Source organism: Papaver somniferum, chromosome 9 (assembly GCF_003573695.1).
Source record: "Papaver somniferum cultivar HN1 chromosome 9, ASM357369v1, whole genome shotgun sequence".
Lineage (NCBI taxonomy): Eukaryota > Viridiplantae > Streptophyta > Magnoliopsida > Ranunculales > Papaveraceae > Papaver > Papaver somniferum.
Window position 1 is genome coordinate 33,771,329 of NC_039366.1, and position 72,089 is coordinate 33,843,417.

Here is a 72,089-nt window from a genome sequence, read left to right on the forward strand (position 1 = left end):
GCTTTTAAGAGGCAGAGTTGCGGTGAAACTAAAACACCTAAGCGTTTCATCAATGACACGATCAGGAATGACTTCCATCCAAAATTGTTGCAAAAGTACATGAAGTAATGTTTGGCTTGAGCAATTAGTTGGGGTGCAGAGGAAAGCCGCATGTTTGGCTTAAGCTGTTCTATCAATTTGCTTTTCAGTATTGTTTCCTCATTTCAATGTTTGGATATTAGTACTGCCCAATCAAGACATTGTTTGTAGCCTACTAGAAAGTAGAAACCATGATCATTGACCACCTCAAAATACTAAACCTGGAGAACTAAGCAGACAACTTTCTCGTACACTGATGAGATTTTTCTTAGTTGGTCAAGAGTTCCAAACTCTCTGGTAACAATCTATACTTTCTCCCTGGTCAAAAAGGTAACAATCTCTGCTTTCTCTTGTTCTTATTCCCTAGTAGTAAATACAAGTAAAACTTAATTCTAAATAAGAAACCCCAAGCCATGCTAATTGTCATATGCACATTTAATTGCATCTGCCTTCACTCTAAAGGCATTACACAACGGAAGTCTTTACTTTTTTTTCTCTTTAATCCTTCATGTCCCCATAAACATAAGAGGTTATGCCATGTATTTGAACAATTCTCACACAAATCAGCAACATAATGAACACAAAGAATACTGCAACAAACCCATTTTATTGCACTAAAGGAAGATTATAAAACTCGTCCATCACATGGACCAAAACAGGCCATTCACCCTCTTGGTGAATGCCTAAAACACTCTACATTAGTGGTTCTTCTCTCAATTGAACTACACTAAACTTATTGATCCTAAGCTATTTATACAAGCTAATGATCAGGCCAAAACTCTGTGCAACCGCTTGCACCTGTATGGAAAAGCCATGTGTCCCATAAGTGGTTTCCATAACCGCCAACTTCAACTGCCATATTTTGTGTTGTCACGCCAATTGGTGCTATACCTGTTTTTGATGGTTATGAACATTCCACATGGTTATAAACTTCTTTTATAACTCGTTCTTCTCTGTCTCGCGCCTTTGACATGCTTGCAAAGCCAATAAACAACACTTGAGCCATAATGCGCCACTTTTACGCCAATTTTTTGCCACTTCTGCGCCTCACCGCATTTGGCCTTTCTCAGAACTTTTTAGGACATTTTGGCTAAGCCAAATTTCTAACTTATGCCAATATGTGTCATATGCTCATATGCGTTATTCTGGCTTTACTTTGCCAATTGCTCGACAATGCAATGTCACTCTTGCATTACTAGCTTGTTTGCATTATTCAAGCTTTGAACAGCCTTAAACTAATGCATATACCAACTCTTGGCCTATTCTACCTTCTTCATCATCCTTGAGTTTGGGCCAACTCAATTCCATGGATATGCCTTAATGCCAACATCGCATGTTGCATATGTCAACTTGGTCTGTCTTGTCTTCCCTTCGATGAAGCTTCATTGTGTCGGCCAATAAGCTTCATTACTGAGTCAAATGTCTTTACAGTGTAGCACTACCTTTGCACTTCACTGATCATGTGGGGTTTTTCCATTCTTAGCACTTGACAGTCTATGCAGTATCGCGCAGTCATTGTCGGACACTGACTTGGCGTGCAACTGTGTAACAATCATTTTGCGCCACTGGCACGTCATAGTTTTCCACACAAACTTAATTCTACTTAAACCTATAAGTAGAATTGCCCCTAATCGCATCCCAAATACTTCAGGTTGTCGACTTGAATTATTTTTCGATCGTTTCACTAGGACAATGATTTCGACCCAGAAAGAATTTGCAAAAGTTGGGTCTGTAATACAAGCATTCGTCTCTTAGAGATAGACTAAATCTATCAGATGTCGCGGACTTCATCTTCTGCATCCATGATAGGTTAAATTCAACTATACTCTTCACCCCACCGTGTGAACCTTCAAGTTCACGAATCAAATCAAGCACAAATTCAATCTTATTCTCATTTTTGTGAATTAGGTGATAGAATTCGGAGAAAAGAGAAAGGAAATTTGTTGGTGATCATGAGCCAGTATATGTAGAAGACCAAGAATTTTGTGACTAGGCAGGTGAACGGACATAATCACTATACTTCTGCTTTGAGCGATTCGTTGCAAGACTTTAACCACCTGGAAAGCACTAGTAGAATCAAGTCATGATGTTGGTTCGTCAAGAAACAATATTGTTGGACTGTAAATTATGCCAATTCCTATTGAAACTCGGCGACGATCACCACCGGAAACTCCTCGGTGGTATTTGTCTCCAAATCATGATGTTCGCTGCATATTGAAGTCCTAACTGATCAATCACAGCATGTGCTCGTGCTCTTTTTTCTCTTTTTGTAAGATAACGAGGCAGTCTAAAATCAGCCGAGAACATTAAGTTATCTTCAACTGTTAACATAGAGAAGAGAATATCGTCTGGCATCACATAGGCAGAAAGCGTTACCAAAAGTCGAGACTCCGATATCTTGTTGGGTGCAATAATCAAAACAAGGAAACAAATAATAGAAAAAAAAAGTTATTGATACTTAGCTCTTTTATAATGGAAGTGATCGATTTGATGAAACAGACGAGATCCTCAGGTCTCCGCAACATATGGAAAATTTTTGGAAAACAGAGTGAGTCACGTGTTCATCACGTTGTCCTTAAGACATGGCGCCCGGCTACATCCAAAAGTGATCTTATAACCTCCACAGTCTGGATGCCTCAAGGATAAAACACCCTACTACACCTACTATTAGCATATGTAATAGATGCTCAACTTGAGTTTGAAAACTCCGAAAAATCCCTTAAGGAAAATCGCAAATGCTTAAGAAAAGAATAGAAAAATATTTTTTCTCTGGGTCTCTCTAAATTATGTAGAAACCCTTTCCCTTGGATTATTTCTATGTGTTAAGAAAAGCATGTTTATATACGTAATACAACTTAAGAAGAGGAATCTCTCCGATGTGGGACTAATAAGTTTAGTCTGGTAAAACAATTTAAGAATGGGAATTCCCTGATGTAGGACTAATAATATTTTCATTCACAAAGACAAAAAAAATATTTTATTTAGTTAAAAACCTTTAAAATAAGAGTTAATACATATTGTTTCCCAAACCTCGGTAAAACATGAAAAACACATATAGATCTTGGTAAATAAACACCTCAATCCACACGACCCGGCCTGACCTACAGACATATAGACCGCCCGTGTGCTGAAAACCACCACTAGAAGAGAGAAAAAGGAAGAAACCACTAGAGTTAGCTTTGTTTATCATCATCCTTCTTATATGTACGAACCTTTGTGATATTAATAAAAACATCATATTCTCCATACAAAACTTGTGTAAAGATCATATCTAGTGTCAAGGGGTGTATAATATCATTAATATTTGAGTTTATCTTCATGACTTAGACTTAGAGTTCTTATCACTTCATTGGGTGTAGTTGTGGGATTTTCCGCAACTACATTTTGGCGCTACAAACAGGGAGGACCTATCCTCGCCTGCTAGCATTCAGTCCAAGATCACCACCTATTCAAATTAAATTTAGTTTCACCACCATCATCTTTCTGTCCTCCATGAGAAACTTGTTGTTTGATCGATAGGAACTGTTATCCTCCTGAAAGTTCACGACACCTGATCCACTTTACAGATCTAATAGATAGTGCACAAGAAAGCTCAAACTCTTCAGAAAATTCTCTCCGTTGATGGAACTAACCAGATCTCACAGGCAACAGAACGAAATGACCTGTATCATAAAGCAAAATCTCGTGGCGACACGAAAATAAAAAGGAGATGTAGAGGAAAGCAAAGGAAGGGCCAAAGAATCTTATGTCCACGGAAATATGCAGTGGATCAGAAAAGACATGAGAAAGAAGGTGCGATTTGGAGTTACTGTTGAACAAACAGAAGCCAACATCACTATAAGAGAATATAAGAGAAAACTCGCGCAGTGGGAAGAAAGGGAAAGAGCACTAATTGCAGAACGGGTGAACCTCGCGGTCAAGTATGGGCGATTGTTGATAGAAACCCATAACCTGAAAAGAAAGGTGCGAGAGTATGAGTTGGAGATAGAATATGGGGAAAGCTACAAGCGATACCGCAGAGCAAAGGAAGTCGCCGAGAAATAACAAATAGAAGCACGGTTTGAGGAACAAATACGGAATGATGCACAAAAGCGGTTGGATATGAGAAGAACAACGCGAGTGAACCTTTGCAAGAATTGGGGAAGAGAAAATCGGCACCGGGTATGGATAAGAAGAAATGATGACGAACATCAGCAGTGTAATGCCATAGTATTAACTACAAAAGATGTTAAGGCATTTCACGATAAAGTGCTAAGGAGAGTCTTTAAACGCGACTTCAATTGGGCAGAAATATATCCGAAAGAGAAGGATGAACCCTTGAAAGAATGACAGAAGCAACCAATAGTATTCTGTGAAGAGGACGCCCCAAAGGAAGGAGTTCCGCATGAAAAAAAACTTGATCGTGACCTTAATAATGAAATCAGACTGTCAAGATATAGACAGTACGATACCGCCTATAGCAGTAGACAGGATTTGGGTGGACAGTGGAAGCTCTGTAGATGTGTTATTCTACCATACGTTCAAGGCGATGGGATATGATGACTTAAATCTCGCACCAGTGGAATATGATATCTTTGGCTTCAATGGAACAGTGACAAGACCCAAGGGTGAAATCACGCTGACAATACCAACAGATACGTTGGAAACAATTGTGACATTCAGTGTAGTGGAAGTGGATACCCCTTACAATTTGATTTTTGGGAGGCCCTGGATACACGGAGTTAAAGGAGTCGCATCTACCTTCCACCAGTGCATTCTCTTCCCCGTACCAGATGGGATCGAAGAAGTCAAAGGAGACATCATGTAGGCGAAGAAATGCAAATATCTAAATGTGCGACACCAAGAGGGACGAAAACAAAGAAACAAAGATAAGAAGAAAAGGGCGAGAGAAACCAAGGACCCTCAAGGATGTCAACACTATTTGACCGGTCAAGAATCGATCTAGAAATGATCAAGAGACGATACAGCCGATAATGACTCGATTAGTTTAACACGAACATTATTTAATAGAAATTAATCTAACAACGATATAGATACGAAACTAGTATCGTTAGATAGGTCTCGAAAAGTTACGCAGAATATACTACTCGAACGTGACAATTGGATACCGGACGAAGAAGATATCATCAGATAAGCATGAAGCGCAAAATAGTCTTTTTGAAGCTCAACCGACGTGGATATCGTATCAATTTTGCTGGGTGACTTTATCATTTGTCCTTGGCCTTATCGGATCCAGTCGAGCAGATAAGCTCATTTAGACTTCTTCTTTCTCTTTCTTTCTCGTTCTTCTTCTTTCCTTCTTCTTTCTTCTTCTTCTCTGCCTTCTCTGTAGAAATTGAGTGATGAGATTGAGAGTTGGTTCGAGCGAGAGAGATAATCGATGAGTTAGAAAATATGATGTAGAAGATGTTGCTGATGTTTATGAGGGGATGAGAGTGGTGTTGATTCTTGGTTAAACAGAAGGTCAGGGTTTTGTTTGAGTTCAAGATATGGAAGAATTGATTAAGTGGAAGATGAATTTGAGATTATAAGAGATTGATTAGACATGGGTTTTTGATTGATTTGAAGATATGGTTACCGAGATGCATATCATTCGAGAAACTGGAGAAATTAGGGTTTGTAAGAAGTTTCAGAGAAGCTGTGAAGTTGATAATTTAGAAGACTGATTGGAGATGGGTTTTACCTGATTTAGAGTTTGAATTTGAATAATAGATTGGAATCGGTAGTTAGGGTTTGAATCTGTTTTTAATGAAGGTTTGGGAATTGAATTCAATTGCGTGGGTATTTCTAGAATGAGGTTGTTAGAGCATAGCTCGGTCGACCTCGCATGCGTTGCTATATCAAGCATGTTTGTCAATGTTAGTGATCAAAACTATGAGTCTTAATTTCTAGTCTATTATAGCTAAGTCTCGGACTAGGATAGAAAAGTGTAGTTGAGCTCAAGGACTTCATGGCGATTCATCATACAACGACGAAGATCTACTCAAGGAACCGTGGAACTTCATCAACAAAAAGTTATGTGGAGACTTGAACTTATCTATCACTCAAAAGTCTATCTATTCCATCTCCTACTTCTTATGAGACAAAATGTCGTATGTTATATAGACTGGATCATACACATTTGACATTTCGAGCTGAGTATTCACTACTTATCTTTTTCTCAAAATCGTGTGTTGGCAAAGCGTTTCGCTTTGATCAAGTTTATCTTCACCTAGTGACGAAAGTCATGAAAAGTTTCAATTACTGTGAGAATTGCTCTGACGTGAAACAGTCTGTGAATAACGGCTATATAACGTCCTATGAGAATGTCTCAATGATTGGAATGAGAGTTTAGATTACATAACCATGTATTCCTTAATCCGAAGTTTTCGAACTTTGTTGATTGAGAGAAACCGGAGGAATTGGCTTTGCCAAGTCCGCGAACTCAGTTTGCAAACTCAGTCCGCGAACTGTCAGAAGTTCTTGTACCGAGAATTTCTGCTGGGATTCCAAATTCGTTCGTGAAGTTCAAGTCCACGAACTTAGTCCACGAACCTAGTCCGCGAACTGGCGGAAGTCTCTTTGCCGAGATTTTCTGCTGAGTTTGGAAAACTCTGTCGGTTGCCTTAAGTCTGCGAGAACTTGTTTGTGAGCTTAAGTGGTTATGATCTAAAGATGTGCTCTGAACATGAAACTTAAATTACTAAGGAATGCTTTATGAAAACCGTGGCTATAAAGTTCATGAGCCGATTTCAATCGAATCGAATCATCTTTGTTTCAATTGTCTCTTGTGTAGTTACAGAAGATCTCATATAAATTGAGCAACTCACTAACTAGTTAATTTGAGTCAATTCAACTAGTTATGGTGAAGAAGAACTAGGTTAATATGAATTTCTCATATGGTTAACCTTTTGGGTTACTATGTTGAACCAACATACATGTACACGTTTGGGCATGGTTTTCACAAACCTAGTAAACGTCTACCCAAGTATGTGTGACAAGCTAAGTTTTCGATCTAACGGTTGAGAAATATTAGCTTGAATCTAAATCAGGTTTTCATCTAACGGTGAATATGGATTGCTTTTTAACTAAGGCAAAACCCTGATTTGAAGGCTATATAAAGGAGACATCTAGCATTTTGCAAAACTAACCCCCACACGTCTGTGTGATACTAGTGCACTCGCTAGAGTCGATTCTCCTTTAACCTTTGGTTTTCTTCTCTAAAACCAGGTTAACGACTTAAAGACTTCATTGGGATTGTGAAGCCAGACCGATACTACTTTTATCGTAGTTGTGTGATCTGATCTTGCATCTTCTATCATACGAGTACAATTTATTGATTGGCTTGAGATCGTGAAAGTTATACGATAGGCAAGATAAAAAAAAGTCACAAACATCTTCATCTCACTGTTTGTGATTCCTCGACAAACCGCTTGTGTAGTCAAGAAGGATTGTTGAGAGGTGATTGATTAATCTAGGCTGTTCTTCGGGAATATAGACCGGATTATCAATTGGTTCTTGTTCACCTTGCTTTGATATCTTAAGACGGAACAAAACCTAGGGGTTTTCTGTAGGAGACAAATTTATCCTTTGATAGACTTTTCTGTGTGAGACAGATTTGTTTATTATCAAGTCTGCGATTTTGGGTTGCAGCAACTCTTAGTTGTGGGTGAGATCAGCTAAGGGAATCAAGTGCGCAGTATCCTGCTGGGATCAGAGGCGTAGGAGTACAACTGTACCTTGAATCGGTGGGAGACTATTGGGGTTCAACTATAGTCCAGTCCGAAGTTAGCTTGGAGTAGGCTAGTGTCTGTAGCGGCTTAATACAGTGTGTATTCAATCTGGACTAGGTCCCGGGGTTTTTCTACATTTGCGGTTTCCTCGTTAACAAAATTCTGGTGTATGTGTTATTTCATTGTCCGCATTATATTGTTTATCTTTATAATTGAAATAATATAGGTTGTGCGTTAAAGGTTAATCGATTGGAGATCCTACCTTGTGGTTGTTGATTTCATTTATTAACACTTGGACATTGGTCTTTGGTACCGTCCAAGTTATTCCTTGTATTTGATAAAGACTCGCTATTTTTTTTAGCTTCAGTAAAAATCAAATCAAGAGAGAGATATTAACTCCTTGAGATACTTTTATCTAGATTAAGTCTGACTGTCTATTTGATTCTCTAGCAAAGTATTTCGGAGTTAGTCCATACAGATTGCTAAGCGAAATATTGGGTGGTGTTGTTAGGCCCCCGCTTTTTCAATTGGTATCAGAGCAGGCAAACACGTTAAAGACTTTATAAGTATGTGTTTGTAGCGATCTGATTATGGACGAGTCTATCTCTAATAATGACCAATTCAAAAATTACTAGATGATTCTAAAAGCTTGGATTCACCTGAGAGAACTATCACATCTAAGTCAATATCCAAACATTCTCTTGATGTAAAAACTGTTGATTGGGAAACTCTCCTAGAAGAACAGTTGGATGAACTTTCTGATGAAGGTGATTCAGATATTGATAGAGATGTTGATGAGGAAGTCTCAGAGTATGTTAAGTTTTTAGATTCGTGGAATATGAAGAAGATTACAACTTCTCATGTCACACCTCTTCTGACTCCTCTCTGTCGAGAAAGTAAGAAATTGAGAAGATGTTACGCAGGTGTTTATTTTCGAATCGTTATACCGAATCGATCCTCAAGGATTCTGAGGAAAACCTACGTATGAAGTCACTTGAATGTCATAATCTTTATCAAAAATACTTTTTGTTGAAAGAGAAACTTGCAGAATCTGAAGCAAGGTTTAACTCCCAGCAAACAAGTTTAGACGACAGAGAAAGCGCTTATCTCACTCGAGAAAAACGCCTTGAGGCTGATTTAGCTGCTGCTCTTGATAAAATCAAGATGTTGGAAGATGACTTGAAAAAGTTCAATACTAGTTCAAGAAAATTAACCACTATGCTAGGAGCAAGTAAAAATCATCGTGATATACGAGGATTGGGCTATAAGGGAATAGATGCTCCAAGTACTAGCAAAGAGGTAAAATTTGTCAAGGATAGTGATTCTTCTCAACAAAAGGTTTCCACTGATGGAAAAAATGAAATACCTTCTCCAGCAGTTAAGGTTCAAAAGAGAAAAGTTTATCAGCCTCCAAAGTTAGCACACACGGATCGAGGTAAGAACATTCCTTATGTTTGCCACTATTGCGGAAATAAAGATCACCTGGAAAGGAGATGTCGTTTCCGTATAAGGAATGAGAAACTTCATGATGTTCTTGTTTTGGCATCACAAGAAGTTGTGAAACCAAAATCATATGTTAAGACTGATCCTATTAACGTTACAGGTTGTAATTGTCCAACCTTTAGGCAAAGGAAACAGTGCTATGATAGACCTAGATTTGCCTATAAACGGCGTACGAATATCAAAAGGATAACTTCGTAAAGACGAAGACAAGATCCGATGCTCCCCATTGGAGAAACACCAACTTGCAAAAGAATAGTAAATCCAATTCTCTTCCAAGAATTCTAGAAGAGAATGATGGGAAGAAGGTTCCAACTGTTCCTAAACGCATTCAGAAGTGGATACCGAAGAAAGACAATGATTTTTTAAGTGTGTAAAGGAATGATCTTCCAGAAAACTCCATGACTATGGAAAAGGCAGTATCCATGATGTTGGAACTTAAAAAGTTTTTTGGAAAAATGGAATTAGATGTGAAAGGTTCTAAAAGTGATATCTTTCATGATAATCCAAAGGTCACTTGTGGTGAGCAAGACTCTGTTCACCCCAACGCAACTTGATTGTGTTGGAAGTGCATCCTCACCAAGGATTGCACTGTTTTGTATACGGTGAGGGAAGCACAAGAATTGGGGCACACGTATTATGTTCGGTAAGGCGGTAGGATTCGATTGGATTCATCTAAAAAGGTATGTCTATAAACTTGAGCAAGATTTGTACTTTTATTTGCTTAGAATACTTATAATAATCTTGATTATCGTTCATTTCTACCTAACTTGATCTGTGTTTAAGGTTCTTAAATGTTTAGGTTTGAAAATAATAGTTCGGCATGTTTGGACTACATGGTACACATACCAAGTATGCATAACAGCATTCAAAATCAATATCCAGGGGTTTAAGTTCGCAAACCCGTATGCATACTTGACGTCGATATTCGGTAAACTTGTTTTGACCGTAACTTCTTCGTCCGAACTAGGATTTACCTCATTCTTTTTGCATTATCTTACTTATTTAATTACCTTCAAAATGGAGATGAGAATTGTTGAATTTGTATGAGTTAATATTGGTCTTTTTCTTGTCTCTTGTTTTTTAGTGTTTGCTCTGTTTCGTTGAACTTGTTCTATTCTCTTGGACTTGGGCACTGGGATTCTTGGAGAAATCCTATTCTAAGCTATTTTGTGGCTGTTACAAGAGTGATGTTGGTGAATCACAAAGAAGGAAGTTCGATAATGGGTAGTAGTTCACATTGTTATATATTCTTGAGTGTTCACAATCATCTCATGTGAACTATGGTGCATAGTCGTCAATGACTTTGTATGTTCTTCTTTGTTAAGGAAATCTTTTTATACGCTTTTGGTAACCACTCTTGGCATAAATCCGTGCGAAAAAGATTGATTCTACCTTCTAAGGGCAATGATTGTTATTGCAGTATTAATCTTTATGATTTTGTGATATTGCAATTTTTTATGGGATATGTATTGTTTGCATCCGTGAACTTGAAGGTCTCATATGATGTCAAAAGTAAAGTCGTTCATAAATTGGTATTCGTATTGATGAAAGAACGAATGGACTTTTGACAAATACAAAAGTTATGCCTATGCAGTCATTTATTTGACGGAAAATTGGGTAAAAAAATTTGTGTGACAAGGATAAAGTCTATATACCACCACCACTGTAACTTTCACCAAGTGCCAAGACAAAATGTGAAATTGACTAAACCAACTTGCTGACCTCTTCACCAAAACCCTTCCTTCAGCTCGTCTAAGGTTTTTGATTTCCAAACTTAACATGTGCTCTGCACCATCTTGAGTTTAAGGGAGGGTGTTAAGAGATTGTAGTTGCGGAAAATCCCACAACTACACCCAATGAGATGATAATAACACAAAGCCTAAGTCATGAGAATGAACTTAAACATTAATGAGATTATACACCACTTGGCACTAGTATGATCCTTCTCAAACACTTTGTATTGAATATATGATGTTCTTATGACAATTACAAAGGTATTTAGTATACAACAATGGAAGAAGTGAAGCTTGGGATGAACTTTAATGGCTTCTCTCTTTTCTCTATGAATATTTCTTGTCTCTCTTACTTGACTAAATTCTCTTACTAACCACCCGCCCCTCTCTCCTTGTCATTTGAATCCTTATATAGACAAACACATTAATAGAAGACAGCAGATGATCACATGCAAAATCTCTGTTAGTTGATCTTATTTCAGTTTGTCTTATTCGTCAGGATTTGGGAAGATGTCGATGTCTCTCGCGTTGCTACTTCGTGCTTATCTTGACAGATGTCGTGCTATGCTTGTTGCGTGGTTGTTATTCGTGCTTCTTTCTTCTTATCGCATAATTGATGTTCACCTAATTTCTATCTTCTTAGTGTTAGTGGTTGTCTTAGCCAGGGCGAGGTTGTGGATTATCTCTGTGCAATATTTCGCCCCCACATTTTTCCTTTTCAAACGTTGTTCTTCTGCAACTGGAATAATGCGAGAATCCCTGGTCAATGCTTCATGTCAGACCTGTCTTTTCGTTTCTTTTATCTTGCCCGACATGCTGCCGTAATTCCGTGTAACTGCCACATGTTTTAGCGGTTTCCTCCTCTTTAAGCGGCACGTCTTTACTGCTCTTCTTAGGATAAATATCTAGGAGAGAGGTAAAAACGGAGAAAGTTTTTATTTTTCTTACTCTTCCTTCTCTCTTCTCTGTTCGTCTTCTTCTTTCAAATTCTTCTTTGCAGTTTCTTCATTTCTGTTTTTTCATGGCGGATCAAGATATGTCTGCTCCTGCTGCTATTGTTCCGTCATCTTCTGGGTAAGTTAGTTTTGTCTCAGTTAATCATTTGGTGTTTTTCATGGTATGATTATGATATTTCTTCTGTCATTGCTATTGTTTGAAGTTTTAACATCCCCATGCTCATCCCCATATTGTTTGATGTAGTCCAAAGCGTAAGCCTGATAAGAAGTGGGTCGATGATCTTAAAAGCTATTGAGCCATATTATAGGAGAAGGGCTTCAAGATTATTATTCCATTTGGTTCATCGCCTGCTATCCCTTTAAGTGAGAAGAATATTCTTGAAGGTTCATGGAGTGTGAATCGTATTCCTATCGCATTTGGACAACTAAAGGCTGGTCTTCCATTTCCTCTCTTCGATCCTGAGGTTCCTTTGTTCTATCAAATTCTCACGAAGATGGAACGGGCTGCTTATCAACTGAGTGGAGATGCGATCCGTATTATCCTTGAATTTTCGCTTCGAGCGACTAGTGTAGGGAAATCTCTCTGTCCAGATGTGGTGGACCCTTATGATCCTGCGGACTATACTGTTAAGTCCTTTTTTCAGCAGTATGCTGTAAATTGGGTTCTTAGAGATGGCTCGCGCTGGGGCGTTCGTTTGACTAGGGCGAAGTTGAAACACAATATGAAGAAGCTTATGGATGTCGTGGACCAGCATAGTAATACTAACACCCACCTTCGTCACTCTAGCGACCCTAGCTGGATGAATTTTTATCTGATCACTGAGGGTCCTCTTTTATGGGGTTGTAATCCAGATGGGAGTCCTCGTGCTGCTCCGGATGCTTCGCTTGTAGGGTCGGGTACTCTTGCATATTGTCTTTGAAAGTTCAACTGGCCTGATCGGGAGGATTGCGTACGTGTTCTTCTCTGCTCTCTGCTTTATTTCGTTTTATATTTTTTTCTTATGTATTTCTTTTGAGTTTGTAGATTGCTGAGGCGAAGTCAGGGGAAAATCCTTCGCGTTCCATAAAGGTAAAGCGAATCATTGCCTTGTGGACAAGTCTTTACTGCTTCTGTTTGTTGATTTTAGCTTATGTTCGTTTAGTCTGTTCTTGATGAGGAGGAGACTAACGACGAAGAATAGGGCGAAGAAGGTGATGAGGGTGAAGATAAGAAGTTTGATCGTGAATATTCTCTTATTTCGCCTAAACCCAAGAAGGCGAAGACCAGTAAGCCTAGCCAGAGTAGGATCAGTTCCAGGGGCGTGTCGAAAAATAAACCCCTCATCAACGTGGTTAACCCCTTGTCCTTGGTATCTGCCAATGTGTCTTCTTCAACTAGCATTGATGATTCTGTTATGCTATATTCGATTGAGAAGTTCTTAATTGCGGATTCTGATAGAGGAAAGGGCTTGAGTGGTTTTACTCACTCTTCTCGTGGGAAGTCATCTGAAAAATCTTCCCTTGAGGGTGCTTCTTTGGATTTTACTTCCAAGATAGCTTCTATTGCACAGTTTTCCATGTCTGATCCCAGCCTCGCTATTGTTCGCGAGTTAGCATTGAACCTTTCACCACATTCTTCTGCTAGCACTTCTCAACCTGGATGGGAGTTTTACTCCAAGCTTTCCCTTGATCAACATCTCGCGTTCGACTATTTGGTAAATTCCCTGTTTTGGTAATTCTGTTCTTGGTTGGTCAGGTCGGTCTATTGATATTATTCGTGTCGTCTTTCAGAATTTGTGTCGCACTATCGCTCAGATTGAGGATTGTCGCAGAGTAGCGAATGTGGTTCGCGCTCAGTTTTCTCGGCTATCTTCTCTTAAAGATAAAGTTGTGAGTCTTCAAGGATAAGTTTCCCTGCTCCAGAAGGATCGCCATAGACTTGAAAATGAATTATCGGCGAGTGTGAGTGCGGTGGAGGTTGCTCGAGTTCGGAATGATTTACTAGCAGGTGTGTTTTTGCATTTCCTTCCTTTGTCTTTTCTTTTGTTAGCCTCTTAGGGATGAATTCTTTAGTTGAGGTTCGTGAGGTTCCTTGCAGAGGTCTTCGATCTGTCTGATTTTGTTGTTGATGCGAACATAGATAGGGATGCTCTTCTGGTACATTTTAACTCTCTTAGACAAGATTTTGTGTTGGCAGAGAATGAGGAGAGTGATATTGAAGATGATGCTGAAGATTACAAACAAAAGTATGAACATCTCAAGCTTGAGTTTAGGAAGTTGTTCGCAGTTGTGGGACCTGCTAGGTCTCGTTCTCGACACTTTCGGGGTATTATTAGGCAATTGAATGATGAAAAGGCAACTTTGATCGATGAAAAGAATGAGGACATCGAAAATGGGGCGGAGGCTCTTCGGGACTGTCAGAGGGAGAACCATGAGCTTCGCGTGATTCTTGATAAGATTCGATCTCATCTTAGGATCGAAGCTAATGATGATTTCGATAAATCCCTAGGAGAGATTGAGGAAAATAGGGTTACAGCGACTAAGTATGTTAGTTGGGTAGAAAAATATCAGAAGACGTTAGATTCTGTAATTATATATAAAGAATGTGTCCTTGATATCCTATCTTGGTTTATGCGGCTTATCTTCTTTCTTGAGTGTTCTGACGTATTTTTGTTCTTCGCAGAAATTGAGAAAAGCTTGAAGGCTGAGTTGGATTCTCTAACGAGGAAACTTGAGAAGTCGCAACAAGAGTTGGAGAAGTTCAAGAGTGGTGATGTTTCTTATTCGCAGCTGGCAGTTGATTTATCTGGAAAGCTTTCTTTGGAGAATGATGAGCTTCTTCGCGTAAGGACAGAGGATGAGAAGTACAAGGAAACCATGGAAGCTAGGTACGCGTTATTGAAGCGTCGCAATAAAGCCCAACTTACTAATGTTGGTCGCGGGACGCAGAGGCTATGTAATAGGGTTGCCAGGGATACTGCTGATCTTGTCACCTTTGAGAATAATCTTCATATTGGGAAATTTTCTGATGTTCCCGTGCCTAAAAACGAGTTTGTAGTGCCCGGATCTAGTAATGAGGGAGAGCTTATCGAGGAAGAACAGTTCAGCAGCGAGGAAGAAGCTGACGAGGATAATGTTGACGAAGGAGATGTTGATTTTGAGGGCGAGTTCGCATAGGAGGTTGGGAAATATGAAGCTGACGGAGCTGCTGGTGATGGTCAGGGCGAACATCAACTACCTCATGCTGTTGGGGATGGTCAAGATCGACAAGGGCCTCCTTCGCCTTCTCCGGGTGATGTTCCACGTGTCTCGCTATCCGGGGGAGGAGATTCTTCGCAAGTGACTTCCCCTTCTCGTGATTGGGCTGCCTTTTGATCGCATTCTTTTTCAAATACTCTTCTTTCTGCTACATGGTTTTTCCTGGGCGCTCCCAAGCTTGGGGGGCATGACTTTAAATTTGTGTTCTTCTTCCTGTGTTATCATTTTTAAAACAGAACATGCATATATAGATAAATGTCTCATTGTTGTTTAATATTTTGTGTCACTCTTTTGGCCGTGTTTTTGTTTTTGTGAGGAGATGGAAAGCAGATAAATTTTAACATCCCCATACTTGCCTCTGTTTTCCATCTTCGAAGGAAGATTATGACTTTGTAAATACTGCTCTTAGGTTGTAAGGTTAATGTAGATTTTTACATGTGCGATCTAAGACATGATTATGTATTTTTGTGACTCTAAGGTTTTTCTGTAATAATATATTTGTGGTATATACTATCCCTACGAACAACTATGCTATGTAGTTATGCTGATATAGAAATCTTAAAACTTGCTTTGAGTTTCATCACTACTTAGCTGGACAAGGATGTGTCTGCTTCGCGCTTGTTTGCGTTTTGGATGCGAACTTTACTTGCCTCAGCGTGATATTTTATTCTCTGATATGGTCTTTTAATGCCTCAGTTTCCTTCGCGCTCCTTATGTTTGCATGAGTTCGTAGGTCTTATTTTCCTCCTAATTAAGGTCTTATGGCCTCTCCACATAGAGAACTTAAAGGACTTATGGTCGCCTTGGGTAGGGTCTTCAACATTGCGCGACAAAATCTCAGTTTCATGTGCTCTTGCGAGTCATTGGCCATCGGTCTCGCCTTAAATGTGTTAGTATTCTGACCTCCTCAGGTTGTATGCACGACAATATACCGGGCCTTAGATACTCATGCGAGTAATAAGCCCCAATTCATTGTCATCTTTGACACAATCAACTTCCTAGTGGAGGGTGTCGTTCATTTATATTCCCCCTGAATCTCCCTTTCAAGTAGGTCACCCCTAACCATTTTAGTTGGGCTCCTCCCATCCAGTGATGCAATGACAAGTGTTGTCGTGACCTCTTGCCTTTCGCCTATGTGGCTCTGGGCGTGAGATCACATCCTAAGTGGGGTTTCTTTGGACCAAGTGCAGAACCATGTCAGGCCATCTTGTTAGAGCATTTCTCGGTCGAACTCGTATGCGTTTCTCTCTCAAGCATGTTTGTCAATGTTAGTGATCAAAACTATATGTCTTGATTTCTAGTATACTTATGACTAAGTCTCGGTCTAGGATAGTTAGGAATGTTGAGCTCCAGACTCCATGGCGATTATCTTACGAGGACGAAGAACTACTCAAGGAAACAGTGGAACTTCATCCGACCAAAAGGTAAGTGGAGACTTGAACTCATCTGTCACTCAAAAGTCCATCTACTCTATCTCCTACTCTTGAGACAAAAGTCGTATAAGTTTGATAGTTTTCATACATACACATTTGCTATTTCGAGCCGAGTTTACTCGCCTATCTTTTTCTCTAAATATGTGTTGGTAAGCTTTTGCTTTAACCATTTCCATCTTTACCTGTGACGAAAGTCATGATGACGTTTCAATCTTGAAAATAACTTTAATGACGATAGTCGATTCTTTATGTCTAACAACTATTATAACATTATAGAAGAATGTTTCAATGATTCAAATGTAGAGTTGAGATTACGTAACCAACTATAGATATAAGCATATATAGTGTGTTCACACATTAGTGTATAAATCCATGTGCCGGAAACCAAGTGCGTGCATATGTGTGCATGCGTTATTGGTGAAGGAGACAGGTTAGGTACGCGTACCTGTACGCGTACTAGCGGAAGTTTTCATACCGAAAATTTCTGTTGTAGTTTGTGAATTTTGCAAACTGAAAAACCAATCAACTAGGTATGCGCACCCGTACGCGTACCCACAGAACTTTTCAAACCGAAAATTTCTGCTGAGTTTTCAAACTCAAGTCCGGTTTCTATGGTACACGTACCCGTACGCGTACCTAAGCTGGTTATATTTCTCATATCGGTAGTTTCATGAACTTAAACAATAAACCAATAAAGAATGCAATCTTTGCAAACCGTGGCTATATTGTTCATGAATTGATTCAAGTGAATCAAACCGATTTTGTTTCAATTGTGTCATGTATAAAGATCTAAGCAATTGAACAACTCTTGAACTAGTTCTTATGAGTCATTTGAACTAGTTATGAGAAAGATGAATACAGTTAATATGAAAGTGCTCATATGGCTAACCATTGGTTAACTATTTGTGAACTAACTACGTTTAGGTACGGTTACTCAAACCTAAATGAATACATTTCATTTGTGTGTGACAAGATAAGTTTCGATCTAACGGTTGAAAGATATTAGCTTGTATAAATCAGGCTTTTCATCTAACGGTGAATATTGAATGCTTTGTTACCAAGGTGTCTTGGATTGCAAACCCTGATTTGAAAACTATATAAGGGAGACATCTAGCAACTGGAAAAACTAATCCCCATACCTCCTGTGTGATACTAGTTGGTTTGCTAGAGTCGATTCTCCTTTAACCGTAGGTTTCTTCTCGAGACCCTGTCGGTTAACGACTTAAAGACTTCATTGGGATTGTGAAGCCAGACGAAACTACTTCTCTTGTAGTTGAGCGATCTGATCTTGCCATTTTCTATCGTACTAGTTCATTGTAAGATTGGCTTGAGATTATATCTCTGATAGGGAAAGATAAAAAGAAATCACAAACATCTTCGTATCATCGTTTGTGATTCCGCAATATCTAGTTTCGCTACCATGTGATTTAGATTATTGTGAGGTGATTGATAATTCTAGGCTGTTCTTCGGGAATATAAGTCCGGGTTATCGATTGGTTCCTGTTCACCTTGATTTTATCAAAATATGGAACAAAACTCGTAGGTTTATCTGTGGGAGACAGATTTATCTATTATCGTAGACTTTTCTGTGTGATACAGATTTTTTTATTAAAGTCTTCGACTTTGGGTCGTAGCAACTCTTGGTTGTGGGTGAGATCAGCTAAGGGAATCAAGTGCATAATATCCTGCTGGATCAGAGACGTAAGGAGCGCAAGTGTACCTTTAATCGGTGTTATTGATTAGGGTTCAACTACAATCCAGACCGAAGTTAGTTTGTAGTAGGCTAGTGTCTGTAGCGGCTTAATACCATGTGGTGTTCAATCTGGACTAGGTCCCGGGGTTTTTCTGCATTTGCGGTTTCCTCGTTAACAAAATTTCTGGTGTCTCTGTTATTTCTATTCCGCATTATATTTTGTTATATAATTGAAATATCACAGGTTATGCGTTGAGATCAATCAATTAGAATATCCAACCTTTGGTTGTTGATTTACATTGATTGACACTTGGATATTGGACTTTGGTACCATCCAAGTTTATCTCTCCAGTATTTGATAAAGACTCGCAGATTTCCATTTGCTTGAGTAAAGATCACGTCGAGAAATAGAGATATTAACTCCTTGATATACTTTTTATTAAGATTGATCCTGACTGTCTAGTTGATTCTCTTAAAAGTATATTAGAGTTAGTCCATACAGATTGCTAATCAATTATTGGGTGTGGTTGTTAGACCCCCGCTTTTTCAATTGGTATCGGAGCAAGCAAACACGTTTAAGACCTTATCAGTCTGTGTGTTATGGCGATCTGACTAGATGCACAGTAAAGTCTCTATAAACGCTTCACCAGGAATTTATCACAATCTTAGAGAATATTCTAAAAACCTTATTATTCTCCAAAGAAAGTTGGATGAACAAATCCGGATCAACCGTGATCTTGTTGTAGAAATTGCTAAGCATAAGGATTTGAAGTCAAGTGTTAAACAAAGTATATGCTTTGAAAAACTTGATAGAAGGAAAAACTTCTTAAATAAGATTATTGATGTTAACCCTTGTATGCTTTGTGAATCTCACAATCACGCTCAACATACATGTACATGTTTTCAGAAAAGTATAAAAGTTGCGAGCAATCTTCACAAGAAAGCTGAACAACTGTTTACTTATCTAAAAAGGTGTACAATACTAACAAGAAATACCAAACACGAAAGTAGCGTTAGTATGGGAGTCTTTGCTTTAAAATCAACATCACCCTTTCAATGGTTTCTTGACATTGGTTGTAGAAGACACATAACTGGTGACCTTTCATGGTTTGTATCCATAAACGACTTTGAAGGAGGACCAGTTACGTTCTGAGATGGGAGTTGTTGCTATATTAGCAAGAAGGGTACGATCAAGCTTCCCGGTGTTCCAGAAATCCATGATGTAGTATACGTCAAAGGTATGACTGCAAATCTTCTTTCTATTAGTCAAATTTGTGACAAAGGAAATAGAGTTGTCTTCAATGCAAATGGATGTGACATTGTGGAAAAATCTGGAAAAGTAATTTTTCAAGGAACTCGTGGTAAAAATAACTGTTATCTTCTTGATACTCAGTTTAGTAATTGTTGCAATTTGATTAAGTTGGAATCGACACATCTTTGGCATGAGCATTTTGGTCACATCAATTATCGTCTCTTAACTAAGATCATTAACAAAGAACTTGTTAGAGGCGTCCCAAAATCAATGCAAAAATTGACGGTGTATGTGGTGCCCGTTAAAAGGGTAAACAAACGAAAGTTCACCATAAGTCATCTCGAGATATTCTCACTAAGGCTCCACTTGATTTAATTCATATGGATCTCTTCGGATCAATTCAACAATCCACTGTTGGAGGAAAGAAGTATTCTTTAGTTATGGTAGATGACTATACTAGATTCACTTGGGTATCATTCCTAGCTCATAAGAATGAAACCCTTGGTGAATTTAAGATTATTGTTAATAGAATCCAGAATGAACAAGGTCGCAAACTAAAGAAAATTATAAGTGGTCGTGGCACTGAATTCAAAGACACCAAAGTATTTGAATTCTGTGACAAACTGGGGATTATTCAACAATACTCACCACCCATCACTCCTCAAGCTAATGGAGTCGCTGAAAAAAAGAATAGGAATATTCAGGAAATGTCCAGGGTCATGCTCCATAACAAAAACTTACCTCTAAGGTTTCGGGGAGAAGCTGTGTTCACAACATGTTACTTGATCAACTGTGTCTATCTGCGGTCTAAAACCCTAAACACTCCATATGAGTTGTGGTATGGTATGAAATCCAACTTACACTATCTTAGAGTGTTCGTAAGTAATGCTACATAATATCGAGAACAGAGAGGGAAATTTGATACTAAAAGTGATGAAGGTATCTTTTTGGGGTATGCGTCTGATAGTCGTGGTTTTCGAGTCTTTAGTATCAGAACCCAAGTAATGATGGAATCTGCAAATGTCGTCATTGATCATATTAGTGACTTTCATCATGATTTTTCTCCTGCTGAATTGCCTCTAGCCGAGACAACCGAGAAAGTCAAAAAAGTTTCGGATTCAGTTAAAGTTACACCTATTGTTGTTGATCCGGATCCTTCGAATGACGGGGAGAAAAACACTAATCAGATTGTGCCTGTTGAACAAGAACGTGTCCCTCCACGACACCTCTGGGTTCAAAGAAACCATGATACAAATAGTATCATTGGAGGAAGAGATTCTACTGCAAAGACTAGAGGACAACTTCAAAATCTATGCAATTTTAGTTGTTATCTCTCACAAATAGAACCAAGGAATATTGATGAAGCTCTTAGCGATCACTTATGGGTGAATGCTATGCATGAGGAGTTAAATCAATTTCAAAGACAAGATTATGGAAACTTGTACCTTGTCCTCCAAATATCAATATTGTGGGCACCAAATGGATATTTAAGAACAAGAATGATGAATTTGGCACCATTGTCAGAAACAAAGCAAGACTTGTCGCTCAAGGATACTCACAAATCTAAGGAATCGACTTTGACAAAATATTTGCTCCTGTGGCACGCCTTGAGTCCATCAGATTGTTATTAGCTCATGTTTGGTTTCTTAAGGTAAAGCTATTTCAAATGGACATCAAATCCGCTTTTTTAAACGGAACCTTAAAGGAAGGAGTCTATGTACCTCAACCTAAGGGATTTGAAAAACCTGACTTTCCAGATCACGTCCTTAAACTCAATAAGGCGTTGTATGGGTTGAAACAAGCACCTCGTGCCTGGTTCGAAAAACTGACCTCATCTCTTCTTGGGAAAGGTTTTTCGAGAGGGGGAGCTGATAAAACATTGTTTACCAAGTGGAGTGGGAAAGATGTTGTGATTTCTCAAGTTTATGTAGATGATATCATCTATGGATCAACATCAGAGAAACTTGCACAAGAATTTCAAGTATCTCTTGGAAAGGAGTTTGAAATGAGCAATGTTGGTGAACTAAAATTTTTTTTGGGTTTACAAATTCAACAACACGGGGATGGAATTTACTTATCTTATGAGAAATATGCTAAAGATCTTGTCTCAAGATTTGGCCTTGATAAGTCCACTCCTAAACTAACTCCTATGCCTACCACTGGTAAACTGCATCGAGATGATAAAAGTGTAAGTGTGGATCAAAAATTTTATCGATCTATCATTGGAAGCCTTTTATATCTTACAGCGAATCGACCTGATATTGCTTTCAGTGTTGGTTGTTGTGCTAGGTTTCAGGCAAATCCGAAGGAATCTCATCTTGCAGATGCAAAAAGGATTATACGCTACTGAAAAAGCGAGGGTCTAACACCACCACCGAATATTTCGCTTAGCAATCTGTATGGACTAACTCCGAAATACTTTGCTAGAGAATCAACTAGACACTCAAACTCAATCTAGATAAAAAGTATCTCAAGGAGTTAATATCTCTCTCTTGATTTGACTTTTACTCAAGCTAAAAACAATAGCGAGTCTTTATAAAATACAAGGAATACTTGGACGGTACCAAAGACCAATGTCCAAGGATCAATCAACTACAATCAACAACCAAAGGTTGGATTAGAGAAGTTGATGATCTTAACGCACAACCTGTATTATTTCAATTATATAAAATAAAATGCGGAAAAGAAATAACACAGACACCAGAAATTTTGTTGACGAGGAAACCGCAAATGCAGAAAAAACCCAGGACCTAGTCCAGATTGAATACACATTGTATTAAGCCATTACAGACACTAGCCCACTGCAAACTGACTTCGGACTGGACTACAGTTGAACCCCAATCAGTCTCCCACCGATTCAAGGTACAGTCGTACTCCTACGTCTCTGATCCCAACAGGATACTACGCACTTGATTCCCTTAGCTGATCTCGCCCACAACCAAGAGTTCCTGCAACCCAAAATCACAGACTTGATAATAAGCAGATCTATCTCACACAGAAAAGTCTATCAAAGGATAAATATGTCTCCCACAGATAAACCCTAAGTTTTGTTCCGTCTTTTGATATAAAATCAAGGTAAACAGGAACCAATTGATAATCCGGTCTTATATTCCCGAAGAACAGCCTAGATTAATCAATCACCTCTCTACAATCCTTCCTGATTACACAGGCGGTTTGTCGAGGAATCACAAACAGTGAGACGAAGATGTTTGTAACTTCTTTATCTTGCCTATATGAGAACTCTCACGATCTCAAGCCAATCAATCGATTGTACTCGTACGATAGAAGATGCAAGATCAGATCACACAACTACGATAAAGTAGTATCGGTCTGGCTTCACAATCCCAATGAAGTCTTTAAGTCGTTAACCTGATTTTAGAGAAGAAAATCAAAGTTTAATGGAGATCGACTCTAGCGGGCGCAATAGTAGCACACAGACGTTTGGGGATTAGTTTTTCACAATGCTAGATGTCTCCTTTATAAAGCCTTCAAATCAGGATTTTGACTTAGTTACAAAGCAATTCTTATTCACCATTAGATGAAAACCTGATTTAGATTCAAGCTAATATTTCTCAACCGTTAGATCGAAAACTTAGTTTGTCACACACACTTGGGTAGACGTTTACTGAGTTCGTGAAAACCATGCCCAAACGTGTACGTGTATGTTGGTTCAACATAGTAACCCAAAAGGTTAACCATATGAGCATCTCATATTAACCTTGTTCTTCTTCACCATAACTAGTTCAATTGACTCAAATGAACTAGTTAAAGAGTTGTTCAATTTCTATAAGATCTTATGTAACTACATAAGACACAATTGAAACAAAGATGATTCGATTCGATTGAATCGGCTCATGAACATTATAGCCACGATTTGCATAAAGCATTCCTTATTAATTTAATGTTTCATGTTCATAGCACATATTTAGATCATAACCTTTTAAGTTCACAAACAAGTTCGCGGACTTAAGTTAATCGGTTGAGTTTTCCAAACTCAGTAGAAATTCTCGGAAAGAGAACTTCCGCCAGTTCGGGAACTGGGTTCGCGGACTGAGTTCGCGGACTAAGCACACAAACGAGTTTCGGAAAATCCCAGCAAAAATTCTCGGTCGAGAACTTCCGACAGTTCGCGGACTTGGCAATCCAATTCCACAATCCTCCTGATTTCTCTTGATCAACAAAGTTCGAAACTTCGGTTCAAAGAATACATGGTTATGTAATCTAAACTCTCATTTCAATCATTGATACATTCTCAGAGGACGCTATGCAGTCGTTATTCACAGACCCGTTCACGTCAGAGCAATTCTCAAAGTGATTGAAACTTTTCATGACTTTCGTCACTAGGTGAAGATAAACTTGATCAAAGCGAAACGCTTTACCACCACGCGATTTCGAGATAAAAGATAAGCAATGAATGCTCAGCTCGAAATGTCAAATGTGTATGATCTAGTCTATATAGCATACGACTTGTGTCTCATAAGAAGTAGGAGATAGAAGAGATAGACTTTTGAGTGATAGATAAGTTCAAGTCTCCACATACCTTTTTGTTGATGAAGTTCCACGGTTCCTTGTATAGATCTTCGTCGTTGTATGATGAATCGCCATGAAGTCATTGAGCTCAACTACACTTTTCTATCCTAGTCCGAGACTTAGATATGTAGGCTAGAAATCAGACTTATAGTTTTGATCACTAACATTGACAAACATGCTTGAGATAGCAACGCATGCGAGGTTGACCGAGCTATGCTCTAACAATCTCCCCCTTTGTCAATTTTAGTGACAAAACTATTAATACATATGGAATACAAAAAAGATAAACTTTAGTGGCTCTTATTCTATAGTCTAATCTTCAACGTTCCTTGAAATCTTCGTCCTTCCAAGTACTCCAATGATCCCAAAGGTTGTAAGTTTAGCACCATCTTTGTTGAAGATCCGTAGATATAACAATGAGAGAAATCGGGATTCTCGATCATTATTGTACAGTATCATAGTATTATTATATAACATCAAAGTCCAATTGTATCACGACTTTAACAATAATACTACGGTGATAGATATCACTCCCCCTTAGTCAATACTCCATCTCGATCATGGAAACCACTCCCCCTTACACAATGATTCGAAAACCATATGTATTTGTAGTGTGAACTACAATATTTCTCCCCATTTTTGTCAATAAAATTGGCAAAGGTACAAGAATGGGATCATAATGAAATTTCCACAAGAGACATTTCATGACCAAAAGAAAAATACATACCAACTTAATTTAGATGCAATCTAGTAGCCGAAGCTAACAGCATTCATCAAGGAGTTTTATGATACAATATAACCCCTATAAAATTCCACAGTCGCACTCCCCGCAAGATATTTCCATTAAGCACAAGTTCAAAAGAACTCTCCCCCATTTGATGTCATTCCCGTGAGAACAACAAGAGTGACCTTAATTTCGAAAGAACGGAAGGATTTTTTATTAGACACCAAAAACCATAGGAATGATTTTCTATATCCAAAGATCAACCAAATTAAACACAAGTAAACCCATGATTAATTCAATCAGACTACGCAACTAAATCAAACCACAAAAGTGATCAATTTAATTGAAAGTGCTCAACATAAGTAAACTCACGGAGCTACGACTAAGTTAATCACACGGAGATGACTAACTTAACCGTTCAAATACTCAACATAGGGAAAACCTTACGGAATATATGACTACGTTAACCAAAGAACATGATAGTGTAGCCATTCATATACTCAACACAAGAACTTGTGGAATATATGAAAACTCAACTAGATTAATAACAAGAGAACCTATAATTAATCTAATTGGAATACAAACAACCAAACTAATCACCGAAGTAATCAATTTAATTATTTTGGGCTCAACATAAGAGAACTTATGGAACCCCAACTAAGTTCATCATAGAATATGACAACCTTAATCATACATGTACTCAACATAAGAAAGAAGACTTATGGAGTACTAACTAAATAACCAAACTAGTTGATTAATTTAGTTTCTAATGCTCGACATATAGCATCTTATGGAACAACCAACAAAGCCAAGGTAAATTGACTTAGTTGTAAGGTGATCAACATAAGACACACAATGGAGCCTTCACGGTAAAACATAATAAAATGGATCAATGAAGATCAATACAGTGGATAACATACAAGGATCTATTTTATTTTCCATCATAACGACATAATAGACTTTATCCTTGTTGAAAAAAAGATTTTATTCTATTTTCCATCAAATACATGATTGCATAGGCGTAACTTTTGTATATGTCAAAAGTCCATTCGTCCTTTCATCAATACGAATATCGATTCATGAACGACTTTACTTTTGACTGCAATATGGGACCTTCAAGTTCACGGACGTAAACAATACATATCCCATAAAAATATTGCAATATCACAAACCATTAAAATACTGCAATAAACATCATCCTCCAAATATTTTTAGAATTTAATAACCAATAAACCTAAAAAATAACACAAGAAGATGAAAAGTAAAAATAGTTGTGTGTAGTCACAATCATTGCTATTCAAAGCACTAGTTATTCTTCCAACTAATTCGAAAAAGAAGACATCCTAGGCATATAAACCAAAACAAAGACGATCAAACTAAATCTTGTCTGCAATCAGGGATTGAACATGAAAGAGTTCCTCAGTTGCCTTGATTAGTTCGTCTTTTAGGTAGTTTAGATTCCGTGTTGCGATACCAAGTTTTTCGCGAACGACCTTGAAGTCTCCAAGAAGATTTCCTACCAGTTGTGAAGAAATCTGAACTGGCAGTTTGTCTTTGTTTTCATGATCAAGAGCATGAAAGCAGGAAATATCAATAGGACATAGCTCAACATCATCAACCTTGTTGCTTCCCTCCATAGTGCACCACAAAGACTTTTAGAAAATCTTTTTGCACCTCTGGAACACATTATAAAAATAAGGGATTCCATCAAACCCTAGGAAACAAGACGTTCGTGAGGGTTGGTGCGTGCACTAGAGAGATGGGCCAATGAAAGACCAAAGAAGCCCAAAGAGAAGGAGAAAAATATGTTGAGGTGCAAATGGAATAAGTAACATCGAATGCAGTACAATCCTGACAATCTTTCTCAAGAAGAAAATCCTGAGAATCATGAGCATCCCTTTTTAACAAATCATCATAAAAAAGGATGCAATCATGAACATGTCAGGGCGTAATAAGATGAGCAAGTTGCTCATCATTATTCACTTCTTCTTTTTCCTTTTTATCGGTATTTAGCAAACTACCTGGTTTAATTGAAGAAGCATTATCAAGAGAAGACTTAGAAGTACCTGGGTTAACAGCATTCCATGTTTTCTTGATATTCCTTCTTAATTTGTTTATATGAATCTTCAGATCAGAGACTCGATTGTTGACATGTAAGAAGTCTGAATCGGAATTCTTGGATTCACATTCCTTTTTGAGAACATTATAGGAATTTGACTCGTTTTTATTTCTCCTGTTCCTTTTTCTCCTTCCAGACTGATTTACAGCACCTGTCACACTTTTGTTGTCTTTCCTTCCACCATTGTAGGTATCCTTCGGTTTTAATACATAATTAGGAAAAGCCCTATCACAGTATGTCCCAGGAATGATTCCAATCTGTGATATAGGTTTAACAACTTCTTTGGATATCCAAGTAAGAATGTTGTGAAGTTTTTCATTCCTAATCCGAAAGCGACACCTTCGCTCGGAGTGTCCTTTGTTTCCGCAGTAATAGCAGTTGAAGGACTTACGTTCAGTAGTTCTCTTTTGAGCAGTTTTAGAAGAAGCAGATTCCTTGTTTTTACAAGCTGACACAGGTTCTTCACATGGAGAAATATTAACAGCTTTAACAAACTTAGTCTTACCACTGTTAGGAGCGTCTATTCCTTTGTATCCCAGACCACGTTTATCATGATGTTCTTTACAGGCTCCAAGCATAGAAGACAGTTTTGTAGAGCTAGAACCGAACCTATTTAGATTCTCTTCCAGTGATTTTACCTTATTAAGAGCAGCAGTGAGTTTGGTTTCCAAGGATTTCTCTCTGAAAAGAAAACTGTGTTCTTTGTCATTGAAACACTTCTGTTGAGATTCACATATTGCTTCACTTTCGGCAACCCTCTCTTTTAATATATATAGGTTACGAAGAAGATTATCACATTCATATTTTTTTGAGAGAACCTCTTCTTCATGATCTTTAACGGTAGATTGTAACAGTTTGTATCCACCATCATAACCTTTGAAGAGTTTTCTCAACTTTTTGATTTCTTGACAGAGAGGACTTATATACTTTCTCAAGCAAGCAATTGTCATTGTTTCCTTCAATTCACGATTAAAAAACTTGATGTATTGAGAAACTTCCTCATCAAGACTCTGTCCTTCTTCAGAATCACTATCATCCGAGAGATCATCCAACTGTTCATCAAGAGATTTCCTCCAGTTGGATTTAGATTCGGTTGAAGGAGATGAGAAGGAGTTTTCCTCAGTGGTTTCAGATTTTTAAAAATTATCTGAGTAGTCATGTACTGATGTTGCGTTTTCAGAGATAGTACTCTTGTCCATAGAGTCAGATCGCTACAAACACGGACTTGTTAGGTCTTAAACGTGTTTGTCTGCTCTGATACCAATTGAAAAAGCGGGTCTCTAACAACACCACCCAATATTTCGCTTAGCAATATTTATGGACTAACTCCGAAATACTTTGCTAGAGAATCAACTAGACAGTCAAACTCAATCTAGATAAAAAGGATCTCAAGGAGTTAATATCTCTCTCTTGATTTGATTTTTACTCAAGCTAAAAACAATAGCGAGTCTTTATCAAATACAAGGAATACTTGGACGGTACCAAAGACCAATGTCCAAGGATCAATCAACTATAATCAACAACCAAAGGTTGGATTAGAGAAGTTGATGATCTTAACGCACAACCTGTATTATTTCAATTATATAAAATATAATGCGGAAAAGAAAATAGCTTTGATGACGATAGTCGATTCTTTATGTCTAACGACTATTATAACATTATAGAAGAATGTTTCAATGATTGAAATGTAGAGTTGAGATTACGTAGCCAACTACGGATATAAGCATATATAGTGTGTTCGCACATCAGTGTATAAATCCATGTGCCGGAAACCAAGTGCGTGCATATATGTGCATGTGGTATTGGTGAAGGAGATAGGTTAGGTACGCGTACCCGTACGTGTACTGGCGGAAGTTTTCATACCGAAAATTTCTGATGTAGTATGTGAAGTTTGCAAACTGAAAAACCAGTCACCTAGGTATGCGTACCCGTACGCGTACCCATGGAAGTTTTCAAACCGAAAATTTCTGCTGAGTTTTCAAACTCAAGTCCGGTTGTTATGGTACACGTACCCGTATGCGTACCTAAGCTGGTTATATTTCTCAAATCGATAGTTTCATGAACTTAAACAATAAATCAATAAGGAATGCTGAAAAGCGGGGGTCTAACAACACCACCCAATATGTCGCTTAGAAATCTGTATGGACTAACTCTGAAATACTTTGCTAGAGAATCAACTAGACAGTCAAACTCAATCTAGATAAAAAGTATCTCAAGGAGTTATTATCTCAATCTCTCGATTTGATCTTTACACAAGAAAATAGAAATATGCGAGTCTTTATCAAAGAGAGATAACTTGGACGGTACCAAAGACCAATGTACAAGGATCAATCAACTACAATCAACCACCAAAGGTTGGATTAGAGAAGTTGATGATCTTAACGCACAACCTGTATTATTTCAATTATATAAAAAGTAATGCGGAAAAGAAATAACACAGAAACCAGAAATTTTGTTAACGAGGAAACCGCAAATGCATAAATACCCCGGGACCTAGTCCAGATTGAATACACACGGTATTAAGCCGCTACAGACACCAGCCTACTGCAAACTAACTTCGGACTGGATTACAGTTGAACCCCAATCAGTCTCCCACCGATCCCAGGTACAATTGTACTCATACGCCCCTGATCCCAGCAGGATACTGCGTACTTGATTCCCTTAGTTGATCTCACCCACAACCAAGAGTTGTTGTAACCCAAAATCACAGACTTGATAATAAACAGATCTGTCTCACACAGAAAAGTCTATCAAAGGATAAATCTGTCTCCCACAGATAAACCCTAGGTATTTTTACGTATTTTGATATAAAATCAAGGTGAACAGGAACCAATTGATAATCCGGTCTTATATTCCCGAAGAACAGCCTAGATTAATCAATCACCTCTCTACAATCCTTCCTGACTACACAGGCGGTTTGTCGAGGAATCACAAACAGTGAGACGAAGATGTTTGTAACTTCGTTATCTTGCCTATCGGAGAACTCTCACGATCTCAAGCCAATCAATCGATTGTACTCGTACGATAGAATATGCAAGATCAGATCACACAATTACGATAAAGTAGTATCGGTCTGGCTTCACAATCCCAATGAAATCTTCAAGTCGTTAACCTGATTTTAGAGAAGAAAATAAAAGTTTAATGGAGATCGACTCTAGCGGGCTCAGTAGTAGCACACAGACATGTGGGGATTAGTTTTGCACAATGCTAGATGTCTCCTTTATATAGCCTTGAAATCAGGGTTTTTCCTTAATTACAAAGCAATCCTTATTCATCGTTAGATGAAAACCTGATTTAGATTCAAGCTACTATTTCTCAACCATTAGATCGAAAACTTAGCTTGTCATACACACTTGGGTAGACGTTTACTGGGTTCGTGAAAACCATGCCCAAACGTGTACGTGTATGTTGGTTCAACATAGTAACCCAAAAGTTTAACCATATGAGCATCTCATATTAACCTTGTTCTTCTTCACCATAACTAGTTCAATTGACTCAAATGAACTAGTCAATGAGTTGTTCAATTGTTACGAGATCTTATGTAACTACACAAGACACAATTGAAACAAAGATTATTTGATTCGATTGAATCGACTCATGAACATTATAGCCACGGTTTACATAAAGCATTCCTTAGTAATTTAATGTTTCATGCTCAGAGCACATCTTTAGATCACAACCTCTTAAGTTTACAAACGAGTTCGCGGACTTAAGTTAATCGGTTAAGTTTTCCAAACTCAGCAGAAATTCTCGGAAAGAGAACTTCCACCAGTTTGCGGACCGAGTTCGCGGACCGAGTTCGCGGACTAAGCACACAAACGAGTTTCGGAAAATCCCAACAGAAATTCTCGGTCGATAACTTCCGACAGTTCCCGGACTGGGTTCGCGGACTTGGCACGCAAATTCCACAATCCTCCCGATTTCTCTTGATCAACAAAGTTCGAAAACTTCGGTTCAAGGAGTACATGGTTATGTAATCTAAACTCTCATTTCAATCATTGAGACATTCTCAGAGGACGCTATGTAGTCGTTATTCACAGACCGATTCACGTCAGAGCAATTCTCAAAGTGATTGAAACTTCTCATGACTTTCGTCACTAGGTGAAGATAAACTTGATCAAAGTGAAACGCTTTACCAACACACGATTTCGAGATAAAAGATAATCAATGAATGCTCAGCTCGAAATGTCAAATGTGTATGATCTAGTCTATATAGCATACGACTTTTGTCTCATAAGAAGTAGGAGATAGAAGAGATAGACTTTTGAGTGATAGATAAGTTCAAGTCTCCATATACCTTGTTTTTGATGAAGTTCAACGGTTCCTTGTATAGATCTTCGTCGTTGTATGATGAATCGTCATGAAGTCCTTGAGCTCAGCTACACTTTTCTATCCTAGTCCGAGACTTAGCTATGTAGGATAGAAATCAAGACTTATAGTTTTGATCACTAACATTGACAAACATGCTTGAGATAGCAACGCATGCGAGGTTGACCGAGCTATGCTCTAACAAATGCAATCTTTGCAAACCATGCCTATATTGTTCATGAATTGATTCAAGTGAATCAAACCGGTTTTGTTTCTATTATGTCTATGTATAAAGATCTAAGCAATTGAACAACTCTTGAACTAGTTCTTATGAGTTATTTGAACTAGTTATGAGAAAAATGAATACAGTTAATATGAAAGTGCTCATATGGCTAACCATTGGTTAACTATTTGTGAACCAACTAAGTGTACACGTTTAGGTACGGTTACTCAAACCTAAATGAATACATTTCATTTGTGTGTGACAAGCTAAGTTTCGATCTAACGGTTGAAAGATATTAGCTTGGATAAATCATGTTTTTCATATAACGGTGAATATTGAATGCTTTGTTACCAAGGTAACTTGGATTGCAAACCATGATTTGAAAACTATATAAGGGAGACATCTAGCAACTGGAAAAACTAATCCCCACACCTCATGTGTGATACTAGTTGGTTTGCTAGAGTCGATTCTCCTTTAACCATAGGTTTCTTCTCGAGACCCTATCGGTTAACGACTTAAAGACTTCATTTGGATTGTGAAGCCAGACGAAACTACTTCTCTTATAGTTGAGCGATCTGGCTTGCCATTTTCTATCGTATGAGTTCAATTGTAAGATTGGCTTGAGGTTATATCTCCGATAGGGAAAGATAAAAAGCAATCACAAACATCTTCGTCTCATCGTTTGTGATTCGGAAATATCTAGTTTCGCTGCCATACGATTTAGATTATTGTAAGGTGATTGATAATTTTAGGCTGTTCTTCGGGAATATAAGTCCGGGTTATCGATTGGTTCCTTATCACCTTGATTTTATCAAAAGACGGAACAAAACTCATAGGTTTATCTGTGGGAGACAGATTTATCTATTATCGTAGACTTTTATGTGTGATACAGATTTGTTTATTAAAGTCTTCGATTTTGGGTCGTAGCAACTCTTGGTTGTGGGTGAGATCAGCTAAGGGAATCAAGTGCGTAATATCCTGTTGGATCAGAGACGTAAGGAGAGCAAGTGTACCTTTAATCGGTGTTATTGATTAGGGTTCAACTACAATCCATACTGAAGTTAGTTTGTAGTAGGCTAGTGTCTGTAGCGGCTTAATACCATGTGGTGTTCAATCTGGACTAGGTCCCGGGGTTTTTCTGCATTTGCGGTTTCCTCGTTAACAAAATTTCTGGTGCATGTGTTATTTCTATTCCGCATTATATTTTGTTATATAATTAAAATATCACAGGTTGTGCGTTGAGTTCAATCAATTAGAATATCCAACATTTGGTTGTTGATTTGCATTGATTGACACTTGGATATTGGTCTTTGGTACCATCCAAGTTTATCTCTCTAGTATTTGATAAAGACTCGCAGATTTCCATTTGCTTGAGTAAAGATCAAATCGAGAGATAGAGGTATTAACTCCTTGATATACTTTTTATTAAGATTGATTCTGACTGTCTAGTTGATTCTCTTAAAAGTATATTAAAGTTAGTTCATACAGATTGCTAATCGAACTATTGGGTGTGGTTGTTAGACCCCTGCACTGGCATGTTTCGACACCCCTTACCGGAGAACTTTTCACTGAGTGGTTCGTTCTCAGTGGCCTCCAGTGCAGAGGTATTTCGCCCCAATAAGTAACTTCTCCAGGATGCCCCAATTGTGATGTGCATTAAGGCTTATGGTCGCCTCTTACGCGATTATGCTAAAACGTCGTCGCACGACCACGCGAACTAAGTTGACACGCCACAATCGTAGTCCCAGCCTCCCTAGTTAGAGGGTTTATAATAGTAACTTGCTGCCCCCTATTGAGGTCTTACGAGAAAAGTTGTATCTTTTTCTCGGGAACTTTGTTTCGCCTTTGTTTTCTTGCTTATAGAAAGAACTTTGCTTCGTGTTAGGGTTTCTTTGAGTTGATACATAGTTCCCTTTCATTTTGGCACATTAGGTGTTTCCCCTTTTCTTGTTGTCTTCCTATGATGAGTGAGGTGCGATAGACGGTCTTTCCCCCTCTTTCTTCTCAGGTTTGGGCAGGGACTTGTCCTCCGGCGTGGCTATTTCCGTTGTTTCCTTTGTAGGTTCACCTTAGCGCTTCATCGTGTGTTTATTCAATCTTTTTTGACATGGATGTAGTTTGTATCATATTTCCTATCCCTTGGTTTCTCCTTCTTAGGGTTTCGATGTGTCTCCCGTGTTGAGCCATCTTTGCCTCTTGTTTGTTCTGATATAGTGCTCTTCTGCTCATCTTTTTCCTTTTTCGCTCATGTTGATACACTTCGCTCCACAATTGTTTGTCTATCTGCTTTGACCTTTCTTCCCTTTCAATGGATCTTTCTCTATAGGATCTTTTGTAGCTTTCTCCGTGTTCTATTCCCAGTTCGTATTCTCGCACTTTTCTTTTCAGGTTCTGGTTTTCTATCATCAATCGTCCATGCGCTTGAGCAAGATTGATTCGTTCTGTGATCAGCATCTTCTCTGTCTCTTTCCATTGTGTGAACTTTGCCTCATATTCGCGCTGGAGAGTGAGAACCTTTGGATTCTGATTTTGACGGCAGAACTGGTTTTCTCCCCTCTTTTCGTTTGTGCCAATATCCAGCATTGGTCTTTCTGGATCATATGGCCTGACTCATTCCGTCCAATAGTGCGGGTCTTCCATTGCAGCTGCTAGTTCTTTCCCGCTGTTAGAGTTGTCTCTTTGCATTGCTAGGGTCTCCGGTGTTCAGGACGTTTTGGTGTGCAGAGCTTGAGGCGATGAGTAATCTTTAGATATTTCCTGAGTCAAAGCAAGGAAACCGTGTCTATCACAGCTGTTTGAGAAAGAGATTTGGAAGTTTTGAAAAATCACAATGACATTTTACTGATACTTTGGGATGGAAAATAGGGGTGGATTTTTAGCGCAATGATGATTTCAAATAGTAAACAACCAGATGCTTATGATAGACAGAAATATGGTGGTAATACGAGTGACAAATGAACTTAGATAAAAGATGATTTCTAGCTGAATACTAGCATGTGAGGATAAATCCTCCCTGTTTCTAGCGCCAAAACGTAGTTGCGGAAAATCCCACAACTACACCCAATGATATGATAATAACACAAAGCCTAAGTCATGAGAATCAACTTAAACATGAATGAGATTATACACCACTTGACACTAGTATGATCCTTCTCAAACACTTTGTATTGAATATATGATGTTCTTATGACAATTACAAAGGTATTTACTATACAACAATGGAAGAAGTGAAGCTTGGGATAAACTTTAATGGCTTCTCTCTTTTCTCTATGAGTATTTCTTGGCTCTCTTACTTGACTAAATTCTCTTACTAACCACCTGCCCCTCTCTCCTTGTCATTTGAATCCTTATATAGGCAAACACATCAGTAGAATACAACAGATGATCACATGCAAAATCTCTGTTAAATGATCTTATTTCAGTTTGTCTTATTCGTCAGGCTTTGGGAAGATGTCGTTGTCTCTCGCGTTGCTACTTCGTGCTTATCTTGACAGATGTCGTGCTATGCTTGTCGCGTGGTTGTTCTTCGTGCTTCTTTCTTCTTATCGCATAATTGCTCTTCGCCTAATTTCTCTCTTCTTCGTGTTAGTGGTTGTCTTAGCCAGGGCGAGGCTGTGGATTAGTTCTGTGTGATATTTCGCCCCCACAGAGATATTGTCCTGGTCTCTTGGGATAATATTCTCCTTCTATATGGCATGTATATCTCTGTATATTATCTTGTATATCTTGTTTCCCTTTGTATCTATGTTTCTTGTATATAAGAACATATGAATTGTATCTCTCTAGTTCACGTTGAATACAACCGTATTTCTTTGAATAATATATGTCATGACAATCTTTGTCACATACGAGCTGGATTCACCATCGCTTGAAGATTGTAATTAGGAACAAATTAAACCATTATTAAATTGGATTTATTAAACTAATTACGTGTGGATATCGATACTTCATTTGACAGCAATTCGGCATTCAATATCCTAAGAAAAAGCAACCACATTATAACCAACCCAATTTAAAGACGAGGAAGAAAAGAAATTTTTTCTTTTGTTTTTGCCCGGTAAAGAATTTAAGTTAGTGTGAAATATTCGCAGACATTTCTTCACTTCCTAAGTTAGAGTTCATCTAAGCATGAAGCAATCACTCTAATGATAATAGACTGCCACTGAATTGGGAGAAGTGATTCTTACACAAGAAGTCTGCCTTTTGGCCTGGTTGGATTCAATTCGAAGATGTGTAGTGTACATTAAAAATCAAATTATTTTCTTAAAATAACATGAGATGAATTTTATGCAGAAGATGCCCATAGAAGCTAAACATGGTTGATCAATTATTCTGAAATTAAGCAAGCAAAGCCGTGAAGCGTGTTGTTTAATTGTGAAAGGACAAATAGTCCCACATCCCTAGTTTCCGCATAATGAACTTAAAATATAATATGGAAGGGCCGATCCACTCATTGTCAATTGATTTTGAGTTGGATGCCCGCAGACTTTAACATGTTATCAGAGCTAGGCCCATACACGGAGTGTAGGCCGAATTAGTGGCCACCGTGACCAAATGACTGGTTCACATGTGCACCTGTACGTGGAGTGGACCGTGACCTAATGTCACCTGCACACCCATGACCCACACGTGCATAGGTCCACGTGTTAGGTCGAATAACTGGCCTTACACGTGAGAGAGGGTGTGACGCATAATGAATTTAAAATATAATACGGAAGGACCGCTCCACCGAATAACATTTAACCAATATACTTCCAAGCATAAACCAGACGCATGTGCGGATCCTCGCATTCATTTGCAAGGTCCAGCAAGTGAGAATATTCCATTATCTGCAAACAAGTATGTTACAGTTCGGGTGTTGTAATGCGAAGCCTAGCACTCTAGCAGCTCATAAGCACCAAATTTTTAGTCTAAAGGCATATAGTAAAACCACCTCTGCGAGTTTCTGAAGTGTACTCATGGGTTCGAAAAAGGAAATTGGAAATTTCACCAATGAGTTAATATCTGAACCAATATATTTCTGCAGTATCTTCCATAAACTTTGTCGTTCCTACAAAGATAAAAGACAAAGTGACAAAGGATTTAAAACTTGTCAAAACGTGCAGCAAAGAATTAAGGTGAACCTACAATCATAATTTTCATCAAGTGCTTATACTAACTAAACGACAGATACATAAAGTTCATTACCTCCTGCTCTGATGATCCGTCATCCACATTAGCTGCAACATCCACCCTCCCTCCTTGCTTTTTAACTTCCCCTCTTTCACTGCTAGCAAATAAATTAAACGAGAAATTATGAATCCGTCACAGTGCAACAAAGTTCAAAAAACAACCCACAAAATCCCATTTGGTAAGACAAATTTAAGTTTGAGAAAAAGAAACTACCAGCAATTCCCAACTCTTACCCGTTAACTTGTTTGAGTTTTGCACTCCCAACTCTTGATTCCGAAGTTGTGGCGGAGGATAAAAAACTACCAGCAATTCCCTTCTGAGCCTTTTTCGAGGCCATTTTGTTGCAACACCTAGTGACGTTAATTTGTCATTTTAATAGCCGCCTGGTTACGAGCTGTTTAGGTGTAAGGAGGAATTTCTTTCAATTTCTTAGAAGCTTACTTTGTGCAAAGCTAATGTTATGTTTATCTAATCCCCCCACAAATGGTTGACCAGATTGTGGAAATTTTGGAAAAGAAAAACTTGAAGATTCAAAAAGATTGTATATATATAAACTTACACAGTTACAGTGCCTTAAATAGAGGATCGCCCAGTTACCACTCCCAAATAAGTAAATAAAAACAAACATGAAAAGTATGAAATTAGAATTACAATTCTTTCCCGCCAATAAAATAGAAAAGCTGGCCCTGTTCAATTTGTAAACCACTTATCAACCAACATCCAACTAACTTCTTTTGTTCTTGCTACCCCACAATAAACAAAGGTAGAAGAGAATCCTAAAGAAGAAACCCCAAGCTATAGTTATCCCCAAGCAACCCCATTTACTCAGATCAGTAACCCCTTGATCTCTCAATATATCAGTTCCCGTGGTAACGCAAGTAGTCGGTGTAATCGCCAAACCTAACGAATTACTCACTGTCTTGAGCAAATTCACTTTCATTTGGTTTGAAGCGATCGAAAGAGGCGTGTTATCGAACATTTGAACACCCCTGACGAAACATTTTGTCGGATCGTTGAATTCGTTTTGCAAAACGCCTTCGAACGGGTACTTGACTAGTGACATGTAATGGAACCAAATCCAGTACGGTGGGATTCGGTCTCGGTTGATAAAGAAACCACTGAAGAGCAGGAAGTACGCGAGGACAGCAACGACTACGGTGTAACCAACCATGACATGGGAGAGAATGCCAGATAGGAAAGTGACGAAAGAACTTCCTGCCCAAAATGCTGCAAAGATTATACCGAAATAGAAAAAGAATCCGGAGCTGCCTCCGGCTAATCCGACTGCCCAGAATGTTGTTGCTGCAAATGCGAAGGAGAGGAAGACTAATGATGGAATGACTACAAGTGAATGGGAAAGAACGTATGATGAGCGGCGGTACGCGTTATAAGCAGTTTCTCGCATAAAGATGTATCGTTCTTGGAGGAAAACTGGAAGAGCATCTGCACAAGTGTAAAATGTTGTAGACATGGCGAAAGCGAAAAATCCTAATCTTTCTTTTATACCTCTTGGTGAACTATCGAGTTGCCAGAACATGGTAGCTAAGATGAAACCGGTGACCAAAACTGCTCCCAATCGCATACCAAATAATTCAGGCATTCTCCTCGAATTCTTCATTGAACGTTCTGACAAGACAATTACTTCATTCCAGAACGGGTTCGCAAAAGTTGTGACAGTAGATGCAGTACTGCTAGCATCATTCGTCGCGCCAGATACTAGTTTTCCTCTAGAAATACTAGCACTAATCGCATCTTTCAATGATAACCCAAGCCGGTCAGACTCCAAATTTCGAGGATAGTGTTTGCTCTGCCATGACTTGTTGAACTCCACTAGCGGCTTAGTACCACCACCATTTGGTGTCGACTGTTCAAGCTCTCGAATAAAATCGAGCGCGAACTCTATCCGGTTCTCATTTTCAGGAATCGGGTTGCCGAACTCGGAGAAGTATCGAGGAATATTTGCAGGAGAACCACTATAAACAGTCTGACCACGAGAAAGAAAGATCAAACGATCCAACAACCCAAGAATTCTGGAACTTGGCTGATGAATAGACATAACAACAATACTACCACTCTGAGCAATTCTCTGCAAAACCTTCACAACCATGAACGCACTAGTAGAATCCAAACCTGACGTCGGTTCATCAAGAAACAAGATAATAGGATCATGAATAATATCAATACCGATAGAAACACGACGACGTTCACCACCAGAAACACCTCTATGACCTTCATCACCAATCACGGTTTTAGCTGCATTTCTCAACCCTAATTGGTCAATCAAAGCTTGTACTCTAGCTTTCTTCTTCGACTTAGATAACGAACGAGGTAATCGAAACTCAGCAGAAAACATTAGAGTTTCTTCAACTGTTAACATGGGAAATAAAAGATCATCTTGCATAACATAAGCTGAGATAACTTTAAGTAAACGAGATTCAAGTACTTCACCATTTAACGTTATATTTCCTTTCAAACTATCTTTAGCTATCCGATTAGCTAATGCATCAATCAACGTAGATTTCCCCGAACCACTTGCTCCAAGAACAGCTAATACTTCACCTTCACGAGCTTCACCAGAAATATCATTTAATAAAGTCTTCATATTCGAAAACTTCCTTTGATGATGAGTTTCTCCATTGGTCACAACTCCGAGTGAGTCTTTCCGGCGGAAACACGACGGAAGTGTCAGTTTCCGGCTTGTTTTAACACTGTATGTAAGATTGTTGAAGGATAACACAAATGGTGGAACTGATCTTGGTTGATCCAAATGATCAAGATTTATAACTCGATGTTCTTGATTATTCGGAGTTCCGTTGTTTTGTGCATCTTCAACTCTCTTCAGTAACTCACCGAGTGTTGGCGATATTGTATCTTTATGATGACCATTAATCTTAGCTGGTGGTTCTAACTCCATTTCTCGATTCAGAAACCCTATCTTCTTCATCGGAGAATACTTGTTTGACATCTCCGCTCTCTTGTGTTATTGAAAGGAACTCTCTTTTTACTTGAGGATGAAAATAAAACCTAGCTTTATAGAAAACGAGAGCCAATAAGAAATGGAGTTATAACTGTAACGGTGACAGACACTTTGGAGTTTACGAATTTGAGGAGACTTTTAATTCACTGTCAGAGATGTAACGGAGTTGGGGTTTTTTTAACGGTGTGAAAGATATATGTTTAGGTGAGAAGTTGGGCAACTTCTTCTTCAAATGGCATGGCGTACGAGTTGTTAGAAAAATGTTGAATTTAATTTTTTGCATTTGAATATACGGAATAGTGAGATTGATTGATGTTAGATGCATGGATATGTTTTATGGTGGTGGTCACCTAAATATTCCTAACCATGAGAGTCTACACGTTTAGTATTAACTGAAGTCTTAAAGTTTGTGTACCAAAAAAACAAACATTTTGTGACGAGATGATGTTTATTTGATGTTGATGATAAGTGGTATGATGTAATTTGGAGGTTTTAGGTATGGGGTGTTTAGCTACTGTTGAACTTGAAGTGTACAGTGTAGTAATAGTCATGGTAGTAGTACAACAACGAACACTGAAAGATATCTACCACAGTGGTCCTGGTTTATGGTTTATAACTCGGAGTTAACTCATTAAGAATCGTTTTTCGCTTACTGAAATTCTCTTAATATCTTTGGTAGACATAGCAAAATAGTTAGCTAATTGATTGTTTTGTGGAAATCATTTATCTTTTTAGCTAGGCATTTAAGCTGTTAAATTCTGTGAACGTCTGATGCTTGCTAAGTGCAAATGCTGATACATAATATTAGTACTGCAAAAGGCTAAAGAGGTTGGATACAAAACATAGCATCTTGGTCAGGTAAAAGCAAAAATCTCTTACGCAATCTAAAGTACGAACTATCTTTTATGACTCAAGAGTATCTAGTACTGTTTGAATCGTTCATTAATAACAAGTCAACTCAAACCCATTTTTTCTCACCTTTCTCACCAGAGGTGGTTGATTTTGCTGTTTAGGTTGCTAACATTTACCAACTTCGGAACTATACCCAGCAACATTACTAAAAATCCGCATAACAAAATTCATGGTGGCAGTAGAGTGCATGTGAAATATACGTGAAGACGAAGCTTCTTCATTTTATAGTCAGTGTTCATACTCGTATACAAATAAGGTTCATGTAATTTAGGACAAATTTGAAAGGGTTTGGTGATCATCATCCAGTAAGTCCCATATGATTTATGTGTAACTGTTGTGTCAGGTGGAGGAATGAGTAAAAAATTTAGTGTTTCCTGTCTTGTTCTTATATCCCACATATTTCTCATGACAACAATTACAGAAGACTCTTTGTTTTTGCATCTTTCAGAAATAACCAAGTTTCACATTTTCAGAGCAGGTGTAACGGCCAAAGGTTTGATCATGTTTCTCTCATTTTTGTTTCATAATTCAGTTTTGTCTCATTTTTCTTCTAGTAATCATCAATTCATGATAATTATGTTGCTAATCAACCTTCTGTTACCAATGATCTATCAACAGGTTTTAGTTGCATCATCGAGCAGTGTGAAGCCGTCATATTTAAAAGAACGTCCTGAGTCACGCGTTTAATCAGGTGTAGATGCAGACTTGAAGCTTTGTGGTGTTCCCATCCGGATTTTGAAACGAATTAGACCATGGCCAGCGAATTTCATCTCAAATCACTAGTTTCCCTGCCGAAAATGTAAGAGCACATGTAATTTTTCAAATTCTACCAAGCACTCTCTAAAATGAGGTACATTTATCCCGACAGAGTCGGGTGCTGATTATCAAATATCAATACCTGAGCTTACCTAACAATATAGGACATGGGCACCAGCCAAGACAGAAAAAGAAACACTCGCAGAGTATAGTGAAGTAAAATGCACACGGGTATAATAAAGTAAAATGCACAGAATGCAACAGCCAGCAATAACAGCATCTATGTTTCGAAATTTCTGAAGTCAAAAATGAGTTTATGAGTTTATGAAGAACAGAAAATAAGAGGGATAGAACTGAATTTGGGTCTCACCGGATTTCTACTTTCTAGGGGAGTCCCAAAATCATTCTTCACAATTATACTACTATAGCTATTTCTTCAAAGTCCAATTTCAACCAACCTCACTTACAGAAAAGAATGAGGTTAGGGTTAAAGGGTGGATCAAACCAAACAGAGTCAATGGGAAATAATAAATGCACCTAGCATCCGAGCCACCATTATGTTAGATTTTGATTCCAGTCTATCTGACAAAGAAAGCATTCCAGCAAACTTCGTGGAACTTTTCAAGTCACTTTCTTCAATTCTTCAGTCGGACTTGGGTTTCCTCAAAGAGCTGGCACCTGAAACACTCGTACACCGTCCAATGAACTTGAGAACCTCATCGATCAGAATCACAGGCAATGCAACAGCCAACACCAAGAGCCACTCATTCAGGCTGAGAGGTACAATGCCAAATACTTGAGCAAGGAATGGGACATAAAGGATCAAGAAGTGAAGGCCGAAGGAGACTGACATAGCAACAAGGAGCCATGGGTTGACCCATGGAGGCATTGTCACCAGACTTCCATCCTCAGACAAAGCATTTAGGGAGTTGAACATCTCAATAGCGACCAAAACAGAAAGAGAAAGGGTCATTGCTTTCACTTTGCCAGTCGTGAAATAGTCACAAGGGTTCTCAAACGTGATGTTCTGTGACCCAGCTGTGAATGGGGAAACTGTAAAGCCCTCCCAGGTTGAGCACTGGCCCCAGTTTGAGAGTTGTGAGTAGGTAACGAGGGTGTGGCCATCTCCGCTAAGATCAATACCCATGAAGGAACCATGTGTAAACCATATGACAAAGACACCAACGGTTGCGACTCCAACATAGAGCCCAATGACCTGTGGCAAGTTCAAAACAGAGTAAATAATAGAAAAATAGCATGATAATGGAAAACAGAGTAAGAAACTGTACCAGGTAGCGGAATAAGATCCAGGGGCTAATTAAAGAGTCATCACTCCTGCGTGGTGGTTTCTTCATGATATCTTTATCAGGTGGATTGAAACCCAAAGCCGTTGCAGGGGGGCCATCAGTAACAAGATTGACCCATAAAAGTTGAACAGGGATCAAACCTTCTGGAATGCCCAAAGCTGCTGTCAGAAATATGGAAGCAACTTCTCCCATATTTGAGGAGATCATATACCTACAATTTATCGAAGCACAAATACACAATATGAGATCCGTGCCAATCCAATATTAAGGCACTCGTTGAAGAGACTGTGCAAAGCTTAGGAAGAAATTAAATTGGAGTTTTAGCACATTGATAAAATAAGATACCACAACCTGCGTAGAGCTAAATGATAATTGAACTGTGTTGGCTACTGAAGCTGCAGAGAACATAAAGAAGGGAACTGACCTGATAAAGGCCTTCATGTTGTTATAGATGGATCTTCCTTCACCAACTGCCGCAACAATAGTACTGAAGTTATCATCTGCCAACACCATGTCAGAGGCTTCTTTTGCAACCTATATAGAACAGAAGACATTATTAATAATCAGAAAGTGCCCAAGGAGCTACAACGATTCGAAAATGCTATCTTCACAAGTACATACCTCAGTTCCAGCAATGCCCATAGCAATACCAATATCGGCCAGTTTCAAAGCAGGTGCATCGTTCACCCCATCTCCAGTCATTGCAACCACCTCTCCATCGTCTTTAAGTAACCTCACTATATCTTGTTTATGCTTTGGTTCAGCTCTAGAAAAGAGAAGCCCACCAGTTTGTCTTAAATGCTTTTTCTGGTTAGGGTGCTCCATAAATTCTCGCCCTGTTAAGCTTTTAGCACTAATGTCTTCATATTGGCCAAATACACCAATTTCACGACAGATTGCTTCGGCAGTGCTTTTGTTATCTCCTGTTATAACCATGACACGGATGCCTGCAGCTCTACAGTCCTCAATTGCTTGGTGTACCTCCTTCCTTGGAGGGTCCTAAATTTCAAAAATAAAACATACAACATTAGTTCGCCGACATCTAGCTAAGGTCATTCAAGATGTAACCATTTATAAACATGAAATGATGCAGTGCACTAACTCACCCTCAGTCCAGCTAAGCCGACAAAAATGAGATTACTCTCGATTGAGGAATAATTTGCTGGGTGAAGTAAAAGCTCATGAGCTGGATGGTCTTCATCACCGTTATAAGTTGCAAATTCCGCAAGCTCATCCTTGTAGGCAAAACCCAAACAACGTAGCGCTGTTGATGACATCTCATGAAGAGATTCTAAAATAAGGGCTCGTGAACTGTGATCCAATTTTACAACAGAACCATCGAGAAGCTGAATGTAATTACTTCTCTCCAGTAGATTCTCTACTGCACCCTGCCAGTAAAGAACATGATTTATGTAAGTCCAAAACACAGACGAGCCAAAAGAATTTAAGGTCATTGAGAAGTGAGAACACATAATAGATCTTGCTATACATTTAGAAACCAAAATGAACACAGATCTTGCTTTTCCCACTTTTAAATGTTTCTTTAAAAACTTCATGCATCTTTACTTTAAAGAAGGAATATGTTCTCATGTTTTCTTATTTTACAACAGGAACCTTTTAGCCAGAAGATTTCTGAAGAGTCTACATACAGGGAACCAAAGAACATACCTTAACCAGTAGTGTATTTTTCCCAGATGATGAATTCACAATAACTCCCATAGACTTTCTATCGCGATCAAACTCAAGGGTTGCAATCCGACGTTCAACAACTCCCCAACGCTTGCAACCTTGAATAATGGAAAAAATTCAAAAGCAGATTGAGTTACCATATGACAAGATAGATGTTATTCATGAAAAATATCATTATACGTATGAAGTGCACCACATCATTTCACTTACATGACAAAACATCAGAAGCCGATGAAGAGCGATCAAACCCTTCAGGAAGCCCCATTTTCTCAACTAGAACCTGAAACAGAGGAACAGCCAGAGGTCAACAACTTTCTTTGGAACACATTTGTTATAAAACAATGTTAAGCAACCCAATTGAACGCATTAAGTAACAGCACATTCTATTCAGCAAATATTATAACCCAAAATATTATATATTATTAATGGTTATGTTTAACTTTTCACTATCAAACAGTAGGCTGGGAACCATAATCCACATTATCTGCCTCTATATTATGGTTCTTAAACAGAATGTTAAGACATCAAATCCATTATTGAACTATAGAACACTTAATAAAAAAATTACCTTGAGTGCTGCCTCAGTAGGCATTCCATTGGCAATGTACTGTGACCCTGATTGTGTGACAGATGCATCATTGCAGACAGCAGCTATTTTAGCAATTGTTTGCAGATTTGAATCCAAACGACCAGCTGGCCAATCATGAATTTTCCCGTCCAAGGGACTGTATGTGGTTCCATCAACTTTGAAAGTGCGAACCCTTTCAGTATCAGCTCCCATTGCCACAAGCTTTGAAACTGCCATCTGATTGGTGGTAAGTGTACCAGTTTTGTCAGAACAAATCACAGTAGTACAACCCAGAGTCTCAACACTGGGCAACTTCCGAACTAGTGCATTCTTCTGAGCCATTTTACGAGTTCCCAACGCCAAACAAGTTGTAATGACTGCTGGAAGACCTTCTGGGATTGCAGCAACAGCCAAGGCAACAGCAATCTCAAAGTAGTACGTGCATTTCTCAAAAGAGAATTTGAAATTTGCAGGCCAACCATTCACATACTCCCAAGTAAAGAAGTACTTGACATTGATCAACCATACAAGCACACAAATAACTCCAATAATAGCTGTAAGAGCCTCTCCAAATTCGTTCAGCTTCTTCTTCAGAGGAGTTTCATCTTCGTTTTGTGAAGCTTCATGAATCTGAGAATGCACCTTTCCAATCTCAGTGTTCATACCAATCTGAGTAACCAAACAAATACAGTTTCCATTAACAACTGTAGTCCCAGCAAAAACCATACACCTTTTGCCTTGAATATCAGTATCAGCAGAAACAGCTTTGTTTGATTTATTAACAGCCTCGCTCTCTCCTGTCAATGAACCTTGTTCAATCCTGGCTGTAGAACTTATCAGATTCAATACTCTCATATCAGCTGGAATCTTGTCACCAACTTTCAGCTCAACAATATCACCAGGAACAAGCTCTTTCGCAGGAAGATTATGAATATGTTTCCCTTCACGAATCACATTAGCCGTCTCAGACTGTATCTCCTTCAGCGCTTCCAAAGCCTTCTCAGCATTACTCTCCTGCCAAACTCCAACAATGGCATTCAAAATCAAGATCAAGAATATCACCAACGGCTCAACAAACGCAGTAATTCCCATCTCACCACCTTCATCACCATCATACCAAGCTAAAACAAACGAGATAACAGCAGCAACAAGTAAAATCCTAACTAGAGTATCATTAAACTGATCTAAAACCAAACTCCAAATGGAAGGACCATCATGTTTCTCTAATTCATTCAAACCATAGATCTGACGACGTTTCTCAACTTCTTCTTTTGTTAATCCAAATTCTTTATCAACTTTAAACTCTCTCAAACAATCTGATACATCTTTCGCCCATGCTGGAAACTTCTCCTTATCTGTTGTTATAGTTTGCGTAACACCTTCTCCTCCTTTCCCCATATTTAATTCAATAGATCCAGAACTTCAAAAAAAGAATCCTCTAATTCAACTTCACTTCAAATCGAACTAATTCATCAGCAGCAGCATCTAAACCCTAATAAATCCAAACAAAAATCAAGAATCAGTTCACTCACTCACAGTTAAATAAATTAAATCATCAACAAAATCAAATCCAACAAAAAAAAATCAAGAAAAAAATCAAATCAATGCAAATCTTAAGATTAAACCCTAATCTGTAAAAATCTGACGCTACAAACTCAAAATCACACCAAAAGAACAGAAAACGGAAGAGAAATCAGATTCATACCTGGTGATCCAGAATTGAGGTTTTGATTTTTGCGATTTGTTCTAGGGTTTGGGGATTGAATCAGAGAGAAAGAATATGAGATGTTGTTGTTATTAATGGTGTTGTTATTGTCGTCGTGTTTCCTTGTTTATAGGGAGGGGGGAGATATTGAAATCTCTCTCTGCTGAGTGAAAAAAGAAGAACGATTCAATCGCTTATTAAAAAGAAGTTTATTCTTCCTCGAGATACTTCTTTTTAGGTTCCTCGAGATTTGTGTGTGGGAGAGAATGAGGAAATTGTTTACTACTTTATGTAACAACCCTTCTTTCCTGTGAAATTTCGAAGCAGCATCGTTTATGCATTAAATATGGGATTAGATGAGATGAAATTATTGATGTGACAGAATCTGTAATTTAAGAATTTTTTTGTTATTATTGGGGAATTGATTGTGTTTATTACGTCATAATTATGTGTTAGTGGTTTGCTGGCGGTTTTTTATTGGTTAATAGGGGGTTAATTGAGTCACATCAAATGAGTATCGTATCTATGGAGTTTACTTAGTTGTGGAGTTTAGCATCTGGCTAGCGAGTACGGCTAAAGGAAAAAAAAGGAAACATGGCTTAGCCAGGAGCGTGCGTAATTTACCTGCTAAAGGCGCACAAGAATATGATGATTGCTTGATTGGCACCCTATGTGTTTATTCGGCCCCTAGTTAGCAATTCGCGGTACGGGAGACGTTCGGAACGAGATACGTACGGATATAATTCGTTTTAGAGATATGAGTTGGCATGTACTAATGGGAGGAAAATGTGATTTCTGTATAGAAAATCCCACATATACAAGATATATGTGAAGTTGGCAACAAAGAACAACTAGCTCATTGGAGAAGATACGAGTATGGGAGTAAGATGTCAATGGTTCGACTCCCTTTGTGAGTAGTTTTTGGAAAAAGAAGGAGATAGTTAGTTGGGCCCTGCAACATGCTATTAAAAAGAGTCCAATAGTAACTGGGTCAGTGTATCATGGGCCGACTTAATACGCTGAATACTCGTTCGGATCGTGAAAATCCCGAATAAGTCGGGAAGCTCATAAAGTGCGCGTATTGGAGTCGGAGTTGCAAACGGACGGTCGAATTGTACGGGAACGATCGATACGTATTCGTGAATCATTCGCCGAATTGCTAAGTAGGATTCGGCCCCATAAAACTTGAACATGGACTTGGCTCTCGAACTTCTCTTTGGAAAAAAAATCAATTTGTTCATTTTGATTCCATTATGGACTCAACAAATTTGAAAAACGGATGGGTAAATCGATGAATTTGTGGGTTTGTTAACTGTGGTCGTAGACTAAACGCGCGCTTGATGAAAAACTTTGTGGCGGAACCAAACACGCTAGCGTGTGACCCAAAACCAACAGTTTTTACTTCAAATGACAGCGTCGGAAGTGAATCCTACAGCGTGCGATCCAAAACCGCCAATTGCTAAATCTGGACGGTTGAAAAATCTTGTCATCCAACAGCTAGAATTTTGATTTCTATAAATACTCCTCATTTCAACTCCAAATTCACACATTCTACACCTCTGGACTCTTTACTCATCTTCTCCGAGCTTACAAAAATTCTACAATTCAACAAATTTGTCGAAAGATGTCTTGGCCCTTGTTAGTTCGTCGACCTCCATATACTGACGAACAAGATGAATCTATTTGCAAAAACTTTTTTTTTTATTTACTCAACTTGCTTCAGCAAACTATTCACGACGGGTTCTGCAGTGACACTCGTAATCCGAGTCGTCGTGCTATATGCGACATTGAAAATCGTTTTAGTATTATTAAGAAAGAAGTAAGTGAGTCTGTAGCTTTAACTATGCAAGCCAATTTATATAGATTGAGAGGTGAAATTGATGTTGAGATGGTAAGAAGATCTTTAGTTGAATGGCGAAGATAGAAAAATATGGCTTTTCGTTTCTAAAAATGTTTCGATATCCTTAAGGTGTAGAACAATTTCAACCACTTCATTGTAGTTGTTGTTCCACCTAGTACTTCTCATCAGTGAAGCTAATGTAAAACGCTTAATTTTAAACATATGTAATTTTATTTAAAGAAACTGTCGTATTTTTAATTAATTAAAACTAGAGTTACAAATGTAGCAGAATTAAAAATTATAATCTCTCTAACGTCGCTCATCATTATCTTCAGGGACTGGAGTCAACCATTCTCCAAGACCTGGGATATCCCCACTTGCCAACATATTTGCTAAATTTCTATAAGGGGAAAAACTTGGTTGAAGAGCACTAGGCGATTGGAAAGCACTCGGTCCTCCATACATATATATATATATATAAGATGATTGTTGTTGTGGTGGTGGTGTAACCTGGTAGCAAGCATCATTTAAGTTGAAGGGCGAGAATGATGATGAAATGCGCTTAGGATCTGTCTGAATTACTTGAGATTGAGTTACAAGCACAATTTATGGTAAAGTATTGCACCATACTTGTGGTGAAGTACTGTGTTGTACTTGTGTTTCTCCCACCACTGTATCACTCTCGTGCCATGATCTGTTACTTCTGGTAGAATCGGAAAACTGTGAACGCCCATCAACATTTACAGTTGGACTCAATCCAAACATTGTGTCCACCTGCCATTTCCGACGCACACCCAAGTGTATAGCCTCCATTTGCCGATTCAGCTAGTAAATATCGTTAAGTTGTCTCTTCAACTCTTCATTATTGGAAGCCACATTGTAGTAAGGATAATCATGTTCGATAGCTTGGGAAGCAATAAGGATCGTGGTTGGCTAATCTTGTGAAGTAATACTTGGCATCTCTCAATGGATTTTGGGCATATTTGAAGAAAATGATGAAGAACTTGCACCCGTGTCGGGCTAAGTCATAAAGCATGGATCTTCCGGAAGCGGTTGCTTAGGTACGATATTTACATCACGAGCTAGGCGTGATAACCTTGGGAAATCAAACCCATACATGTGCATGTTGTATGTACCAATTACAGGCTTCGCAATCGACATGTACCAGCTGGCATATTTTGCTTTATCGATATCCCTATGTGTGTTTAGTTCACACCTCTCCCACGACAATAATCTCAGCCTATCAAAATCTATGCAGAGGTTTGCATCTGCGCTGGCGGATTAATTGTTATTGCATAAATACCACGTAACTAGTACATTAGTCTTTCTCCCAGGTACCAAAACCCTATAGCCAATTCCGGAGTGTAAAAAAACAGCTCTACAGAGATAATAATCAAGAATACGTTGTACATCATTACCACGATACTCAGGAAAACTAATGTAAGGGTGAACAACAACTTTCTTGTGGCTCCGAGTCATCTGTTGAAACCTCTAAACAAAACTGGAAACCGAGCCGTCGCTGCCACCATCCTTCGCCCAGTTGGTCGTGAGGTATATGTCCATGATTGAAAATCTATGGGTATTGTCTCCAAGAATTGGTTTACCAACACAGAAGTAGGTATACCACCAATACTGCAAATTAATCCATAATTTAGTATTTTGACTTAATCTACATTTGTTCATAAAAATTATTTCAATTTAAAATTAATAATTTGGCTATTTACCTTTATAATTCCCTGGAAACCGGTTAAGTTAGATATACCCATGGACGCTTGATCCAGCCCACAATACATTTCTGCTAAAATTGCAGAGCCCATTCATAATCTGGTGTTTTATCAAGATCTTCTAACGCTTCAAGTCAACCAATATGAGCAATAGTAGTTGAGTTTGGAAAGAACGTATGACCCAGTAACCATAAGATAATAGTCAATCTCCTTTCAAATCTTTATGATCTTCACACACACGTGCTTCTATAAACGAGGGAAGAAGCGTCTGTCATTTATTATTTGATATCCATTCGTGTAGGTTGTATGGTACATGATCTCTCACTCCACTTGGGATCCGACAAATGAAATACAAATAAAGGGGCATAATTCCTATTACAAGAATAATATCAACTATAATTAATTCTTTAATAATAATTATTTAAAAAATAAAATTTAAGTTAAGTTAAACAAACTTACCAATTTCAAAATCCATAAAATGGAACGTGTGCGTCGTGACCACCACCTTTCCACCAATACTTTCGTAGGTTTGTTGTTGTGTTTTCTAGGCTTCACATTATAAAGCGCACGCTAGGGATATCTGTCAACCTTTTCTCGGACTGCAGGGGTAGACCTTCATAATAATCTACATTTGTGGCAGGTCGCGGTACCTGTTCACGTCTTCGATCTCTTTTGTGCCTTATACTATTAACCGCTTTTCTTATCAAGTTGCTCATTTTGTATCAAGAAAATTTTGATTTAGAAGAGTTTTGTATAGCAAGAAGAAAATTTTGTTTAGGAAGAATTTTAGAAGAAGAGATAGTAGTGGTGTGAGTGAAAATGAATTCAGATAAAGGAACTTATAGGTTTTGAAAATTATAGCCGTTAGGAAATGTGAACGTTGAATATCTGACCTTTGGCGTTTTTACTTCTCACGCCCGCGGTTGTGGATCACACGCCGAGTTTAACCTTTACATGCGGGCGGATGTCCTCAGTCCAGGCACTTGATGATCCACCTGCCTCAACAAATATTTTGTTTTGTACAATGCCATAGGAATTGCCCTTACGGTACGTACATATCAAAGAAGTCCTTGTGTAAAAAAAAAAAAAAAAACTATGGGAGTCAAAAAAATAAAAATAAATAAGAGCTTGACATGTATACATATTTCGGATTCAAATACAGATAGGCTACCCATTACCTATTATTAAAATTTTCCGGTTATATAACTCACTCAGAGGTCGATATCATTGTGGTACAGTGGCAAAGTCATTAAGCAATGACACTAGTGAACCGAGTTCGAAACTCGTCACTATTTCGTTATTGATCAAAATAAATCTATCAAACCTAATGCCCTCTAGCTGAAATGTGAAAAACCACTAGTCATGAGCAATTTCCTGAAAATACTCGAGAAACCAACTAATCGTGAGCAATTTCCTGAAAATATACTCGAAAAACCAACTTAATTTTAAGACGACATGGGTATAACATCTATAATGAGCCAATTCCAATAAAATGTATGATGAATACATTCGCGGTATAATTTCAAAGTACATACGCACAAATTTCAAATTGAGGTCGGATATTACGTGGCATTTTTGGATTCAGTTGCGGATGCATCCATTTACACCTTTTACTGAAATTATCCTACCCTCGTAATTTGCTCAGAGCAAACGTGGTCTGGCTGAATTATCACTCGCCACGGGAAATTTGCTGAAGATAGTCGAAAGACCATACCAATTTTAAGGCCATACGCCTGCCAAATCTATAAGGAGACGGTTTCGGTAAGGATGCAGTGTGTGACATAATTTTCATAAGGGAAATTCGCAATTCAATCTCAAATTAGTTATTAAGTCAATCTCTTGTATTTTCTGTTTAGCCTCAAAAAAAATATACCAAATTTTCAAAGAGGGAGGATTCACTCACATGGTTATATTCACACTATCTCACATTTTTGGCTATACTTTTCCTAATAAAATCTAATAATTTGGGCATATCTTCCTTTCACAAATCTTTATGTACCCATTAAAAATGAGCACGTTCTGAAACACCAAACCTCACTATCGATCGATCTTAATTTTAACGGAAAAATCCATTAATTTTCAACGTATTAAATAGTCTTGTGATAAGTTTCAGAATGTATTCATTTTTACTCCCTCCGTCCCTATTATAAAGGCGGAGAAGCAAAATTTTCTAGTCTCATTAGATAGGCAGAAAACTTATTCGGATGTTCTTTCTTCCCAGTATACCCCTATTAAAGAGCATGGGTATCACCAAATGTATGGTATTTCCAACGATAATTCCACTACTCTAATATGTTAATGGGTTTAAAACTCTTAATTTGATACTTTCTAGATAAATTCAATTAATTTTACGGAAAATGAGTCATTTGTCCAAAAAAATTTAAATTATGGTTCAAATGGACGAGTAAAAATTAGTATGGGTGAAATAGACAAAAAAAATAGCAAAGATGAAACTGGATTCATCGCGGCTTAAGTTTAAAAAATAGTAAGGATGAAACTGGATGCATCTTGATATAAATTAAAAATAAGAAAAAATATTTGAAAATGGGTAGGATGAAACTGGTTACATCCTGGCTATTTTTATATTTTTGTCCATTTGAACAATATCTTTTTAATTTTTGTTCATTTAAACAGTATCAAAATATACAAGTCTTTTTCATCCAGGAATTATTGATTTTGGTCTTTTTAATCAATTTTATGTTAATTTTATTGGAATTTAGAAAAGATAAATTAGGTAAAAATTAAAAATTTGTAAAGATAAAAATTCTTATTTTACGAAAAACTCTCTTTTCCGCCTATATAATTGGAGACGGAGGAAATGGTAGAAACGTAAAGGCAAAAAATATCTCAATTATCAATTTTAAATTCACCACTGTTCAAACTTTAAAAATATAAAATGTGAGATAATGTAAATACTATAAGAAGAGTGTGAGGGGATCATCCTCTTTTCCTTTTTGAAAGGTTGATAACATCCATTCCATACTCAACACTTGTGCTTCTCTTCAAGAAATCTCTTGCAAAAGTCAAGAGCATGCGTGACCAGCGTTCAGTCAAAAAAGGAAAAGAACATTCAAGTCACTGATTGAGCTCTTTTATGTTACAACGAAATTTACCGAAGGAGTTTTCTGCCACTCTTAGTTGTCCGCTCCGCTGCACGGCTCCAGTTAGGGCTGCACATGGGCGGGTATGGGTGGGTATAAGCTAAAACCAACCTCGCACCCACAGATTGCGGGGTTTTTTTTTCATAACCAACCCCGCACCCACAAACAGCGGGCGGGTTTTGTTACCCGCCCGTTACGGGTTGGGCGGGTATGGGTTTAAACGGGTTTAAACCCGCTTTATATTCAAGTATTTAGAGTAACTTCTATTCTCCTTGATTAAGTGAGAAAAAAAAATCAAAACCCCAAAAATATTCATATCTAGGAAGTTCACAGATGAAGATTAGGTGTTGAATCTGTTGATTTTTCGATTGTTGTCGATTTCTGGTGAAGATTCGAAGTTGTTGTTGTCGATTTCTGGTGAAGATTTCTGGTAATTGTCGTTCGTAGGTGAAGAAGAAGAACTGAGGAGGAAGAAGAGGAGAGGCCGAACAGAGAGAAGAGTGTAGAAAGTGAATGAGGGTTATCAGTTATCCTATCTACTAGTATTAGTGTTTCATAATGGACGACTAGGATTAGTTTTATCTAATCGTATATAATCTGCGGGTTTTTTGGGCGGGTATGGGCGGGTATTATCTTAAACCAACCTCGCACCCACAGACAGCGGGTTTTTTTTTCATAACCAACCCCGCACCCACAACGGGCGGATATGGATTAAAAACCCACGGATTTAGCGGGTACGGGTGGGTTTGAGTATCGTGGGTGGGTCTTGTGCAGCCCTAGCTCCAGTCCAGACTAAATTAAGTAATAGTATTAAATGTAGGAGGAAATGTATAGGGAGTTGCATAATTCAATCATGTCCAACTGTCCCTCCTCCTACCACCACAGTACGTAACGTGATCCCATTGATTCGGGGTGTTATGGCCCTGCACACACGCACCAATATTTTGGCTTCATTTACTGACCATCCAGTGTGTACCAAGTTTCGTCCACTGGGTTACCAACAATGAGTATGGACCACCGACCACCAAACCTTTGTATAATTGATCATTTTTATTGCGTACGGGAATCAGCAAGAATATACTCTTCTCCTCATAGCCGTTCATAAAGGCAGTGGGTATCTGAGAACGGCCCGATTGAAGGGTGTAGACTTAGAAGAATGGGATGGGATGCATGGAAGCACTTTATTTGAATACTACTGTGGTGGGAAACTGAGAATCGGGAATGGGAAGAAGGGAACTTTCTGCTTCCTGTTTTTACGAAACCCGATGCCAAATCAATAATTGATAACGTAGCTGTCGCTGCTTTGAATATGAACAAGGAAAATGACATTCCGAAAAATAAATAAATGTAAAAATGACATTTTGGTTATGCGGGTGAAAGATTTCTACTACTACTGTTTTTTACACTCATTTCTTCATAGCAAATTACTTTACCGTATATGATGAGTAACCTACAGAGCATTGTTTTCAAAAATCTTTATGATTCACTATTAGATTTTTATGATTCCCTACAAAATTTCACCAAACGATTCGAAGCCCAACTATAAATTAAATTTCACCAAATTTATTTATAAAAAGCAAAGGCACTCAAACTATTTTCCTAAATATGTCTGGCATTTCCAGCTACACTCTCATAAACACCTCTATGACATTTTGATCAATAAAACACCTTGTGTATGTGCATCGTGATTCAAGTCTTGAGTATTTAATTGAACACGACTTTGCTTACATATTCGAAAGGCATATTTGTCAAGAACTATCATTGTACACGGTTCGGTACTCGGACCATAGTGTACATGCTTCTATGTGATATCAAGACAAACTTCTCACATGCTTACAGGAACACTGAACAAGATTTAATCTAAATGAGGAAAATGTTTGTTTGAATCTCAAGTTATCTTAGCTTGAATTCTAAGCAATCCTAGCCTACTCTTAAAAATCTATAAATAGAGAGATTTAAACAACCAGGAAAGTCAATCCCTGATACTTATGTGTCCTAATTGTTTGGTGGAGTCACCCTTTATGAATAGGTTTCCTCTGAGAAACATAATTAGGGTTATGACTTAAAGACTTCATTTAGGGATTCGTGAAGCAAGGACCGACTATCTTTACCTTGATAGTTCGTGTATCTCGATCTTGTTCAATATGTTATCTAGGTTTTAGTAATAACTTTCAAGAACAATATAAATATAAATCACAAAGTTCTCTTTGTCCCGGACTTTGTGATTCCACAAGATTCTTAATTGATCGGTTTAAGATCGTTCTTGAGAGGGGGTTGATAATCCAGACTTTTCAACTAACTGAGTGTAAGTGTTCTGGATTTGTGAGGCTTGCTCGCTTTGTCTGTTACAAATAGATTTACAAGCCTTGATGTACTGATCTAAAATGATATCAAATATGATTATAAGTTAGAGGAAAATTGGAATCAAAAGTCTTCACTTAGATTGAAGCAACTCTTAGGTTGTAAAGGACGTTAGCTAAGGGAATCAATTGCTTAAATCCTTGCGAGATTCAAGAGACATAAGGATCACAACTGCAACTGAATTGCTTGGAGTGAGAATTCGGTCTCAATTATCAGATAATTCCACTCCAAAGTCTTATAGTAGGCTAGTGTATGTAGCAAAAGAAGAACTAGAGTTGTAAGAAGCTGAAACAACTTTCCAATAGGCAGCGTAATGAAATGGGCATAACTTCGTCTTCCAAGACGAATCACAAGCCACTCTTATACTTCTCAAAGGAATGTATGCTAAGGTGGAACATATATTATACTATTAATAATGATTCTGGTGATAATCCCAATATCGTTCTTAACTTCAAAATCTCGGCTTTCATTTTGACCATGGGCATGGATATAATTTGGTATGAATATAATTTGGTATGATAATCCCAATATTGTTCTTAACTTCCTAACCTATTGTAATGTGACTTGTGAGTGAAATTCAGGAAAATATTCATCATTTATGTATGAAAAAAAGACTGGCGAGACTAGGGTATACCCGGATTAATTGGGGTATACAAAATAAGACAAAATGGGGTCATTAGGAAGCAAAACATGAAGCCCCTAATATCTAAACATTTAATTAGTTGAATTAAAAGTTACAAAATATTGTTTTGGTTAGAATGAATTTATGGATTTTGTTGGAAGATTGTTGAGAAAAAGTTGTTTTGAGAATTTTATTTGTAACGAAAATGAAACCACACTAGCCAAACAATTTTTTTTAAGCAAGAAGTAACGGATTGATGAAGAATCAGTTACATAAGTGTGTTCTATCCTTTACAAGTTGAGATTGAATCTCTATAGGAATAGAACCGGACCAAGTGGAATTTAAGCCTTCAACTCTAGCTAGCTTGGACAAAATGTTCGCAATTTTATTCTTCTCTTTTGGAATGTAATTGCATTTCCAAGAGATATTACTACTGAAAAACTTTGAATGTCTTTAATCATATTAGGAAGACGCCACTCTGTAGGAGAATTCTTAACCATAGCTTCTACCACAGTTTTTGCGCCAAGCTCGAATTGCACTTTTCTTAACTTCAACGTCTGCGCCCAGTTCACCGCCTCCCATAAACCCATGCATTCAGCCTGCTCCGCACTTTGCACATCTGTTAAGTGGATACATTTTGCTGCTTGTTGCCAACCTGCACAATTAAGAATTATTAGTCCTATTCCTCCTGAGTTATTTAAATATGAACCATCACAGTTAATAGTAACAGAACCATGTGGGGGAGGATTCCAATACAGATTACTACGACAGACTCTAGGACTGTGAGACATAGTTTTTTTACAGTTGAAGAGGTGATCTTCAATATAACTTCTGCACTTTTTGATAGTCTTTTCCTAGCCAAACACTTATAAAAAGAGAATTGTAAAGCTGTTTAATGATTTCATTCTCCAAACTTCAGAAGAAATCAACGCTTTCAAAACTTTAAGTATGAAAAGTCGGCATGCTTGAAAAAACAGAAAGATAATGACTTTCATTAGTCGACAAGTTGCTAATATACCATGATACCGACCAATTGAGTTTTGACATACATATGAAGATGTTATAAATATATGATTAGTCGGCATGGTATTAATTTCATACTGACTAAACCTTATTCGCCATACTCGACTAAAACAAAGCACATTAATTTTTCGCATTTATTGTCGTTATGGTCAAAAAAAGCAGCACACTGACGAATGTTTATTAGTCGTCATGTTGTTTTACATAACCATGACGACCAATAATATAACAAAATTGGACAGAAAAAAACTTGTTTTCTAGGAGTTATTAATCGTCATGGTCAAGCTTTTCAAACCTTGATGACTATTCATATTACATCACTAGTCGTCAAGATTTAGGGATGAAGATCATGGTGACCCTGTAAATATTACTTTCAGAAACAAAAATTCGTTATAATACTTATCCTACGAGCATGACGACCAAAATCTTCTTTTAAAATGATGAAATATATGGAAACAATAAAGAATTGACCATTAGGTGGATGAGAAAAAGAAGGAAATGAATAAGATTTGGATCTAAAATCAAAAGAGGACTAGTTTTAGCTTATTATTAAGGGAAGAATAATTAGGTAACTTTATACATATTTGACACCCCCTAATCCCATTATTATGGTGGAGAACAAAATTTGTATATCCCAATTAATTTGGGTATACCCCAATCCGTCCGGTGAAAAAATGAAGAGGAAAACATATAATTGAAAATATTTTTATAATATAATTTTATTCTCTATCTTTCTAAAATTGTGCGTATAAGGAAAGTATATCACTTCTTTGATGAAAGGACAATATATCAAAATTAAGTACTAGGTCAGTCACCCATTCTTGCTTTTTACCGGTTGCCAACAACTTTACCTGGTGCTCGTGAAAGAATCTTAATACAATGGGAAGGTGCAGTTTGTTATGGTAAATGTCATGATCCAAAACGAGTAGGACCTCAAATTCACTTTTCAGTTAAAATGGCTAGTTCTTTTTTTTCCCTCAATGGGCGGTTGCTAGTTAGCACCTATGGCAACAAATTCACATTTTATACCGAAAAATGTACAATTTGTTCCCCTAATCTATGAACCTACTAAATACATTGGTTGTGCCACAATATTTGTTCTTGTCCATCAAATTTGCTTTCTTAATTGCATCATAATAGAAAATAAAATTGGCGGTTGAAAAGAAAAGCAAGTACAACCTCCCAAAACTAGCCTCTGGTACACACAAGCAAGGCATGAAGGGTCGTTTTGAACAAATAGTAATGACCCATTGCAAATAGTACTTGTTAATCTCTGCACAAGTCAATGAATAAGATGCCCATGCCCTCATATTCGTAAAAGATACCAAACTAAAATACAAGCGATGGAGGAGAATGCCAACAAAACAAAAAAAGAAAAATGAAAGAAATCTCAAGTAACCTTATCTTGTTTTCCCACAAGGGTTTGTCATTTGTAATGGCGCTTCTGCTAAAAAAGGGCCATTTCCCGCCACTGCAAATTCACAGGCACCATAGTCTAATATCACGATGCAATATATTTCTGAGTTGCATCGAAATTTTGATGCAAATCCCTACATAGTAGCATAATCCAAAGATTCTTGAACAAATGATACAGTACAAAAAAATGGATAAAAATTGGCAAACCAAAACCTGCTAGCAACAACCCAGGTAGCTTGCAGTTCTTGGCCATGTTTCGTAGGGTAGAAATAGATAGAGACTCTTGTGGTTGTGGTCTTTGTATATATCTAACCTTCTTCCTAGGGAGACTTTGGTGGTAATTTGTTTCCCCACTAAACGGGACAATGCTAGATTATTGGGTTTTTTGCCTCCTAATATTATATCCATCGGTCACATATTTGGAAAGCATGGACAAGATTTAAGTCAACTAATTAACAAAAAGTTTTTGACGTTGATAACTCTTCATTAGCTGACATTTCAACTGCAAGTCTCATGGTCTTTTGGCTCCAAATAGGCAATTGCCCTCTAAATACTTTATGTTCGGACTGCCATTTTAAGGCCTGTTTTGACTGCACCGGTACTGTATACTGATATGTGTGAAAATGGTAACGAAGCTTGAAGTGTGAATGAGAAAAAAGATTTAGCAAAAAGAAAAAATTTGGTTCCATATGCTAAAATGATAGGTAAAATACAAAGAAGAGTTGGACAAGGTAGACCTAGTTTCAGCTTTCACATGTGCATGCATGAGTAGACAAGAACAAAAGATTGATATGTTTCAAGTTAACTGATACTATATCCGGTTAACCGTGGAGATAGGGGATCGAACCCTGTAATTGCTAGAAATAACTCCTTATAAGGAGTTAAGGATGTTGCCCAAAATTACTGTTCCAAACCATAAAAAAAAAACGGATACTTTGCTTTACCTTGCATTCTTTTACGTCTTTAACAAAATTTGAAAAACAGACAGGGTCGGCCCTGAGATTTTGCTGCCCCGAAACGGCAGTAAGATTTTTGCCCCATTTCACAGTACGTAAAGGAGTGAAATGCACTATTCAGTTCATGCCGATAGATCAAATAACGCGAAAGGAGTAATTCATATGTTAAGAATAAGTGTTCGTGGAAAGTGTAAGCCTAGTAATAAGAATCAGCAAAACACATCAAAATTCAATTTTTTTCTTATGCGTCTAACCAAAAGGAAAAAATGAATTGCTTTTGTTTTTTTGGATGTTGCTTGAGAATACAAGAAAGTTCAAAAGACAAAAATTGCAGAACCAGCAAAAGGCTACAAAGGAGGAATCGGATTCCTGAAACAATAACTGTAGACTTCTTATATATTTAGCAATAAGCCATCAAAGCAATCTCTTATTTGCATTACGCCCCTAAATCTCTTAGAAATATGTTCTTTTATTTTTTATCAATCACTGTTTAATCCTTCCTTTTTTTTTCCAACACAAAATCACCCCTGGACAAAAAACTGGTTTTGCTGCCCCTTTCCTGCGCTGCCCCAAAGTCAACCTTCGTTGACCTTGTCTCAGGGCCGGCGCTGAAAACAGACTTGTTACGGGGAGTCGTCAAATTTCATGGAAGACTGTTTGACATGGATCTGAAACCCAATAGTCATTTTTCTTTTAAAATAAACAAAGACACTTGATAAGGCTCGCACCCCAATCCAGATCGAGATTTGGCTTCATCGCACGTAGATAAGCTCCACAGAGTTGGCAAGATTTGGTTACAACTCTAATTATTACAAGATCACATTAAAAATCCACAACGAGTATATACAGTCTGAAATCAGAAAAACAAATCTATATTTTCCGATATGATGTCGCCTGTATCACAGATTCCAAGCATATACGACGATTACGCTTTTTTGTCCATTAATTAAACTAATATGAACTCATTAACTTAATTGATATTTAATTAAAATAGATTAATGAAAGGAGGAGTGTTTCAAGGAACACTTTATAGAGTTGTTGTTATGCACACACCATATAACGACATGAGACATTATAGAAAAATGCAAAAACGAAACTGCTAGGAATTTTGTTGTGGTACTTAATGGGAGAGAATCAATATTCTTGGATCCGTATCATGCTTCTCGATTGTTCACTTCACATTTCTTAATTATGTGCTTCTCCATTTTTATATTACAAGTGCTCATTTTATAAGCATCTAATTATTCTTTTGCAATGCCCAGTCTCGGGGTTGTCACTGTCATGTTAGGTGTAAAGCTACGGTTGCCTCTTTAAATTTTATTTGTGGGGTTACGCTACCATGTTTTGTTACAGGGGTTACCGAATTTTACAGGGATACTAATCATATTATATCTGTTAAATTTTGATAACTCCGTATGGCAGCATTGTCGGGATACCTCAACCTGGAGCTAAGTAAATTTTGTGAATGATTCCGAGTCTCTCCACCACTCGTACCATATTACAAGAGTTCAAGATTGGGCCATAAAAAGGAAATGAAAAGCAAACATAGGGCCATAAAAAGTCCAAGAGAAGGTCCAAAAGTGTCCGTAGTCTGTTCCAAAAGAACCTTTGCTGGACTGGTAGTGGGGGCACACATTATATAAAAAGTGCTGCTTGAATTTTCATAAAGAAGATTGAAAAAGTTTGGTGGTCAAGAAGCAAAACAATGATTAAAAGAGATGAAAGACTGAGTGATGCAAAACATCAGTAGTACTAATACACAATTTGTCTTTCTATTTTATCTTAATCTTCCACTCACCTGTGGACTTGCCCATGTGAAGCAGGGTTCCGAAATGGTTATTTATTAAGACTTTTACCGGTAGAATCTTTTTGAAAAGCTGTAAGAGCAAGTGTATAAACTGTGTGATACTCCAACTGCAAATGTTCAAAAACTACACTTGATGGATTAAGAATCATTTTTTGAATACTTCACTCGTTTTACCTGTACCAGATCATAGACGAGATTTCAGAGATATTGAATTTACTCTACATACATATTATCAAAATGTATGACTCCTACCTCAACGTAAAGGTATTTTCAAAATTCTTATACTAATGTAAGTTAAGATGCTCAAATGCTACAACTGTCCCATATCACCTCAAGTTTACTACTTCATATTATTTTGAAACAGAATAACAAATGTTGTACCAGATAGGAAAATATTAGCCCGGTTGAAAGTCCTTGTAACCAACCATTCCGAAAAACTAGACGACGACCATATGCTTAGTGAACCATTAAACTACAAGGCACTAAGGCAGTTTAAACTAGAATTACTAACACTCTCAAATCTAATGCGAATGTGAAATCTAATACACTGAATACTGCCTGATCCACAATAAGAAGAAAAACAAGTTTTATGTTAGCAAGCAAGTGAAAGTTACAAGCTTGCTATCACACCCCACCAGTACCATGCTACAATAACTATTTCCTCTACTTTTCACCTCTGCAGAATGTCTAATTTGAAAGTCAATATTAAACAAGGAGAGCAGTTTGAAAATAGAGAACTAAACCCTAATTTCAAAGAATTCAAATTGCAGTTGAATGCATTCAAAGAACGAACAACTACACAGAAACTAAACCCTAATTTCCACACAACGAGAAATTACACATCCGTTAGATAATCTGGGATTCAATAGTTCTAGGCAGCATACAAATATATTCCAACTCCGTTACATATGCTGAGACAATTGGTTGGCACTAACTTTTCATTTCGGACAGAAATAACAAGAATACGGCAAAAATTTCAAAGACAAGAGGCAAGTTGATCATAAAAATCAGATAAGGTGCAACAAATATATCCCTATCAAATATGGAGTACTTCCTAATTTAACACTTTAACAGTGAAGTATGACATACCTTTGAGAGTTCAGGAACCTGTACCTCATGCTTGCTCACATGCCTCTCCAAGAAAAGCTTATCAGGTGGTACAAATAAAGAACTTAAAGAAATTTGTTCCTTAATCTGTCCCTTGGAGACTAGAAATTGAATAACAACACACCTCGGGATAATCCTCTTCTCCAAGCTATAAGAAAAAATAGATGGACATTTGGCAATCAACGATAGATTATAACCCATTTGAATTCACTCTAAATACATATATCAAAATGTATGACTATTATCCCTTTAGTCATATAACAACAGGAAAGCATAAATTTTCATCAACAAAAAAAGATGTCAAGTTTAATACCTTAATTGAGATAAGCTACACCCCATATATCTCTCAACATCCCCCAGAAGTACTCCTAGGTAGCTCTAAATTTAACTGCACTTGGGATAGCATCAATAGTTCCGGAGCTTCTACCACAAACTTGATCACAAACTTCTCCAGAAAAGACTCATCGCCCATTTTCATAAGCGAAGATAAGGAAATCTGATTCTTAACCAGTCCTTTGGAGGTTAAAATTTTATAAACACAACACCTAGTCATTCACAAAATTTCAAATCAGACACTACCAACTATAATTGATGATCCCAATGAACTTTAACATAACCTGTATATATACGAAGATCTATCAGCAAAATTCACAAAGCACTCTACCAAAACAGCAACACTCGACTCGACTTCCCTAATCTTACAGTATAAGACATCCAAGCTGTAAATTATATGATTAGTTTATCTCGGGTGATACAAAGTTCAGGTTGGTGTATCACAAGGCCATACTGCACAAACTTATTATAAAACTTGTTTCTATCGAGCTAAAATGAACGACTAGAAAAATTGTTTCCAGTGAGCAAGAAACTACTCATGGAGATCGTATGCATGATTCAACTAGTATTTTCTGAAGTGATTTCCAAATATAGTCTCGTTCTCAGTCCAAATGTGATACAAATGAGCATGACTCCTAAAACAAATCCAGATTTGGGTTTCCCAATGGTGAAATCTGCTTAAGCTTCAAGTAACGTCACGGACTACATGTTTCATTGATAAAGAATTGACAACAACTCACTCGAACAAAATGAAAACATTAGATCTGTAATTAGAACTGAAGACAAACAAGAAACCCTAATATTGCTGCAAGGCATGAACAAGGCTCATCTCTCACCTCCTAAATTGGAAAGTTGGACATATTTTCTCAGTATTCAGAGCACCTCTAATGAGCAAACAAACTAAAAAGCTAGAACAACAAAAAGAAAAGGGCAGAAGTAACTCATAAACTAAACTAACCAGCAACAATCGAGGAAAACTGCTTGCTTACTAGAAATTACTCTGCCTAGCAAGCTTGGTCCATTCGGTATGGAGTGCCCCAGGACAATCAATGCGCTCGTAAGTGTGTGCACCAAACAAATCTCGCTGTGCTTGAACAAGATTAGCTGGCAGTCTTGCGCGCCTGTAAGTATCAAAGTAAGCAAGACTAGCACACATCCCAGGAGTACTAATTCCAGCTTGAACAGCCAAACCAACAACTCTCCTCCATGCGGCTTGTCTCTGCACCATTTCCTTTGCAAATTCGGGATCAACAACCAAACTTGCCAGTTGTGGGTTTCTCTGGTATGCTTGTTTAATCCTATCCAAAAACACAGCTCTAATAATACACCCACCTTTCCAAATCCTCGCCATTTCACCCAAATCCAAACCCCAACCTTTCTCATTACTCTTTGCTCTCAACAAATTCATACCTTGAGCATGACTACAAATCTTCGAAGCATACAACCCTTGTCTCACATCATCAATCAATCTCTTCTTATCAATCCCAGACCTAACCGGTCCAACCTGATCAACCATACCAGCTTCTTTCAAAATCGCCTCGGCATTGTTCCTCTCCTCTTTCAGCCCACTCAAATACCTACAATCCAACCACGCAGCAATCGTAGGCGCAGCAACAGACAACTCTGCCGCTTGTTGAACTGTCCATTTCCCAGTCCCTTTCATCCCGGTCTTATCCAATATCTTATCAACCAACTCCCCTTCACTCAAATCATCCTTTGACTTTAAAAATATCCGCGGTAATCTCAACCAAAAAACTCTCCAACTCCCCGTTATTCCACTCTTCGAAAATCCTCGCCAACTCGTCATTCCTCAACCCGCAAACATTCTTCAACACATCATACGCTTCACTAATCAACTGCATATCACCATACTCAATCCCATTATGCACCATCTTAACGAAATTCCCCGACCCGCCTTCACCGATATACGTAACACACGGTCCGTCCTCCACCTGCGCTGCTACCTTCTTCACAATCTCCTCAATATTCTTATACGCTGTCAGACTCCCGCCGGGCATCATACTTGGTCCATTCCTCGCTCCCTCTTCCCCACCACTAACACCCATCCCCAAATACAAAATCCCTTTCTATTCAGTCTCCTGAATCCGACGCTCGGTATTCTCATACCATTCATTCCCACCATCAATTATCGTATCCCCTTCCTCCATGTACTCCGATAGAGTCGATATGGTCTGATCAACCGGAGTACCGGCTTTAACTAAAATGATCACAGATCTAGGTTTTTGTAATGATAATCCGAAATCACGAGGTGAGTAATGACCTGTTAATGGAAGATCTCCTTCCAATTTTGCACGTTCGATTGTTTCATCGACTTTGGATGTGGTGCGATTATAAACTGAGATTGGAAACCCTTTTTCTGCTATGTTGAGTGCTAGGTTTTGACCCATTACTGCTAGACCTGCTAGTCCGATTCGTGATAATCCTGCTGATGTTTCCATTTTCGGAGATGAAATTAGAGATGGGAATCAGGGAATTGAGAATTTGGGTTTTGGCGGAGATGGAGAGAGCTATTTTTTGGAGGGATGGTTGGTCAGATTCCGCTAGCGGATATTTTAATCAACGGCTCTTAATTTATCATTTTTTATTTTTTTATTTTATATTTTTTTTGAAGGAAATAGATATCCTCATCCAAAATGAGTTGTTGCATAATACCATTTGGTGTTTCATTATGAATCCACCGTCCATTTACATAGGGCAAATTAATAAAGTGGCAAGCTTCCTACCATATAATTTATAAACCGGACAAGATTTTAAATTCTTCTATAAAATGGTCTTTTTGTTAGATATAACGCCTGGTCTCACCAAAACAGTCCACCAAGCTGACTTAGTCAATCCTCAGGCTTAAAATTACTACCATATCCCCATCCTTATAACCTTGTGATTCGGACACTTTTTTTCATCTTTATTTCTTTCTTCTTCTTCTTCTTCTTCTCGTTTCTGTCTCTCCCTCCAAGATCCTTCTCTTTGAAACTAGGGTTAGAAATTCAAGTTATTGATGAAAAATAAGTGATCAGTGGTGAAGGTGACTATGCGTGAATAATAATAATAGTATGTTAGTGATATTTGGAAATTTTAGGGTTTCATTGGATGCAAGAAGGTGAAATACAAATCGGGGATGAAGAAATACGAATCCTGGTAAGATTTTTAGAACCCACGCATTAATTAACTTAGTATTTGATGAAAACTCATGTTTAGATGGTGAAATCAATTGATTTCAGTTGATTTGAATTCTAGGGTTTGGGGCTCTTTCCCCTTTTTTCTTTGTTTAATCAATTGGAAGGTTGGGATTGTGTTGAAGATATTTATTTTAGTAATTGTGTTGCTGTTGTTCTAGTGGAGTTGCACCTGGAGTTGTAGGTGGTTTCTGGGTTGGCAGGAGTTGTAGAAATGAAGATGTGGTTAAGTTACAAATGCAGTTGTGTGGGTTCAGCTACAGATGAGCATTTGAAGTCAACATGGGGTCTGGTAGCTACGGTTTATGAAGATACTGGAGGTGAGGACTTATTGCAGCTGTTGTTCAAGAGGTGATGTTGCAGGTACTCTGGTGTTGCTGAGTATGGAGAAGGTTGAATATTGAATGACCTATGAGTTTGTTTTTGTTGCTATCGATGAAGAGGAAGGAATTAAGATGAAATGTCGTGAAAATGAGAAGAGGTAATAAGATGAGATGATATTGCAACTGATATATGCAGGTAAGGGTGTAATTGTTGCAGTGAATAGGCTGAATGGGTTGCAGAGCTGAGTACATTACGTCAATCAACAAAGGATTGTTTCAGTTGCTTAATGTGGTGGTTTCAGTGTTTGTGTATCATCAGGATTGTCGGTTGTCGACGAAATATGAAATTACATCGCTGAAGGAGATACCATAGAGCTTACCGAACACAATAAACTAATTCCTACTTCAGCAACGAGTCACACACAAGGTGTTTGTGAAAAGGCCTGACAGTGTAGTTCCTTAAAAAATCAAGTTTAGTTGCCACTAGTTTTTGAACCAAGTCTATTTCGTTGGCTAACCATGGTTCTTGAGGTTATTTGAGAAGAATTAGGTACCATGAACACCAACAATTCTACCATCACGATGATCATCATCAACATTATAAGGTCTTATCTAATAACTGGTTTAATTTTTTGATTTGTAATTTGGAGATCATGAATATATACTTGTTTTCATATAAATTTGTTAATGAATCACTGTAATCTCAGGAATTGAATCAGACGGGAAGAAGATGAACTTGATAACTTGACCAAGTGATACGATTTGAGGGACTTAAGTGTCTTTTGAATGGGCTGGATAAATGACACATAGGTAATAACTGCCGTTACCCATTTTTTGAAAAAAACGGGATGAAAAAAGTCAATATCGGCCACTTTATATAAGATTCAAAATAACGGCCACTTTCTTAAATATAGTTCAAAAAGGTGGTTACTTTATTAAAAATCCCTTTACATTATTTGAATATTTCCCATTGAACTAGGTCATGCATAATATAATCAGCGTCTCTAGATATAACCGTAAAACTAATTTCGGTGAAGTACTTGACGCGATCTCAGATTGAAAGAACGGTTGAATTATTTGAAATTTCTCATTGAACTAGGTCATGCGTAATAGAAACAACGTCTCTAGGTACAAACGTGAAACTAATTTCGCTGAAGTACTTGACGCGATCTCGGATTGAAAGAATTGTTGAAGGGATACTTTATGGTATCTCATTCGTGTTCCCTACAACAACTTTAGGAATATCTGTTGCATCTCCCTCCATAATGATTTCGGATACTTGCAGCCTGCTTGCCAACTGAATACCGAAGCCGTATGCTTTTTCCTCTGCAACAGTGGATGAAAGAGTATTGAAACAAATAGAGCCGCTTCCCAAGTGATTTCCATAAGAGTGTATAACTATTGATGTTGCTTTACCACTATTGAAAGCTGCATCCACTTTTATCTTGATGATGAGATGAGGAGGAAATTCCCATAACACTGTACTGCTTTAGTTGACAACGACATTGGAGCAGTGATTCAAGACATTATGAAGATCAAATATTTTGTCGTCTTGAAGTGATTTCTGAATACATTGTGAAACTGGTAACTGAGTATTGTTAAAAATCAAATCATTTCTTGACTTCCAAATATTCCATATTATGCATGACACCAATTTCAATATTATACCTGATCTGGATAGGATAACCAATCTGAATAATCTCCCTCGGCTGTATTCCTTTAGGAATTTCAATTAATATCGAGCGTACCTGATATACTGCCAATGAAAACTGAGTTGCCTAAAGTAAAACCCAAATTCTTCCAAAACAACTAACGTGGGAATTCTGACACTGAAGAACTCATAACCAAGTTATGTGCCAAGAGTTTGTAGCTATATTTTGAAGTAAAATTGTCTAATATAGTAGTTTCTAACCATATAATATTTCTTCAGTTTCGTCCTCTAGAGGAATGTAGATATACATTATTTCTTCCATTCTATGTCGTGGAAAGATTTGTGAAATAAGATCGATATTCCATATTTTTTCACCCTGAATGAATTGTTATGAGACCATATTAACCTGGATAGTTGAATGTTGTAATTTGTTTGGTCTGAAGCCCGGTATACCAAGTATCCATGGATCGTTCTGGATATGAATAGAGTTACCTGACCCAATAAACCAACAACAATTGTTGATGAAGATGTTTCTGATAAAGAGCATGTATTTCAACGTATTAGAGTCTTTCAATTTTGGTTGGAAATCCCAGAATGAAATATTACACAGAGATTTAGCTGAATATAACTGCACCCATGTTGCATCTGAGTTGGTCAAGAATCTCCGTACCAATTTTGCAACCAAAGTCTGATTAACCAATTCCATATTCATGATACCCAATCCTCCATTATCTTTTGCATCTAATACTTTTTTTCATTTGATAAAATGAGTTATTCTTGTGTTAATATAATGTCCCCACAAAAAGTCTCTTTGAATATGAGAAATTTGGTTTGTTACACCTTTGGGTAGAATATAGGTACCCATTGTGTAATTAGGAACTGTTGATAAAACACTCTTTGAAAGTAATGTTCTCCCAGCTGTATTAACAAAGAAATTCCTCCCACCTGCCAATTTGGTATTGAATTTTGAAGTAAGAGGTTCAAAAGTGTCGATGCTGCAATCTGAATTTAAAGGATATGTCCCTAAGTATTTTTCATTTTTTTCATTTCTCTTACACGTTGTTTTTGAATAATCACCAATTTGTTATATGCAGAACAACCCCTACTGAAGTGTACTGAAAACTTCATATAATTGATGATATGGCATGAGAAGGAAGAGTAAGTATCTAATATACACTTCAGTCGATCCATATTTGATTCTGAATTTTTCAGAAGAAAAACAAATCATCAACGAACATTAAGTTGTTAGAGCATTGCTCGGTCGAACTCGCAAGCGTTGCTATCTTAAGCTTGTTTGTCAAGTTTAGTTGATCAAAACTATATTCTTGATTTCTATTCTACTTATAGCTATGTCCCGGATTAGAATAAAAGTGTAGTTGAGCATTAGACTTCACGACGTTCACCAATTCCAGAAGAAGATCTACTGAAGAGCTTGGAGGAACTTCATCAACAAAAGGTATGTGGAGACTAAAACTTATCTATCACCCGGAAATCTATTGTATTCTATCTTCTAATGAGAATAAGTCGTATAGCTATAGACTTTTACGTTATACACATTTGACATTTCGAGCCGAGTTTCTCTCGTATATTTATTTCTCGAAATACTTGTTGAAATCTTTTAGCTTTAGCTCAGTTCATCGTATACTTGACTTGTTTAGTTGAAGACAATTTAATTTTTGGAAACTAAATATTAAGTCAAAGATGATCATGTGAAAATTACCTTGAATATCTTATATGATTAGTGTGAGATTGTCATTTGAAGTCAACCTGGGAAGTTTCGTATTGATCGATTAATCACTTGAAAATTACTTGAAGCTAGTGGTATGTGTAAGATTACCATTTTTGTCTAAGGATGCTTCACTGATTAAATGATATTTTAGAACTACTACCATGTCTGGATATAATACAGGTTGTATACTTTGTATGCTAACTCTATAAGTCTAATTTAGGTCCGGAACTATTGTTTGCAAACTATGTTTGCGAACTGGTTTACCTGAAAGGTCCGGTGCTAGTGTTCGCGTACCCTGTTTGCGAACGGCTCTAGGTCTGAAGTTGTAGTTCACGCACCCTGTTTGCGAACGGCTAGACAATGCCAAGTCTGGAGCGGTTTTTCGCGTACTTCGTTTGCGAACGGCTAGACAAAGCCAAAGTCTGGAACTGTTGTTCGCGTACTTAGTTTGCGAACAAAGTGGTTAGGTTCTAAAATCGGTAAGTATGATTTTCATACTCATGAACTCAGGTTCGTTTGCGAACAAAAGTACTTGGAACTTTAATAAAATAACGCATGCGAACTTTTTTTTTCAAACCGTGACATTATGATTCATGAATTGGTTCTTGTATAAGTGCTTTGTAGAATTACGAACAAAACCGATTTTGTTTCAAATGGTTCATATATATTTCTGTGAGAAGATGAACATTTGAACAACTCTTTTGAAACACATTTAGATTCATTTGATTATCTATCATGATTGATTGATCATCATATTTGATCTAGAAGTATTAGATGAATATGGATAAACTATAAGTGTTCATGTGGCTAACTTCGGTTAAATATTATTGAGTCAACAAGGTATACATGTTTGGGTACGGTTCATCCATATCTAAATATATGTATATTTCATTTGTGTGTATCAAGCTAATACCATCAAACAATGGAGATTGATTGCTTAATTTCTAAGCAGACTTAGCTTGAATCTTAAATAAGGAGTTCATCTAACGACAAATATTATTTGCTTTGTTACTAAGCTATCTTAGCTTTGATTATAAACAACCCTGATCTGAAAGACTATATAAGGGAGAACTCTAGCATTTGGGAAACCTGATCCCGACATTTCCATGTGTCCTAGTTGCAAACTAGAGTCGATTCTCCATTCACCTAGGTTTTTCCAAACCATTATAGGTTAACGACTTGAAGACTTCATTTGGGATTCGTGAAGCCAGATCTAACTATTTTCTCTGTAGTTACTTTTTCTATCATATTCAGTTTAATATTGTCTAAGGTTTTCTCGAGATTTATCTCCGATAAGTAAGATATAAAAAGTAATCACAACAGTTTCTTCGTCTCAGACTCTTGTGATTCCGTAATAACTTCTACGTTAATCAGTTAGGCTATTGTGAGGTGACTAATTTTTTAGGTTTCTCTTTGGGAGACATGAGACTGGATTATTAGTTGAGTTTCTTGTTCACCTTGATCTTTATCTTAAGACGGAAACAAAAAATAGAATAGACTAATATGTGGGAGACATATTTGTTTATAAGTCTTCGACTTTGGGTCGTAGCAACTTCTAGGCTGTAAAGGACGTCATCTAGGGGAATCAAGTGCGCAGAGTCTTGTAAGATTCAAGAAGCGTAAGGAACACGACTGTACCTTAATCGGTTGTGACACTTATTTAGGCTCAACTACATTCCAGTCCGAAGTTAACTTCTAGTAGGCTAGAGTCTGTAGCGGCTTAATACAATATGGTGTTCAAGTCTGGACTAGGTCCCTGGGTTTTTCTGCGTTTGCGGTTTCCTCATTAATAAAATTTATGGTGTTTGTACTATCTTTTTTCACATTATATAATTGAAATATCACAGGTTGTGCGTTGTTCAATCACAGTTGATAAATCAGACCTTATTTGTTGGATAAAACTTGATTGAAACTCGGACATTGGTCTTTGGTACCATCCGAGTTATTCTCATAACAATCAGGTTCACGAAACTCTATCTGTTTGATTTACTGATTATGTTGAGAACGATATAAAGCTATTTCATATCTTTCTTGATTAAGTTTCATTAAGTTGATACTCTCGGAATTATATTGGAGTTTAGTGCATACAGATTGCCGAAGAAATAGTTGGGGTGTGGTTGTTGTACCCCCCACGTTTTCAATTTGAATCAACAAGTCTTTACAATGGTTGTAGACTCAATATTTTCACCAATAATCTGTCACTTATGAAAAAGCGGGGGTCTAATATGGACTAAACTCCAATATAGTTCTGAAAGCACCAACTTAAAAGCGAGACTCAATCTCAAAGAGATTTATTTCTTTCTCAATACAATCAGTAA

General features: G+C 37.7%; 2 protein-coding genes and 2 pseudogenes across 2 annotated transcripts; 1 reads left to right on the forward strand and 3 right to left on the reverse strand.

The window, feature by feature from the left end:
• The window catches only part of LOC113311743, a 1,027-nt pseudogene extending 919 nt beyond the window's left edge, over positions 1-108 (forward strand).
• Positions 109-37,195: 37,087 nt separating this feature from the next.
• On the reverse strand, positions 37,196-39,661 carry LOC113309358 (ABC transporter G family member 6-like). Its single transcript, XM_026557775.1, has one exon. The coding sequence runs from the start codon at positions 39,636-39,638 to the stop codon at positions 37,398-37,400; it is 2,241 nt and encodes a 746-aa protein (XP_026413560.1). The 5' UTR covers positions 39,639-39,661; the 3' UTR covers positions 37,196-37,397.
• Positions 39,662-41,564: 1,903 nt separating this feature from the next.
• Positions 41,565-46,763, reverse strand: LOC113309356 (calcium-transporting ATPase 4, endoplasmic reticulum-type-like). The gene is made up of 9 exons (XM_026557774.1): positions 46,588-46,763; positions 44,883-46,374; positions 44,525-44,594; positions 44,294-44,412; positions 43,732-44,013; positions 43,247-43,624; positions 43,050-43,159; positions 42,608-42,836; positions 41,565-42,534 (listed from the first exon to the last, which is right to left on the reverse strand). Exons 2-9 carry the CDS (start codon positions 46,278-46,280, stop codon positions 41,962-41,964), a joined length of 3,159 nt encoding a protein of 1,052 aa, XP_026413559.1. The 5' UTR covers positions 46,281-46,374; positions 46,588-46,763; the 3' UTR covers positions 41,565-41,961.
• Positions 46,764-61,280: 14,517 nt separating this feature from the next.
• LOC113308356 lies at positions 61,281-65,417 on the reverse strand (annotated as a pseudogene).
• Between the last annotated feature and the right edge of the window lie 6,672 nt (positions 65,418-72,089).

Bases quoted from the DNA above. Each gene is read 5' to 3' on its own strand.
- LOC113309358 (XM_026557775.1), bottom strand. From the start codon at position 39,638: ATGTCAAACAAGTATTCTCCGATGAAGAAGATAGGGTTTCTGAATCGA.
- LOC113309356 (XM_026557774.1), bottom strand. From the start codon at position 46,280: ATGGGGAAAGGAGGAGAAGGTGTTACGCAAACTATAACAACAGATAAG. The intron at 43,160-43,246 runs GTATGTACTTGT...TGTTCTATATAG, and splicing joins TGGGCATTGCTGGAACTGAG to GTTGCAAAAGAAGCCTCTGA. The intron at 42,837-43,049 runs GTCAGTTCCCTT...GATAAATTGTAG, and splicing joins AACATGAAGGCCTTTATCAG to GTATATGATCTCCTCAAATA.